Genomic DNA, 72,089 nt, shown 5'->3' with positions numbered 1-72,089 from the left:
CCTCCTCCTACATACATGAAGAAGGTAACATTAATCGATTAATGCATAATTGTTATATAGGATGAAATAATGAATTAATAGTTGTATGTACTTACAATTGATTCGTACGACACACGATCGGATCGTCTGGAAGGGTCCACTCATTTGCACCCCGTATACAAATCTAATCAAAGGGAAGGTGAAACAACAACTCAGGACGATTCCATCCTTTGCCTCAGAGCGTAAGAAATCTTTCCTCATGTGGTACACTAGAGCTGCGACTTCCAACTCGCATGATGTTTACTTCATCGGTTCGAAGTCGAAGGACAGTTTTTGGTGCCTTGTGGTAGAGTTACGTGAGTGGTTAACCGACAATGCAAGTTGTCTATACTATATAATTTGGTTAAAAGTTTGATATATTCGTCAATAACTAACACATTTGAAGTTGTTTATACCATTTCAGCATGTGGATTCCTTTTTGGCTATATTACGTCAGCATCAAGACGATCACCGTTTGACTATTTCACAGCACTGGATGACTGCCCACACATTCTTTGTAAGACATATTAAGATAGCCTGGAAGATTTGGTAGGCCACACCGGATGAGGAGTTTTAGTTTTCAGGACTCTTCACGAGAATGGTTGAGGCAGCTTATACCTCGGGGTTGTTTTACAAACCATGGGGTTGATAAAGTATAATATAATAGTATTTTCAGTACATTTTACGTTAAATTAGTTTATACTCAACTTTAATTTGTCACTGTTTATAGGTTTACATTCCTATAAACTTCGACTACGCACATTAGGTGATCGAAGTTATAGATTTTCTTGAGTGGTTGATTACGGTATACGATTCGAATGTATCATACTCAAGGAATATGGGGTCTCTTGAGCGGCGGATGCGACCATACACAACATTCATAGTTGCATTATTAGAGGCGACAAGTTTTTGGACCGCTTTTGGGTAGACTCTAAGACATGATCCCCTCGTGTTACATCGAGCGACGGATGTCCCTCAGGAGGGGGGAGGCTTTGGTGACTGTGACATGTTTATGTTACCTTTTTTTGAGTGTTTGGAATTGTCATAGAGTGTTGATTTTTCCAAGAGTCGTCTACATCCATGCATCGACATTTAACGTCGCAGTTGTATTTTCATTGTATCGAGTAGATCATGGGTGCATATTTAGTTAGCACATTATTTATTTATCGTTCTTCATATATTCTTATGTGTATATTTATTATATGTACGTATGTATACGATTTACTTTATCTATCATTATATATGGATATCCTTTTGATTTCATTTTTTAAATAATCTTGTCACGGAAATAATGATATGTGATTTGAGTGATGTTACTATCAAATAATGAAATACTCAAACAACTCATTCCAATAAATATGAAATGAAGAAATTATTCATACTAAAGCTATTACATCAAAAAACCCCTCACATTTTTTTAATATTTAATTTAACCCCCTATAATTATTTAACAATTTATGTAACACTCTCATATGTTATCTTGTATCAAAATGCATTTATTTGTTTTTAACATTCTATTTAAAACATTTTTACAATGTTTAATATCAAAATACCCCTTATATTTTTTTAATATTTTATTTAACCCCCTATAATTATCTAATAATTTGTTTAACAACCTTTTCTATTACCTTGTATCAAAATGTATCTATCTATCTATTCTTAACATTTCATTTAAAGTTTTCTTGCTATGTTTAATATCAAAATACCTTCTATATTTTTTAATATTTCATTTAACCCCTTGTACTTATCTAATATTTTATTTAATACCATCATATATTTTCTATTATCAAAATACATCTATTCATTCTTAACATGTTTCTAAATCCTTCATATATTATGAACTATCAAAATACCCCCATGTTTCTTAACATTTCATTTAACACCATTTAACACCATTTTTCTTAACATTTCAGTTAACCTTTCAGTTAACCTATTATTTAAATCCTTCATGTATTATGTAATTTCAAAATACCCCCTATATTTTTTTAATATTATAAGTTTGGATGTTAATGCCTATTTCATGATTTTAATTTGTTTTTCTTCTTTTCTGAAAGGCAAGACAAGAAACCACAGTGAAAATCGTGTTCTCTTTGTAGAAAACATATTAGCTCGACTTGGCATATTTGTCGATCAAGATCTAGTGAGAATTTGGCTTATCTAGCTTGATAATGATGTTACTTGTTTATAGTTTTTGGCTTTGTTGTAACCTTTATTTAGATTACATATATTTAGCTTTTGTTATTATACTAAATTTGAACTAGTTTCTAATTGTAGTCAAGTTACTTTTTAACATTAATAATATTTTACCAAAGTGATCAATTTATGATTGTGTTGTTCATTCTTTTTAATTTTAATCTGCGAATAGAAATGCATGGAGAAGATACTTAAGAGATGAATGATGTTAGACCTTACAAGTTCACCTCATGGGACTGAAAATAGTGTTGATGCTAGACCTTTCAGTGTTGCAATTGCAACATATACATCTGTCTCGCATAATTAATAAGGTCATGATGTTAATCCATTTCAAAGAAAGACTGAGCAAAGATATCTACCGTTTGGAGCAATTTTAAAGAAGTGATCCCACTTGATAGTAAGGAAAAAGCGAAACGTATTCATTGTAAGATAAGAATTGTGATAATAGGGTTTAAGAACACAACTTTGTTTTTCAAGGCATTTGAAAGATTGCGTGGGGCGAATAAATGTACAGAGAAAACAACAAATGTTTTTCCAAAAAGAAGGGTCAACTCCTAATGGAGGTGGAATCGTGATGTCTACACTTATAGATTGTTATGCATTAGGTGTTACATTTGTCAATCAATCAGAGGTCGGGCAAGTGAATTCTTTTTGAGAGATTATGCAACAATTGTATTTGCCTCACCTAAAGCTCATTCTTGATTGTAAATAAAGGCAACATTCTACTTATGATATGGTTATAACTATAATCAAGTCGAAAGAGGTGTTCCCAAGATTCAACGATCAAAAGTCACATTATACTTCTTGCCCAAAACTAGAAGATAGGAAGAACATGGAGAAAGTTTGATCCATTTTAGAGGTCATTAGTTTTACCACTAATATCATCTTTGGGACTGACTATACAACTTCAAATTTATTTCTAAATAAATTTTTTCGAATGAAAGTATTGATAAATGAAAAGTCACAAGATGAAGGTAATTCTGTTTGATCCATGGTGGCCGATATGAAGATGGAGTTTGATAAGTATTGGGGAGAATGGAAATTATTAATGGTTGTAGCTGTAATCTTGAACCCCAAACGCAAAATACATTAAGGTGATTGAATTTTGCTTCCCACAAATATGTCCTCGGCATAAAGCAGAAGAAAAAGATTGTAAGAGTTCGAGATGCCTTGTATGAGCTTTATGATTAATATGTGATTAAAAGTCAGTCTTCCAACATGGAGAAAACTGCTAAAACTCAAGTGGTTGATCGGGTGAGTGTACAAGGTGGCACTTCTAATTGGTCAATATTCAAGCATTTTGCGAGGGCAGTTAAAACTATTCAACTACAAGAAATTGAATTATGAGGGATGTTATTTACGTGAGAGGGACAAAGATACATTTGATGCTCCAAAGTGGTGGAAGGAACAAACTTTGAAGTTATCATATTTTTTCTAGGGCGAATGACTATGTCCCACCCAATGGTTGATGCAAACCCACTTCTCACCTACTAACTATTAAAAATCTAAATATCCACCAATCTATTAAATTTTACTGTTACTGTTAGGGGTAAAATTATGATTTATCAAAATATTTTAAAAACAAAGGATTTATCACATTGCCCCCTCCCCAGAGTTTGAAAATCTTACAAATTTTCCCCCACCTAAAGTTTGAGAAATCAACATTTCCCCCTAGGGTTTTTCTAGCCCCCACTATCAATGAATAGAGAAAGCAACAACAATGTCCGGCCTCCCTTCTAGCTTCCTTTTTAGTTTTGCTCCATTTTCGACTATCACGGACTGACAAAATCGGTCGACCAAGAGAATAATTGCATCAAAGACGAAGAAAGGTCTTCATCGACTGATTTTCTCAATTGATGATGATAAAAAATGGAGTAGCACTGAGAGAGGAGCCAGGAAGGAGGGAGAATGCAATCGACAGTGGTGGTTGGAAAAACTCTAAGGGGAAATGTCGGCTTTTCAAACTTTGGATGATGGGAAATTTGTTAGATTTTTAAACTTGTGGGGGGGATTTGATAAAAATTTTAGTTTTTTTAAATATTTTGATAAATAATAATTTTACCCCTGATAATAACTGTGAAATTTAACAATTGGATAGGTATTTAGATTTTTAATAGTTAGCAATTTGGATTTTTGATAGTTAGCAGATGGAAAGTTGGGTTTACATCAAACGTTGGGTGGGAAATAGTCATTTGGCCATTGTTCTATCATGGCTTGTAATGTATTACCTATTCCTATCACCATGGTGACTTTGGAGGCTAATTTTACTGTAAGTAGTAGAGTTACCGTGTCCGAAAATGGTGCAAATTCTACTTTGTGGAGGTGATTAGTATTGCAATCAATATGAAGTAAAGAAAATGAACAAAAATCCGTTCCATAAATTCGAATTATAAAGTCACAATGCGTGGGGATAATTTAAATTGGCATACACATTTATTTACAACTTATTTTTTTAATTCAAAATTTCATCTTAATAGTTTTACACAAATGCTTAGTTGTTGATGTCATTGTTTTGGCTTAGGTTACACTGAGAAAATCAAATTTTGCTCTTTATCCTAATCATCAATTTGCCTCTAAGAGTGTTTCTTGAGATTTCAGCTTTTTCTTTTTTTTGAATTTAGGTGTGATTTGGTAGTGTTGAGCATGAGGAATTTTATTTGATGTTATTTGTTTGCTGTTGTATATGATAATGAGAAGATTATGCTCACAATAAGTTTTGACAAACACAAATCGAGTTAGAGCTTCAGCTTCAACTTAGGTGAAAAATTCTTATCTCGAGCTTGAACTTACAACTTGAGCTCTTTAAGTTTAAGCTAGAGCCGTACATATGCCTTATCAAATCAACTTAAATAAAAAATTTTTATCTCAAGCTTTAGCTTACAACTTGAGCTCATTAAGTGTAAGCTTGAGCTCTACATATGCCTTATCGAATCAATCTCGAACCAATCAGTAAACTTAATTAAATATACATAAATGACAAAATTCATCATTTAATTAAGATAAATTTTAATCATAATTCTTCTATACCTTTTTAAAGAAAAATATCCAATAAATAATTATATTATAAATGTGCAAAACAAGTTTATATGATCATTGTAAATTTTAATGTTTATGAAGGTTCTGTTTTGCATGATAAAATTTGTATACAACAAGACATAACTTAAAATTTCATTTTATACTCCTAAAAACTTGAATAAAACTGTGTGCACTAAGTTTCAAGTATCCAATTAAATACTCAAATAATGTGTTATCATATAATTGAGTATTTTTGAATTAAAACTAAAATAATATTTAATCACATAATATCAGTTTATCTAAATATAAAATTGAGTTTTTAAAACTTGGGTGTATATAGTATTATTCTATAACTTTGGCCAAATACAACACAAATTAAAGAGGTGAAAGACACATAAGCAAATTGAAATATTGTAATTTATTTCCATTGTATAATTTTTAAAAGTTGATGACCTAAATTGGCTGTCCTAATGCTTTTTTGTTTTGTGGGTACACGGAATATATTTTTAATACCCTTGACCATATGAACACAGGCTTACTTGCTCCTTCATGCCAAGGATGGTATCCAATAAATTATTTGCATGGAATACATTTTTAAAATCATTATCCATCCTAACTATTATACCGAATTACATTTAACCTTTTCTTTACTTATATTGTATGTAAATATAATGCTTCTTATTGGCAAGAAAAAGTTATAATATTCTTAACTTGCGCTTTTTTCTTTAAAGATTCCTGCTCAATGCATGGGACAAATATTTTTTAGATTCTTTGCTCCTATGACAAGGTTATGTTTTACAGGGCATAAGGCATTTGCTTTCTAAAAGACGTAACAACATGGCCAGCTTATGTTTTGCATCAATGGGGTTACCAATCACTGCACGTTTCCAGTTGATTCGCAGCAAAATTCATTATTTGCTTCACTTTTATTTTTTCCTTTCGACAAGAATAAACTCAATATAAGTTACTAGAAATAACATATTAACTTTTAGAGCAATGTTATATCTATTTAGTTTTGAGTAACCAATTGAATATCTAAATAATGTATTATTATATTATATTATTTTATTTTTAATTTAAAATTATTAAATTACATAATAACACATTCTTTAAACATTCAATTATATACTCAATACTGTGTGTTCATAATTTTATTTTATTTTTTATCGTATTTTAAGGTTAACTAGAAAAAATACACTCTTGCCCTTTGAATTTAACGGGGTGAGTCTTACGGGCGAATACAAGATGATTTTTTTTTTTTTTTAACTTATGGATGAATTTAAGAATATTTTAAAAGAGTAAGAGTTGACAAATAATTCGCTCCCTTGTACATAATGTCTTATATTATTTTCCCCCTTTCTCGCTACCTGCTGCAAGCCTGCAACTAAATCACAAGCACCAATTCAAGAAACAAAGACAAAATGGCAATGCAGGAGAGTATTGAAGCACCAGCGCCGTTTGATGCAGATCCGTACCGGCTGCCGAATCTTACTGGAAGTAGAAGCTCACAAACGGCATTGTCTGAGGCAGAAACTGCAGCTGCACAACTCCGTAAGCAAGAACTACTGACCACATGCTCTGAAATCATTTTCATTTCAATCCCATATTTATTTTATCAATAAACTCTGCATATACATTTTTTGATATACAAATAAATACACAAATTATGTATTATTATGTGATTGAATGTTTTTAAATTAAAAATAAAATAATATTCAATCACATGATCATACATTATCTATATATCATATTTTTGTATTAAAAATATATACACATAGTATTATTATAATTTTATATGCTTTTGAAATAAGAATAATGGCTAGATTTTGAGTTACTCGAACTCAAATTTAAGTTAGATTAAACAGTAGAGTTAAAGTCAAAAATTAAATTTATTTTTATAAATAAGTCGATTTGAAAATTAGGATTTGAGCTGACTTGAATTAAATTCAAAAGGAGATCTAGTTAATGTAAATTAATTATTGAATTTTAAATTTAAAAGATAAGAAAAACTAAAAGAAATAAAAATACTACAAAATGGATTGATTGGGTCACACTGGGCCAATTGATTAGGGTAAAGGAAGCCCAGTGGTGAATCCAACTATACAGGGAAATTATTAAAAATGGCCAAAATGCCCTCCCACCGAGCAAAATGCCCAAAGTCACTATTTTCAAGCAAAAATGCCCAAATTCACTATTCTTAAGCAAAAATGTCTATAACTTTTTCTAAAATACCAAAATTACCATTCCCTTCATTTAATAAACCTTCCTCACTCATTATGAGGGGTTAAAAAAATTTTATTAAAATTAGAGGGGCATTTTAATATTAAATATTATAAGAACATTATAAATTTCTCAATGAAATTTTAGGAATAGATAATTGAGGGGTCAAATGAAATGTTATTAAAATTTGGGGGGCATTTTAATATTAAACATTGTAGGAGCATTATAAATGAAATTTTAGGTTTTTTCGAATTTCACCGTTTTACGATACATCGACTCATATTTTTCATATTTTCGAAGAATTTTTCGATTGTTACCATTCTAGGGTATTTCAACTTTTAGAATTCGAATTTCAGTTCTGTTTTTTCGAATTTCAATGTTTTACGATACATCAACTCGTATTTTTTAGATTTTTGAAGAATTTTTCGACTGTTGCCATTCTAGGGTATTTCAACTTTTAGAATTCGAATTTCAGTTCTGTTTTTTCGAATTTCACCGTTTTATGATACATCGACTCGTATTTTTCAGATTTCCAAAGAATTTTTCGATTGTTGTCATTCTAGGGTATTTCAACTTTTATAATTCGAATTTCAGTTTTGTTTTTTCGAATTTCATCGTTTTATGATACATCGACTCGTATTTTTCAGATTTTCGAAGAATTTTTCAATTGTTGTCATTCTAGGGTATTTCAACTTTTAGAATTCGAATTTCAGTTCTGTTTTTTTGAATTTCACCGTTTTACCATACATCGACTCGTATTTTTCAGATTTCTGAAGAATTTTTTGATTGTTGTCACTCTAGGGTATTTCAACTTTTAGAATTCGAATTTTAGTTCCGTTTTTTCAAATTTCACCTTTTTACGATACATCGACTCGTATTTTTCAGTTTTTCGAAGAATTTTTCGATTGTTGCTGGATAGTAACATCACTCAAATGACATATAAAAATGAAATCAAATACATATCTATATATAATGATAGATAAAGTACATCATACACATACGCACATACAACAAATATATACATACGAACATATGGAGAACAATAAATAAACAATGAGCTAACTAAATATACATCCGTGAGCTACTCGATATGGTGAAAATATAACTGCGATGCTAAACGTCGACGCATAGAGGTAGATGACTCTCGGGGAAAATCGACGCTCCGTGACAACGCCAAACACTCAAAAAAACGTAACATAAACACGCTACAGTCACCGGAGCCGAATCCCTATTGAGGGGCATCCGTCGCTCGATACAAAGCGAGGGAATCATGTCGTGGAGTCCTCCCAGAAGCTATCCAAAAACTCGTCACCTCTAATAACGCGGGTTTGAATGTCATATACGGTCGCATGCGCTGCTCAAGAGACCCCATATTCCCCGAATATGATACCTCCGAATCGTATACCGTAATCGATCACTCACGGAAATCTATAACTTCGACGACCCAATGTGCGTTGTCGAAGTTTATAGGGATGTAAACTTATAAACAATGACAAATCTATAACTCTGAATTTTTTGGACAATTTCGCTTAAGCCCCCTTACTTTTGCCTATTTTTAATAATTTCCCAACTATATATTGACCATAAAAGAATTAAATTGGCCACCCTTTAAATTTGAGAAGCCTATTTTTCCTCCCGTCAATCAATTCTTTTAATAAAAACCGTTAATTAATAAGTCAAATATGCCATTTGACTAAAAATTCTAACATCTACTAAAGCTGCTAGGCCGCCAAGATCACATGAACAACCAGAGCCCTAGTTGAATTATTATGGATGGGCTTCTTCTTGTCATAACTGAGAAGTAGCTTCTGATTGCCAGATTCGATGAGTTAAAAAAACCAAGACCCATTTTTCTTCTGCCACCTAGCAAAACATCGATCCCCAACTTTTTTATAGACTTCATGAGAGGAATATTTTATACCAGACCCACTAGTGAATTTATTATGCACTTCCAAAAATCCATCACACAAATCATTAAGTAACTTCCTCACTTAAACTTGAGGCTCCACGATTTTTGTCTAATATGAGATACTTATTCTCCAAGTATTTCAAAACTTAGTCAAGATGGATGGGCATAGTGGTGTTAGAGAAGGTATGGGAAGGGAAAGAGGAGAAGAAGAAATGAAAAAAAACTAAACTAAAAAAATGTAATTATAATTGATATTTACAATTAGTTTATATTAGGGTATCATTATAATTTTAATAAATATAAGAATAAATTGATAATTGACATTTGTATTATGTATTAAGAGTAGTTTTGCACTTTTACTAAAGAGGTAAACAAGTAATTTACTGCAAAACCAAATAGTTTTTATTAACAAAATTGACAATAAGTGAAAAATTAATTTTTAACTTAAAAGGTGAAAAATTATCATTTCATCAAAGTTTAGGTTGAACATAGTCATTTGGCCAAAAGTAAATTTAGACTGACAGTCATTTTTCATAAAAATTAGTCATATTTTTTTTATGGGTTAGATCATTTTAATTATTAAATTATATTAAAATGCAAGTGGACAATTTTTATAAGGCCAGACGACTATTTCCCACCCAAGGTTTGATGATTTCTCAAGTTTCCACCCTTTAACTATGGAAACACCAAACACCTACCTATGGCCGGTTAGATTTAACAAAACCCTAACGGTGGTAAATTTAATCTCATTTTCCCCCCTAAAAGTTTAAAAACTAACATTTTTTCCCTAAGCTAAGTTTGAAAATATCGCATTTCCCCCCTAGGGTTTATCTCTTCGGCGCCATCACCGGCCGTCTTCCCCTCCCGACGGTTTCTCTTCCACCGACGGCCGCCCTAAACTCTTGCACTACTCATCTGACGCAGAGATAAGTCATCTGGGAAGAGAAATCGTCTTCCCAAACGACTTATCTGACGACGACGATCGCAGTTTTCTTCATCGTAGTTGGAAGATGAAGACGAAGATTATGCCCGATCGCAGTTGGAAGATGAAGATGACGACGACTGGGAAGACAAATTCGTCTTCCTCGACGAAGTTCTTCGTCTTCCACGGCTTCTCCGACTCTGATGGGGGGTCCAAATGGGAGGAAAGAGATCGCCGGAAGGAGAGGATGCTTCGGGAGGGAGAAACCGTCGGCAATGGAGCCGGAGATTTAAAAAAGAAACCCTAGGGTGAAACTACGATTTTTTAAAACTTAGGTTGGGGGAAAATTTTAGTTTTTAAAGTTTAGGGGGGCAAAATAGATTCTATTTAAGTTTATTTTTAATATTATAGAGAAAATGACGATTTTACCCTTGCCACCGTTAGGGTTTTGTTAAATCTAACCGGCCATGGATGGGTGTTTGGTGTTTCCATAGTTAAATGGTGGAAACTTGAGAAAACATCAAACCTTAGGTGGGAAATAGTCATTTGGCCTTTTTATAAATAGAGCCTTGAAGTGTTAAAATCGTATTTCGACCCTATCTATGTTATGTTGCCATCAATATTAGAGATCTAAAAGGTTAACTTTGTTCTTATAAAAAAAAAAAAGTTTTAAATTTGTGTTTTTTACTTAAAGTCAGCTTTAATAGTCGGACTTGCATGGGTAATAGAAATCCACATTTCAAAACCAAGGGATTACTGTAACATGCAAAATATTAAAGGTAGAATGATGTTTTTCACCCAAACTGTACCAAAAGGATAACTTCTCACTCTCAACTAATATTTTCCCACATTATGTCAAAAGTCAAACATATGTTTTAATGGTTAAAAAGTATTTTCATTAATTGATAAAATATATATATTGCATGATTAACATCACTAACACCCCCAAATACAAACAAATAAATTTCTCCCACCAATTATAAAAATTATCACTTACTCCAACTAATCCTAAATCGATTAAAATTAGGGTTAGAATTATATCAGAATTACACTAAGATAGTGAAATTCTAAAAATATCGCATTGAAATGGTATGATTACTTTGAAATCACACCATATCGATGTGATTTTGGCTAGATTTGAAGTATTTCGATGCAATTTAGGTTGGATCTGCACAATTTTTATTCCAATTGAAATCACATAAGTGTGGCAAGTGCAATTTCAACTATGGTCAGTGCAATTTCAACTAGAATCAACTATTCCTACAGCAATTCTAGATAGAATAGCACCAATCTGCTGCAAATATCGTTGGTGACATTCCATTGCCAATAACAGTTTTATAGGTTTTAAATTTTCTTTTTACAAATAGGGGTGCAAATATATTTAGTGAAATTTGGAGGGTAAAATGTTATTTATCCATCAGAAACATTAAAAGTTATGAAAGGTATTTTTATTTTTCCAATGTTTCTATCTAAAATATTCATTAATTTCACTAATAATATTTGATGGAAGGTAAGAAAATATCATTTTTTGCCTTTAAGGGTAGGAATATGTCGTTTTGACTTAGTTGGGGTGGGACATTGTAATTCTCCCAATATTAAAACACTCTCTATTTTTTAAAATTATATAATCTACGTTACCAACAAACAAAAAGCAATAGTCTAAAAGCTGCTAATACTTCTCTAAAATCGTGTGTTATTTATCATATTGAAATTATTAAGTCTATTGAAAATTTGAAAGGACATTTTATTGGTACATATCACATGACACTATGATTGCTATTCCTAATAGCAGAGGGAGTCGTGGGTCTAAGCTATTTCGGATAAAAAATGAGAAGATTTGATGTGACATAAATTATGCTTTGTCTAGACTCAAAAGCGGATCATACTAGCTCCCTAAACCTTAAAGCCCACAACATAACTTATGTCACAGCATGTTATGCCTTCGTGGCCTTTTTACAAGATGATCCACAAAAATATAAATTTTTATTTTTAAAATTTTTGCATATTTCATGGTGCTAACTCGTAGGCTTCTCATGAGACCTTGATGTGATTTGTAAATTTTCATATTATGCTCAAATTTTTAGGTCTTGGTACTTTCTAAGAGCAATTAGGGTTAAACTTAAGTCAAACTAAATTTGAATATATCTTGACTCAAGTTTGAATTGAATTTATAATAGTTAGTTTGAGATTGAACTCATTTGAATAGATAAAAATATCATTAAAGATTAAAAACAGGCAAATAATGTCATCTAATAACAAAAAGCATTTGTGTTTTATTTTTTATCCACAGCAAAACTGTTAACCTATGACTTATCAGAATAAATACTTTATAATGCAAACTTTTGTGTGTGTGTATTTATATATAGCTGGAGTAGGGTTCCAAATGAGTAGAGTTGTTAGCAAGCTATTCGAAACTCGGTTAAATTATCTCATAGTCAAGCTCAAGTAATTCAAGTAATATAGTTGAACTTAGTTTGAACCCTTATTGTTCAATTCAATTATAATATCAATCAACATTTAAAAGTTTAAAATTTTATATTTACACTTTCAAAATATTACTTTGTGATTTTTAATATACTAATAATTGATAATATATAATCTAAAGAGTTTAATCATAATTTTTTTCAGTAAAATTTAAGTTAGCAGTTTTGTATCTTAAGCTTGAGGTTAAACATTCTCAAGCTCATCAACCATAAGCTTTTGCATTAATTCAATCGAATTGAATTCAAGCCCAACTACACTTGTCTCGTATTCAATAAAACCATATATATATATATATATATTTGAATATATAATTAAATGCACGATATTGTATCATATAAGTGATTGACTGAATTTAAATTAATAATTAATTAACAAGTAATTTTATAATAACATATCATCTATATATTATAAAAGTATGTATATATGGCAATGTTCAATGGTATTCTATGTAATACAATTTTTTTGTTTGGAGCAACATGGTATTGGACAGTTTCTTTTTTTTTTTTTAATTCCGGTTTTTTTAATTTGCGTAGTTAATTCGATAGTTACTCATTGCATGTATATTCCTTCCCAGTAAGTTTAATATTATACATATTGCAACAGGGACGACAGAGAAGCTACTGCATTCCTACCTACCTTTGTACAATGCTGCGAAAAATGGTGACTGGAAAACTGCTACAAGTTTTGTTGGGGAGAACAGAAATTTATGGCTGGCAAGGATCACAATCGTTGCAGACACTGTATTGATGGTTGCCGCAAGTTCATTTAAATGGGAATTTGTGGAGAAGCTGGTGGAACTTTTAGCTCTGGAAGAGCTTGCAATGCAAAATTGAGATGGTTACACGGTTCTCCATTTTCTTGCCTATTCTGAAAGCGTAAAAACTGCGGAAATTCTGGTAAGAAAATGCAGTGAGTTAACACAAATTTCTCCAGGGAAGGAGTAACTCCACTACTGGTGTCTGTCAGACGGTCTCTTTATAAGAACATGATTTGGTACCTTGCTTTGGTAACAAGACTTGAGCTTAATAGCCCTACCTGTCCCTTCACTGGGACTCTATCCACCGAGCGCTTTTGTAATCTCATTTGTTCAGGTTTTAATGGTACGAACTAAAGACAATTTCATTGTATTCTTTAAAATATAAATGTTGCTGATTGATTACTCCTTCCAATCAAGAGATATAACCTTATATCTACTTCGGCAGTTCGATGGCCACATTAGATATCCTTCAGACGAGGACTTGAAGGGCCGTATGCTGGATTGGTTGTCAATGGGGCCTTACTTTTATTGAAAGATGGTTATATAAATGTTAGTATTTCTCTTCTTGGACAAACTTTTAGGATCGATAATTTCCTGACTTTACATGATAGAATTAATTATGATAATTTTCTTCTGATTTTACATGTGGAAATCGGAGTACCACCCCATTCACTTAGAAATAAGGAAGGCGTCTCAGCATTGACTCCGTCGGAATCATCAAGGAGCTACTTATCTTAAGGTTTGAATATTATTAAATGTTTATCTTTACACATATTTTGTCATGGGCTCAGGTTGGGAGCCATGACAGGGCTTTGGGCAGCTATGAGTGATGGGGATCTTACGAGCGAGTGTACGTGGTCATTGGGTTCGTGATGCAATAACTGTAGTTGGAAGTGCTCTAGCCACGGGGCTTGCATAATGTTGCTGTGGTAGCACATTGAAGAGGGGACTAGGCCAACCTTGCACAAGCTGATCAGGAGCTGGAGCCGCTCACTTGATGAGTCCAAGGCAGGACATAACCAGGGATCCTAAGCCAAAATGTGGGCGCATGCAAGGCTGATCCTCGAGACGACCCATCGAGGATGCCGTACAGGCAAGTCGAGAAAATTCGGCTTGTGACACTTGGTATTAGAGCTGCGTTCGTAGGGAGCAGAGTTCGTATCTTCATCTGAGTATAGGGTTTTCGGAGCCTATGTTAATTGAGAGCGGGGTTCACATCTTTTGCAGGTGAGAGTAGCACTTTCCAGCAACATTTCTATCTTCTGCAGCAGTGAGTAGCAGCGGGGATGTCGGGCATCAGTGATCCAGCGGCGTACAAAAGTAGAGAGCAATAAACAATACAAAGAATTTTCCAGCAGATTGTGTTCTCTCTTCTTCTACCTTTCTGTGCTCTTAACTTTGTGCATTTGAATTAATTTTGTGCTTTCGCGTATTTTTCAATATTACTGTAACATTTGGGACATTAGGCTGACTTAGCGCACATTGCCGCTAAGTGCCACACAAGACTTTCATGTGAACATAATCCTGTGACAATTTATATTGGAAGGGTTATAGCAAAACTTTTTCTATTGAGGAGAATTTTGAGGATTATGGCTTGAGTCCTTTTTTGCTTTCATTATGAAATAGAGTTTGTATTTCTTGAGGAAAATTTGTTATAATAGAAGTACATTTAAACACGAAATAGCAATTCTACAAAAATTTTAGAAATGTATCTCCTTGTTTGAATTGTATTTCTCAATTAGCCTATAAATATAAGACCATGAGAATCAAGTAGTTCATAGGAAAAAGAAATATGTGAGAGCACCACAAAGTTTGTCAATTTGGGATACCATACAATGTATTGTACTCTATCATCTTTGTAATAGTAATGTATTCCCTTATCATTCTGAACCACCTTAAATAATGTGCATTTTCTGTAATTGATGATTTATTTTACATATTATTATCTTGAAACTTGTTATGATTCCGGGTATTCCTAATAAAGAAGAACTTTTTTCTCTCATTAGGATACAAACTTTCCTTACCAAACAAATCTCTTCCACTAAATATTATAGATGGTAATCCTAGCTACTAAAGTAATTATTTCTAGTTTCAAAATGCGTTAAAGCGTGTATAATTAATCAGGTATCGATCTTTCTTATTATTTTGCTTATGTTTCAGAGCTTCATCGTTTGAAGACGTTATTTTGGAAAGCTTCTCTGTTATTTCAACTGGTATGCAAACATTCTCTGTTAGACTACTACTACAGCTTTTACATAATTTTCATTTGCAGTACCAAGTTTAAAACGAGTTCGAGAAGCCAAGTTGCAACACAGATGCTTTGAGGAAATAGTAGAAAAGTTTTGCTTTGAATTTGGATCCAACGTTAGCTTTGAGCTTGTCGGTTTTTTACTTTGGCCGGTCATGTTTTCAGTTACATATTTTGGGAATGTTGAAATCGTAAGGATTTGTCTTCAACATTTTCCGGATCTTATTTTCGGACATTTGCAATCTGGAAACGAACACCTATTGCATGTTGCAACTGGATGCTGGCAAGAAGAAATTTTTAATCTGATAACCGAGATCCCTACAACTAGAGCTAATTTGCCCAATTCAAAAGATAATTACGGAAACACTGTCTGGCACAGTTCAGCAAAATTGGCACCTTCCTATAACCTCTTATCGGTTTCTGGTGCGGCTTTACAGATGCAAAAAGAGTTGCAATGGTTTAAGGTGCCAGATCCACTAACTTTCCTCATATTTTCTATTGTTTTATTTTGAATTTGCTCCTGTAAAATTATATCCTGGATCTGTCTTTGAAGACCTTATTGATTGATGTATACTGATAGTCAATTTTATTATTCCTGTAGGAGGTGGACAATTTCATTGACCCCGGAAAAAAAGACCTAATGAATGTGATAGGTAAAACAGCTACGGAAATTTTCATGGAGGATCACAAGAAGTTGGCTGAGGAGGGAGAGAAATGGATGAAAGATACTGCAAATTCTTGCATGATTGTTACCACGCTCGTTGCCACTGTAGTGTTTGCTGCTGCTTTCACTGTACCTGGAGGTAATGTAGGTGATACAGGCATTCCAGTTTTTCTGCAGCGAACGGATTTCTTAGTGTTCGCCATTTCAGATGCACTAGCTTTGCTTTCTTCATCCACTTCTTTATTGATGTTCTTATCTATCTTAACTGCACGATATGCGCCCGAAGATTTCCTCCTAAAGTTACCAAGGAGTTTGATTATAGGTCTCGGTTCTCTCTTCTTTGCTATCATCACCATGATGGTGGCCTTTGGTGCAACTTTGTACATGCTACTCAAGGACAGATGGGAATCATTTTACATCCCAATTATTGCTCTGGGTTGTATACCGGCAGTGATATTTACGAAGCTGCAAGTTCCATTGTTCTACGATATGGTCCAGTCAACATACGGATCCGGAGTTGTCAAGAAGAAAAAGACACAGTGATTCGCCATCCCCTTTCGGGCATCACGTTACAATATTTAATTAGCATGAGTGCGAGTGATGTGAAAGATGTAATTTATTTAGAATTTATATAAAGAAAAATTGAAATTTTTACCCTTATTTGAGCTCATATATATATTTATATTATATTTTTTACACTCTAAATATTTTTACCATTTTATATGATAAAATATCTAAATTACCCTTATCTTCAACCTTGAGAAACCAAAATAAAATTTACAATATTACTTGCTTTTAATACACTCTAGAGAGAGAACATGTATAAATATTTAGTATCAGTATTTGAAACAAGATTTATATATATGTGTTAGATAAGATCAAATGAATTTAAAATTGTTGAGTTTACATTTTTTAGATTATATATACAAAAATTGTAAACTCAGTTGATCTCATCTGTCAAAATTTTGGTTGGCGTCAGTCTCATATTAAAACTGCACATGAAAAAATAATCCAAGAAACCACCCATGAAGAGCATGCACTGAAGTACTTGGTGTTGAATATGCAAAAAATATATCAATATATATATCCCAAGAATCAAAACAAAAATCACTTGAGCTTATAGGGAATAATTTGAAATTTTTTATAAGCTTGCAAGGAATAACTTGACTTGCAGGGAATAATGGTAGAGGAGAGATAATGCAATAATTTGTTCAATAGTATTCATGTGAAGTAAAAATTTCATCTTTAACATATATATATATATATATATATATATATATATATATATATATATATATAGAGAGAGAGAGAGAGAGAGAGAGAGAGAGAGAGAGAGAGAGAGAGCATAGATATATTTATCTTTAGCACATCTATTTTAAACATAAAAAGAGATTTAAAGTTAACACAGTTGGATACAAAAAAAATTTAATGAGTAATTAGCCGACAAAACTTGTTGGATTTACAGAAGTGAAATAATGACATAACAACAACAAATGAGGTTGTTTATAAAACATAAGCATAAATGTTGTGCTGTGCATTTAGAAATGGTTGTGTTCTGTGCTAAAGGTAGTCTTGATTATTATGTTGAGAATAAAGTTTCTTCTATCGAAAAGTATGCATTTATGGTACGCTGCAGTTCATAGATGGGCTCCAATTCATTAAAATTATGTGTAATTATTTTGGTTATATAAATATATTCTTAGTTATATATATGAGTATATAACTAAGTAATTTTAAATTAAAAAAATAATAGTTAATTATATAATAATATATATAAATATATACATAATTATGAATCTAAAATAAATACATATAATATTACTTGAAATCAATAAAATTATGTATATCTATTTTGACTATAAAAATATATACAAATTTATATGTGTCATCATATGAGTGAATGATTTTGAATTAAGATACAATAATAGCTAATTATGTGATAACATATGTAAATATGTATATAATTGTGTATCCAAAATTGATACAAATAGTATTGCTTGAAATTAATAAAACAATGTGTATCAACTTTAAGTATATAAATATGTATACATTTATATATGTCATCACATAATTGAGTGATTTTGAATTAAGGATAAAGTAACAATTAATTATATGATAACACAGATAAGTGTACACATGGTATTGCTCGAAATCAATAAAACTATATGTATCCACTTTAGGTATACAAATATGTATATACTTATATATATCATCATATGATTGGATGATTTTGAATTGAGGATAAAGTAATAGTAAATTATATGATAACACATATAAGTGTGTATATAATTGTGTACCAAAAATGAATATATAATATGTGTACCAACTTTGGATACGCAAACGTGTACATACTTATATGTGTTATTACATGATTAAATAATTTTAAATTAAGAATAAATGAGCAGTCAATTATGTGATAATACACGTAATATGTACATAATTGTGTGTACATAGTATTGCTTGAAATCAATAAAACTATATGTATCTATTTTAGATACACAAATGTGTGTACAATTATATATATTGTCACATAATTAGATAATTTTAAACTAAGAATAAAATAATAGTTAATTATGTGATAATACATGTACATAATTGTGTATACATAGCATTGCTGGAAAGAAATGACTTGTGATTAGACGAAGGGAAATCAATTCCCTAACAATAAAACAATTGGAATAAAGCTCAGTAAACACCTTATTATCCGTAGCTAGAGACGTTTGAAGATTCTTTTCGAAATTAGAAAAGTAAAGAACCCAACTATCAAAAGAATAAAACAAGTCAATATGGTAAAAACGGAGTGCATGGTCGTAACCATCTTGATGAAGCTTTGTTTTGCCTATGAAGTTAGCTACAACTACAAAGAGTTTGCACCATGTTAATTGGAAATGATGAATAACATTGATCTTTATTTATTTATTTGATAATTGAATATGTACATTGCACTCAAGAAAACCATTTCGAAGGCCAAACACCCTAAGCTCATCCTTAAAAAAACAAGGATAGTAAAAACAAATTAGGAGTACAAGAATTCTCAACGAGACAGATTATCCTTTTGAATAACTTTTAACCACATTCAAACAACACAATAACCACCTAAATCCCAAAACAAAGGACCAAACCAAATACCGCCATAGCCCTTAGAAGTTAACAACCATTAGCAAACGAAACCAAGTATTAGATCTAGGTCTACCCATATGGGTCGACCTGACCCAGTTTGCATATCTGCCAAAAGACAGATGGTGGAGAAGTTATTTGGTAGTTAGACACCTATTGAAATATCCAAAACTACCTTCCCCAAATAGAGAATGTTAGCACATTTTTTTAAGAAGATTTTTTCTTTTTCTCCTCTCATAACCAAAAGCACAAAACAATGTCTTTTAAGGATTACACTACTCAGGCAAATGGAGTTGTGAAAACGACTCATGTCAAACCCTTGAAATGCAATTGAATCAACCATGCGAATAAAAAAATAATCTAGGTACACATTTTACGTTTACAGAATTTCACATATGTTTTAAATTATCCAACATTGGTATCAGAGCATAGGTTATGTATTTGACATGTATTATATACAATTAAATTCTGGATTATGTGAATTTTAATTGAAAATTAGTTCAAATTTGTTTTTGGGCATGAATTAAATTCGGCCAAATTGCATTAAATTAATGTTTGGAAACATGTTACAATACAGTTTGGATATGTGTTACATGATTTGGTTTCAAAATTACATCAAAATTTGGTCAAAATTATCAAAAAATTGAGACCCAAATAGTGTTTTTCTCATTGTTGCGTCACTGAATTTCAACAATGTTGGAGGCTATCATTGGTCTGAGTAGGACAGTCGCCATGAGAAAGCCCTAAGGTTTAGTTGTTGGAAGATAGTCAACTGAACAACCAAAATATTAGCATTCTTTGCTAATTCAAGTTGTAATCAGGATGGAAAAACCAGATTGCTCAACCCATTTGGTTAACAAGTTGTCCAAACCCATTAGTAGACATGTCTTTGGCCCGACCTGAAGCATAAAAAAAAACCCAGGTACAATAAAACCCGACCCGACACTATAGAGTGTCGGGCCAGGCCCATAGGCCTGTCGAGCTGGGCTTAGGGCTTTAATATTAGACCCATAGGCTGACCCGACCTAACTCGACACTGTTTACAAAATAAAAATATTTTTTTTTCTTCCTACGCAGAATCAGATTTTGGCTGTCTTACGGCAGAAGCAGAAATCTGCTTCTTGCAAATGGCAGAAATCGATTCTGCCACTTGGTAGAAGATTCTTCTGCCAAATAGCAGAGTTGTTTCTGCCAAATGGCAGAAGCCATTGGCTAGGTAGTAGTAGTTGCTTAATTTTTTTTAATTTTTTAATTAATACATTTTTTCTCTATAAAAACCTATTCAATTTTTCATTTTCAATTACAATTACAAATTTCTCAAACTCTTAATCTCAGTTATTTTATTATATTTTTCATCTCATTTTATTTTAATTTTATCATTATAAAATATTACAAATATACCAAATATCAAATGAATTCAATCCATTTGAATATTATCATGCTGGTGTTGATGATATTATTGATGATACACAAGGTGGAATAGGTGGAACACCAACGGGTGAAAGTGGTACAGGTGCGTTTGCAGAATTTCACATATGCTTTAAATTATCCAACATTGGTATCAGAGAATAGGTTATGTATTTGACATGTATTATATAAAATTAAATTCTGGATTATGTGAATTTTAATTGAAAATTGGTTCAAATTTGTTTTTGGGCATGAATTAAATTCGGCCAAATTGCATTAAATTAATGTTTGGAAACATATTACAATATAGTTTGGATATGTGTTACATGATTTGGTTTCAAAATTACATCAAAATTTGGTCGGAATTATCAAAAAATTGAGACCCAAATAGTGTTTTTCTCATCATTGCGTCACTAAATTTCAACAATGTTGGAGGCTATCATTGGTCCGAGTAGGATGGTTGCCATGAGAAAGCCCTAAGGTCTAGTTGTTGGAAGATGGTTGGAAGATAGTCAACTGAACAACCAAAATATTAGCATTCTTTGCTAATTCAAGTTGTAATCAAGATGGAAAAACCAGATTGCTCAACCCGTTTGGTTAACAAGTTGTCCAAACCCATTAGTAGACATGTCTTTGGCCCGACCTGAAGCATGAAAAAAAACCCAGGTACGATAAAACCCGACCCAACACTATATAGTGTCGGGCTAGACCCATGGGCTTGTCAGGCAGGGCTTAGGGCTTTAATATTAGACCTATAGGCTGACCCGACCTAGCTTGACACTGTTTATAAAATAAAATATATTTTTTTCTTCTTACGCAGAAGCAGATTTTTGCTGTCTTGCGGCAGAAGCAGAAATCTGCTTCTAGCAAATGGCAGAAATCGATTCTGCCACTTGGTAGAAGATTCTTCTGCCAAATGGCAGAAGCCATTGGCTAGCTAGTAGCCGTTGCTTAATTTTTTTTAATTTTTTAATTAATATATTTTTTCTCTATAAAAACCTATTCAATTTTTCATTTTCAATTACAATTACAAATTTTTCAAACTCTCAATCTCAATTATTTTATTATATTTTTCATCTCATTTTATTTTAATTTTATCATTATAAAATATTACAAATAGATCAAATATTAAATTAATTCAATCCATTTGAATATTATCATGCTGGTGTTAATGATATTATTGATGATACACAAGATGAAATAGGTGGAGCACCAACGGGTGAAAGTGGTACAGGTGCGTTTACAGAATTTCACATATGCTTTAAATTATCCAACATTGGTATCAGAGCATAGGTTATGTATTTGACATGTATTATATAAAATTAAATTCTGGATTATGTGAATTTTAATTGAAAATTGGTTCAAATTTGTTTTTGGGCATGAATTAAATTCGGCCAAATTGCATTAAATTAATGTTTGGAAACATGTTACAATATAGTTTGGATATGTGTTACATGATTCGGTTTCAAAATTACATCAAAATTTGGTCAAAATTATCAAAACATTGAGACCTAAATAGTGTTTTTCTCATCGTTGTGTCACTGAATTTCAACAATGTTGGAGGCTATCATTGGTCCAAGTAGGACGGTCACCATGAGAAAGCCCTAAGGTTTAGTTGTTGGAAGATGGTTGGAAGACAGTCAATTGAAAAAACCAAAATATTAGCATTCTTTGCTAATTCAAGTTGTAATCAGGATGGAAAAACCAGATTGCTCAACCCATTTGGTTAACAAGTTGTCCAAACCCATTAGTAAACATGTCTTTGGCCCGGCCTGAAGCATGAAAAAAAACCCAGGTACGATAAAACCCGACCTGACACTATAGAGTGTCGGGCTAGGCCCATGGGCCTGTCGGGCTGGGCTTAGGGCTTTAATATTAGACCCATAGGCTGGCCCAGCCTAGCTCGACACTGTTTACAAAATAAAAATATTTTTTTTCTTCCTACGTAGAAACAGATTTTTGCTGTCTTGCGGTAGAAGCAGAAATCTACTTTTGGCAAATGGCAAAAATCGATTCTGCCTTTTGATAAAAGATTCTTCTACCAAATAGCAGAGTTGTTTTTGCCAAATGGCAGAAGCCATTGGCTAGCTAGTAGCCATTACTTAATTTTTTTTTTTTAATTTTTTAATTAGTATATTTTTTCTCTATAAAAACTTATTCAATTTTTCATTTTCAATTACAATTACAAATTTCTCAAACTCTCAATCTCAATTATTTATTATATTTTTAATCTCATTTTATTTTAATTTTATCATTACAAAATATTACAAATAGAGTAAATGTCAAATGAATTCAATCTATTTGAATATTATCATGCTGGTGTTGATGATATTATTAATGATACACAAGGTGGAATAGGTGGAGCACCAACGGGTGAAATTGGTACAGGTGTCGGTTCGCATTATTCTACTGAAAGAAAAAGAAAACAAACGTCAATGGTATAGGAGCACTTCGATAGAATAAAGGAAACAATAGACGGAAAATTAATTCGTCAAATAGTATGTAAACATTGTGGTTCTTGTTTAACATATGCAAGTACAAGTGGAACGGGACATCTTCGTCGACATGTTACTGATTACTATAAAAAAATTTCACGTGAGCTTAGAGGACAAAAACAAATTACTTTCACCAGATCGTGATCCGTTGGTCCAGGTGCCATTTTAGCAGAAGGTCCTAGCAATTCCAAACATATGGGAGATATGTCGACTTTTACGTACGATCAAATGAAGATGCGAGATTACATGATCAGGTACGTAGTTGCTTCTAATCAACCTTTTAGTTATGCAGAAGATGAAATTTTAGAATGGATGATGCAAAATAGTATTCAACCGGCATTTAGAAGAATTTCTAGGTCAACTTTTAGATCAGATATATTGAGAAATTATGAATTAATGAAAATAAAAATTATTGGAGAATTAAGTAATTTTAATAGTGTTATTTCAATAACTTCTAATTTATTGACTGTTACAAATCAACATATAGGGTATCTTTCTGCAATTGCCCATTATATTAATTTTGATTGGCAATTATACAAAAAAATTATTGCATTTAGAAATTTAGAATATCCGCATGATGGTCTTATAATTTATCGTGTATTAGCAAATATTTTTGAGGAATATAAAATTAATAATTCTATTTTTTCAATTACTTTGATAATGCTAAAAATAATGGTAAAGTTATTGAATATATGTATAATCATTTATCTCCTCCATTTAATAGAAAATTATTTCATGTTACGTGTGCATATCATATTATTAATTTAGAATATTCGCATGTTATGTTAGGTATTCCTCCACCACAAGTGAGAGATTATAAATAAAATATTCAAGGCACTATCTTCGGTTTTAATAATTGAAAAATAATTTGTGATTAAAAATTTTAATTAAATTTTTTTTAAAAATATTGATTAAATGGGTCGAGCCGGCTAGGCCCGATTAAAGCCCAACTTGGCCTAATTAAGGCTCGTTATTATATGGGTCGGGCCTTGGGCCTTTATATATCAATGGGTCAGGTCGGGCCGACCCAAAGACCCAGTACTGTTTTGGGCTTCGAGCCTAACCCATTAAACCAATGGGTCGCGCCGGAGCCAGCTTGGCCCAACCCATTGACATCTCTACCCATTGACATCTCTACCCATTAGTCAATAGGTAAATCATGGTTAACTAGTTTTAACCCAAACCGATCAACATCCACCTAGGTCATTTAACCAATCAACAATCAAAGTTTGACCGATCATTTATTGATCAATCAATGGTGATTGGTCAATGGTCAACGACTATCCATTAGGTAGTGAAAGCTCGTGGTGGCATGTGGTAACGTGTGTGGCTCATCCATGGTGCATGAATGCGCGTTCATGTATTATTTTGACTAGTATAGGTGCGTGTGATGTCGTCTCGATGCATGAATGCTCGTGTGACATTGTCTCAACACTTAAAGGTATTTAGGACAGTATTTTGGCATGTGAGATATTGTTTTCGATGCATTTGGGCTTGTGAAACCCATTTTCCAATGCATGACAGTTGTGTAATGCTCGAATCTACTCATAGAATGTGTTTTATGGGTTTTAAAATGAGTAAAGGTATGCAATAACTCATTCTAGCTTTTGAAAACACAATCGATGTTTCAAATTTACGCAAGCTTATTGACTAGGGCCCATCACATTAAGTGTAAGATATGATCATTTGATAATCTAATGATGCATGTTGAGACTATGTATATGTAATCAATAATACTCTCTTAATTGGAAAAAATGGGAAATAGTCTAATCATATTTGTGTATGACTATTAGCCCTTGCAATAAATGATAATGTTTAGGACAAGAATGCGAAAACTTTTTGGGATTGAATGGATAAATTACAACTTGCTAAAAAGTGATGCATAGTAATGTACATTAGAAAATCCACCATTTTATTGTTATTCCCAAATTAACATAATGAGAGGTCTTTAACCTATCACAAAATTTTATGGAGACTTTATCTTGGATAAAATGACTCTAAGAGTGATACGGATTGATGAAATGATCCTAGTTATAATAAATAATGCATTTATTGTATCACATATTATATAGGTCAAATGTGAGAATTATGAAATTAGTAGGATTTAGTGAAATTCTTATCCAGAATTAATATTGGCACAATTATATTGAATTTGAAAATGTCAAACATTTGAGTCATGGATGATGATTGGGAACATAATGAACTTTCAATTCTATGTCTTATGTAAAATATTTTAAATTTTAATATGTAATTGCAACAACTGATGTGTATTTGGTTGCATTGATTAAGTTGTGTTTAATATGTCTATGTGATCTAATTAACCATAATATCCTAGAACATGATGGCTAATTTGAATAAGAATGATATTGAATGAGGATAATTATGATGTATGAAATTAAAGATGCACAATATCCTAGATGAGCAAAAAACTTTAAAGGTTGTAAACCAAGTTATGATAGAGTCACAACTGACTAAAGGATGGAAAATTGAATGGTGTTTTACACAACTATGATGTGGATGCACATCATGTATGTAAAAAGTAAGACCGACTTCATTTGATATCTTGACTAGTTCTATGAATAACGATCTGGTATACAAGTACTAGTAATGCTTAACTATAGATGTCATAAGTATGGTTTTTGATAGAAAAGTTTAGAAGAACTATAATCCCCAAATGAAGGTAGTTGATTGTTAAATTTGATATAATGTCAAATATAATTATGAAGTTAAAGTTAACCAAACACAACCTAACAAATGAATAACAAGTTCATGCAATAGAATGATCTCTTCTCGAGAGTAGGAGCATATGAAAATGCATATGACCCACAAAGAGAATACAAAGACTTTTGTTAATAGTTCTCGCTACATAAAACTAGAAAACAAGCATCCTTGAGGTAGCTAGACTAAGTACTCATGCATACGTTATAGAATCGAGTTACAAAAGTTATTTATGGTTTCAAAAATAAGTGGCCTAAGTCCAAGTAAAGGAAGGAGGTTATATAATGCTGAAAGAATGGGAAGGAGGTTATATAATGCTTAAAGAATAAGAACAAGAATTTAAAAAACATACTGGAAAAAGAGACAGAAACAATAAGATATGTTGCAATTGCAACAACAAGAGTTATTTTGTTTGTGAATGCACAAAGTTGAAAATGAGATTGTCTCATTTCATTTAAAGTAATGAAACTTTAGTTTTCAGTATTGTGCTATTAACTAAGTATTATCTTATGTGGATTACGAATTTAGAAGTCACCAACCAAGTAGCTCATGATAGAGAAGTTTTAGTAGATTTTTGTTGAATTCCAAAAAAGATAAGTTGAATTTATGTAAGCAACAACATGAGGGTTAAAATAAGAGGGATAGACACAAGCAAATAAGTTTTACAAGGTGATCGAATCTTATGCCTACATGAAATTCAATATACTTTAAATATTCAATAAATTTTAATTAAAATACTTATTCTTCTTAAACTAGGATATAATTGAAATTTCTTTAGACACTCAGTGAAAATATAAAATATAATAGAAGTGATTTTTATGAATTTGGTTTGTTATTGAATGATTATATAATGTTTATCACCCTTTATTATAATAATGTTAGTTTTTCATTATTTATTTCTCTTGTATATATGAATGTGAATGCAAATAAATAACATGTTAATTAGGGTAAGTTGGCCAAGATGGATTGAATAGATTAACCTATGAAAGTTTATTACAAACTTTCACATAAATAGAACTGTCTACATGTGAGTATAATCTAGTTGGAAAAACTACTAGAAAACTATTTGATAAAGCTATAAGAGTTGAACTTTTTTTGCAATTTATATATTTATGTGCATATATTCTTATGAATGTAAAGTTTGAGAAGGTGTCTCATATTTCATTATTTGTGTTGATGATTATACTCGATTTGGTTTTATTTACTTGATCTCTCATAAGTCAGAAGCAGTAGACTACTTTAGACACAATATATAATTAAGGTTGATAATTAATTAGACAAAATGGATAAGAGTTTTAAGAACTAACCAAAGTCTTAAGTATTTATTTGAAAAGTTCAAAGAACTGAGTAATGAAAAAGGAATAGTATGACAACTAATTATTCCAAAAATTTTGTAACAAAATGGTGTAGTGAAAAAGAGAAATTGGACTCTATTGAAAATGATTAGGTTAATGATAGTGCATGCAAATATTCAACATCACTTTGTGATGATATAATGTTAACTGCTATTTATATACTTAACCGAGTGCCTACGAAATTAGTTACTTCCACTTCCTATAAGTTATGGACAAGTAGAAAACTAGAGTTAATAGATTGTAACCTTAGTGGCCAGCAGTGTTTATCCATAATTTGTTATCATGAGTTTGAAAAATTGGAATCGAGAAGAAAGAAATGTATCTTTATAAAATACACTGAACACTCTAAAGGGTATGTATTCATTAAGGAGAATTTCATTTGAAGATTAACTGAAATTGTATTAAGAGATATTACATTCATAGAGAATATTTTTTTTAATAAGGATGATATTGATAAAGGTTTCATTCGTATGAGATAGAAGAAAAATGAGGAAAGGTACATCTCAACAACCATTAGTTAAGTATTAAGAAAGAATACTTATATTTATTCCAAATAGTGGGAGCAAATGCAATTGAATTCCAACCTATTTTGGATAATAAGAGCAATGATTCTCTATTGCTTGTTTCATCCATCTCAACCTAATGAAAGCATTGAGATCAAGATTCAATCTATTTCAAATAATGGGAACAATAATCCTTAATTGCATAAGAGTAGATGTCTAAAAGTACCTTTGTGACATTTTAAAATTGAAAACAAGGCTTTCATAATCACTACCCAAGATGATGAAGAACCTAAAAGCTTAAAAAAAGTTGTCTTATCCATTGATAAGGAAAAATGTCAAAATGCCAAAATGCATTGGATAAAAAGATGAAATACATAGAAACAAACCAGGTCTGAAGTTTGGTTGACTCATTGTTGAGTTAAAAACCCATTGGGAACAAGTGGATTCCCTAAATCAATCATAAGGTGGATGACTTAATAAATAGATACAATTTCGCTTTGTGGCAAATAGTTATACTTAATAAGAAAGTACAAATTACTAAGAAATGTTTTTGCCAATTGAAAAATTTACTTCAGTTTGTTTAATTCTAGCTACAATAACACATTTGGATTTAAAATTGTATTAGATAAAAGTTAAAATATTTTTCCTTTGAGAAAAACCTGACAAAGAAATCTATGTGAAACAACATATAGCTCTCTTTGTTATAAATTAGAAGCATAAAGTATACAAGCTTCAAGAACATTACATGACCTAAAACTATCATCCAGACAATGATATTTGAAATTTCATGAGACTATAATGTCTTATGACTTTAAGATGATTAATCAACACCACTATATCTATATGACAAAGTTTGATGATAAATTTGCAAGTTCATCTCTGTATGAGATGATGTGTAGATAGCTAAAAATGATTTGAAGTAAATGATAATCATAAAATGATGGTTGTCAATTTAGGTAAACATATTACATATTGGGAATGAAAATCCAAAGGGATTGTTCAAAAAAACTTTTGACTCAACGCATAATATTTAAAAGATTCTAAAATGATTCAGTATAGTAAACTGCAAACTTGTTAATATTCCTGTGTCAAATTGCAAATTATTAAGTCGAAAGATATGTCCCAAAACTTAAGGTGAAAGTAGAGAAATATCAATTGTTACCTATTCAAATGTTATCAGATGTATTATGTATACTAAGGTGCGTACATGCCTAAACATTTGTTCTTGTTATCGGGCTAATTAGTCAATATGAGTCAAATATTGAAAAAGCACTAAAAGACTGTCAATAAAATATTGATATATCTAAAAGGTTCAATGGATTATTGTTTATGTAATTAAGGATCAAATTTGCATTTGATTGGCTATTGAAATGCTTGTTGGGAAGGTGATTTAGACCAACGCAAATCGTTTTCTAGCTATGTTTTCTTACTCTAAAAGAACCCATATCTTGAAACGATAAGAAACTGAAATGTGTAGCCTTATCCATAAAGAAGGCTAAGTATATAGTTTATTCAATGGTTGTGTAAGAAACTGCTTAGTTAAGAAGATGCTTTGTGAATCTTGGTAAACAGAATAATATCATTGAAACAATAGTTGTCTGTTGACATAATCAAGATGATAAAACTTTACAAAAGATCCCGAGTTTTGTAGAATAACCAAACATATTGACACTAGACATAATGTTTTAAGAGATATCATTTCCAAAAGGGAAATGAGTGTATAATATAATTCTATGTGTCATATGGTCATTGATCCTTTAACCAAACTCGTTGCAAGAGATGTATATCTTACATATGTTAAACCTCTTGATTGCATATACTATGATTAATAAATTGTTGAGCTTCTATATTATACTAGTAACATAACGTCAAAAACTATGAATACAAGTTATTTTGTTTTGAGCTTGCATCTCAAATTTCTTGGGTTTTTACTGCATACATATCGTTTTTAGCTTAAGAAGATTACAATGTCACATAAGTTAAAGTCTGGCTTACTCACACAAGCAATTACCTTGGGCGCTAAGAGAATGAGCAAAGATGAGATATTATTCTTGAGAAAAGTAACACTAAGAGAACGTGCCAATGAGAGACAAATTTCTTGAAAAAAGATTTGTTAAAGTTAAAATGTTGCCTTGATGATCGATCAAGATGAGATTATGGATATATACATTCGAAAATGATTGATTTGGATTCTTCACATCTAAATAACTTATGAATGCAAGATATGAGTTCGTAATATGAATAAATACCTGTAAGTATGAAGAAGATTAAAAACTCAACTTAGGCATTAGGTGTGGCTACTGAATTAAGATCTATATAGTGTTGATGTAATGATGTTAATGGAGAATACACATTGTAGCACATGATTCATATCATGTGTATATAGTTCATCTTTTTTCTTCAGATTTTAAAATCATTTTTACCAATAAAGTGTTGATATAATGACATTAATGGAGAATACAATTGTAACACAAGATTCATACCATGTGTATATAGTTCATCTTTTTCCTCTAAATTTTAAAATCATTTTACCAATAAATTGTTCAATTTCAACTGTAGATGACCTCATTTTGGGTCTTTAGTTGTTTCTTTAATTTCTTTGTTCCTACAAAGACCAAAAGAAACGCAAAACAACACCAAGAAAGCAAGATATTGAACAAGAATAGAAAATTATTTTTGAAAATATTCAAATATATTTAAAAAAAATACCAAGATATAACAAAAGAACAAACTATAAGAACAAATTCAAGGCACTTTTCAAGATATCAAATATCACTACACATATAATCGAAAAAACAAATCACAAAATATAGATCAAAGAATCGTTTCTGGCTATGATACCACCTGTTATAATTTTTTGTCCAAAATTGTTCGATTCGAGCAATATCAAAGTAAGAGAAAGAAAACAACAACAAGATGATTTACTTGGTTTGCATTTTACAAAAGAATCCTACATCCAAAGCAGAGGTGTTTCTCTAGTTGAATCTACTAGTATTCAAGTTTGATTACAAATTCAAACAACACAATTCTCAACCAAATACAACCATTAATATAGAAACATATACAAGGCCTAACAAAGTCGAAGAGCACCTAACTTCATTGAAGAGAAACTGTCAATCGAAACCAAGAGACACAAATAACCAAACCCTAGCAAAGCTTCGACATATGCAAGAACAAGGGAGAATGAAAAAAGTAAGAGAGAATAAAACCCTCAATTATAAGAGAGTTTAAATACTTAAGGTTAAGATAAACAAAAACTTCACCCGAAAATGATCAAGGTGATCCTTCATAATAACTCTAATGACTAAGATATCCCTCGCTACAATATTACTCTAATACCCCTATAGTTTGAGACATAAATATTATTGAGAGATTACCTTAAAAAATAATGGATATAAATTAATGATGTGTTTGTCTAATTTGGTATGTATAAATATATATTGTGTATGGTTGATAGTAATAAAAAAATACTGGAATATTTTTCACTTAAATATCCTTTATATGTTAAACTAAATTTGTTAAGGGATAAAATTGTAAAAAAATTAATATTACCTCAGTGATCACTTCATATTGGAGTAATCAGATTGTTTATTATATTACTTATAGAGTGATATGATATATACTTATAATGAGTATTTATCATTATTTTATTATTAATTCAAAATCATAATCACATGATAACCCATTATTATAGATATTCATTATAAATGTTCATTGTTTTATTAAATCTTTCATTACCTAACAAACAAAACAAAATAATGTCTATAATAAAATATAGTTATCAAAGTAATATATTATTCTCCCGAAGCAAATGTACCTTGAGAGTATGAATTCATGCATGGATGTATGTTACACCTATTGGAATTATTCCAGCGACCATTGATGTCTTATTTTAGTGAACACTTCCAAATCCTCTCCATTAGTAATTACAGTGTAGATAATTTTAACAAAAATAATCTTCGACCCAAACTGCTAATAGTTCAAAGTGTGCCAAGACCACAAGCAACAAGTGGAAAGACTCAACCAAATTTCTCATGGATTTGGCTTGCAATCTAAGGGAAATATAAAGCACATAGAAAAAGTTTCATTACCTCCGGTCATGAATGAATCTTCAGTCATTCGTTAGATTTTAGCATAGATGGCTAGACAGCAGTAATTTCATGGCTAAAACTATCAATAGGCTGATAGGAAAGAAGTTCATCGATATTAATGATAGTACTCTCAGATTGTGAAAAACAATCATCTCTTGCAGTCTACCAGCAAGTTGACAGCCTGGATTTTCGATACCTAATAGAACTTGATATCAAAAAAAAAAAAAATTTGGATAAATCTGCATTCTCCCATTAGCCTCGGAAACCAACCCCAACTTTTTCACTCATGAAATCTTTTTAAAGAAAAGAGTGTTTTACTAGATTCTCTAATGTAAAGAATTTTAGGTATTTTTCTTTTCCTCATTTACTCAAGAACCATCCTTGTTTGTATTTATCTTCTGTCTAGTCTTCCCTCATTCTATCTGCAAATTAATTCAAAGCTTTCGGCCTGTATGCCTTTTTGATGATTGAAGAGAAGAAGAAAAGTTCCAACAAACATTAATGATTCAATGTTACAACTTTCTTTCAATTTCCAAAGTCATGTTTGTGTAAAGAATTACTTGTGAGTTTGGAGGCTCAGGGGTATATGACAAGGATATTCAAATTGATCAAGGAAAGTTATTTTTATTCAAGCTGAATTTAACTGGACTATCCATTTGTAAGTCAAGAATCAAGAAAATATTATGCTAGACTGTATTGCCTTCCATGTATATATTTAAAAGGAAATGCCCAAGCATCCCAAAAAACTAACAGTCCTAGAAATGTTGTGCTTCGCAAAAAAATGTTTAACTTGTTGCATTCCTTAATAATTTTCTTCCAGGAGGGTTGAAAAAACATTGTATCACGGCTAGAATTCATCTTGATCTATGATTTCTCTCTTTTAACATATACTACTGGATTCAGTTGTAAAGTCTGCCATTGAAATTAATTGATAGCTCACACGGCCGGGATAGAATAATCATTCAAAAGCCCACTACTTTCACAAAGGACATCCAATCCAATCACAAATCGATGAGAAGGTCAATTCATGATCTGCGGTTCTTTTTCTGTTGCATAATCCACATTGGTACTGCCCTATAATCACCAAAGATGTGTGGTCATGATGTAAAGGGGAAAGTATTCATTATTTATTTTCTTCTTCTAACTTCAAAACACAGTATCCAAAACAAGAGCAAAAGCCTAGATGGACTCAAAACTCAAGTCCTAATTTACAACTCAGATGTCATCTTTCGAAAATGGAAATTTCTCTGATACCAAAATAATAATAATAAGATAATCATCTTTTTTGGTCCCAATGCTGTATTCCAAGAGTTATCAGCCGGTGCATACCATATTTGCAAACAAGCACAATCATATCAGAAAGGCCATCCTCACCAGTAATCTATACAAACCAACTCAATTCAACAAAAGCAAAATTTGCCAACCTATGTGCCCTGGCACCGGTCAATTATTTAATCTACCTTACATTCTCAATAGATGTAAGCCAGTTCTTAGCTCTTCCGATCTGAATTTGTTTGCATCTTTTTGCTAATAGAAAATACCAGATACAATGGGGCCGATCCAGTTCTAAAATCAGATTAGTTTTCAGTTTGTATTCATTTTTCCCACCATTTGTAAACATGCTAGAGGCAACATATAGGTTGTGAGCTATACAGTGAAATGTTGGCGGTGCAAAATACTGTAAATTTTTTCAAGATCGAGGTAAGCCTCCCATAACTTATTTAAATTTAATTTGTTTTTCACTGTAAATTCAATGAAATGTTGGCTGTGCAAAATAAATTTGAAAATAATTAGTTAATTTTTTTCATTCAAGCCTCCCATAGCTTGAGTTTGTGCTCAAGCCATAACTACTTATTATTCTGAGTTTCATTGACCCAAACTTACAATTAAAATCGAGTCAGTTGGATTTGAATTCAACTCTAAATGTAAAGAAGAAATTGACTGTGTTAATGTGTTTACATGGATTATCCAGTACCAATCATTTTTGGGCTAGATTCGAGCCGAGTCGAGCTCGGCTTGCAGCCAGTTTGAGCTCGGCTCAGTTCATATATGGACGATTCGAGTTTGATTCGAGCTCGACTAAGGCTCACTCGTTTTGGGCTTGAGTTCGGTTTGACCTATTTTTCATTATCTAAACGATATCGTTTTTAATATGTATTGGTTAAAACAACGTTATTTCGTATAAAAAAATTTTAAAAATAATCTATCAAACCAACTCAAACTCGATCAAATTTGATTCGTTTCAGACTCAATCGAGCTCGAGCTCAAGTCCAGCCCTTCTTTTTTATACAAATATATGTGGATGAACTTTTCGGCCACCAGATTTTCATGAACAGTAACGAAGAGTTATAATTTTTTGAAATAAATTAGTTGCGTGGCTTCTGTAATGTTATTATCAGAAACCAGTGGCACCAGTATCGAGGTAGTTCTTTCCTGGAAGGAAGTAAAGAATGCCAATAATTGCTAAATACAAATGACATTTAATGTAGGTTTGCTGGGAAGGAAACGCCGTGTTAAATGTTATACTGAACCAATCATTAATTTGAGATGACTCATCTTTATTATATATATTGAAAAACCGTACATTAAAGACGTAACTCATCTTTAATGGGCCCCAATACAAAAGTGTAATTAATTAGCCTGACACTATCAGCGTTAAATTGAGATGACTCTTCGAAAGCTTAAAGTGTTTTCTCTGGTGAACAGGTTCAAGATCTGGAAAATCAAGAATGATAGAGAAAGAGTACATTAACATCTTGAGAGAAATGAATAAGTGGACTTTCATTAGGTAAAATATCTCATACAGTAGACTTGTATGGGAAACAGAAAATGTTTCCTTCTGTTGCTTATATGACTCCATTAACCTTTACCAATATGTGCCTCTAATACAGACTATCTATATCCTTCAAGAATCAATGACACATAATCTCAATACACACATACTCACAACACCACAAACACACATAGCACATGACATATATTACTTAAGAAGCAAAGAGTGACTCTTAAAAAAGGTGCTTCCTATTCCCGGAAATATTGGTGAATCAAATCTTGGTATGGATCCTGATTTAATGATGGAAATAGCACAAGAGGTAGATGCAGTCATAAATTCAGCAGCCAATACAACATTTGATGAGAGGTTCCTCCTCATCTTTCATAATTGTTGGGATATCCAAGTTCATTTTATATATACTAATGGTTGGATTACTCAAGGTAGATTTGATGCAGCTGTAAACATAAACACAAGAGGGCCATCTCGAGTACTTGATTTTGCAAAGAAGTGCAAGAAACTTTGTTGTTTCATACATATATCAACTGGTAACTAAATCTTGCTTATGAGTAGAAAATAATGAAGTTGTTTATTTATTTAGGCCCTCTTGTGTTAATATAGAAAACGTCGTAGAGACTCTCAACCCCAAAAGCTCACCATTATTACACCCTCCTGTGGATGTTGATGCTGAAGTGAAGTTAGCTTTGGATTCGAATCTTGCTTTTCATGGAGATGAAGAAATGGCTCGGGAAAATGAAAGAAACGGGTTTAGAAAGGTGATTACTTTAGTTAAATTAATTATGTTTTAACCTTTCTTCATTAGTGAGATATTAAAATCACTGTGCAGTTATAACCGACAACAGCTACCGACAAGTATAAATTAAAGGCAGACAAAACACAGTTTCTCATTTCAATGAAAAAGTTTCCCCAATGTTCGTACAAAATATCTCTCAAACAGATAAACCTTTAAAAATAATCATTATTATATGTTGATTTTTGCCGTTCTCCTTGAATTTCTGATTAATTCTTTTGTTGATTTTTTGCTGTTGATTTTAACTGGAAATTACGTAAATAGATAAACCTTTAAAAATAATCTTTTTGGAAGCAAAAATGTTTTGAAAACTTATTGATGAATTTTCCGATCGTCAAATTCTGACAACAGATTCTGGCTGTCAACTGTTGTTTGTTGTTGATGTTGCCTCAGTCCTTATGTAGAATCAAATATTCAGCTTCTCCATGTAAAGAAGGCAGCTTGTATTAAGAACTAATTCTATGAAATAAGAAATTTAGAAACTATCTTTTCAGTTATATACAACCTACCAATTTTTTTCTAAAATTAGGCAATATTGTCACTTGTATAAATACAAAAGTCAAGCTGCTAAAATTATGCCAAAAGTTTTGCCAAGAGATTAGATTAAACATAGTCTTTCTAGTTGATGTATAAGAATTCGAGCTTAATGGGCAAAAAAAAAAAAAAAAGAAACAAAAATCATATACGAAGATCTTTCATTCAAAATTATGCAGCTAAGTATTAAAATATACTTGATTCCACGCAGAAGCATACTTTGAGGTAAATGATTATCTGCCTAATATGGTTGCTTAATTTCCTTGTAGAAGTATACTCTAGAGCTATTCATTGCAATTTAATGTTGCAATAGTATTAAGGCACTATATCATGTTTTAATCAATACATGACATTTCTTTATCTATATCGTACATGTGTATTTTATATATGTGATGAATGTCTTTATATAAAATAGCAGACCGTGACAAGGGAATGTCCCTAATACACCTATTTAACCCCCTCGTAAACAAATTCCACATCTCTATTTCTTTCTTTTTACCAATATTGAATTTTGATTATTACTATTTTTCCATACAACTATAAAAAGAGCCTCGTGGTACATTATTAATGCAAATCACCAAACAAAAGTATTCCTGAAATACTCATATTAAGCACCCTAAAGTCTCAAAAACAAAATTTAAACCGATTAAACTTTTCTGTCTCAATATGTGTCATGGTTCTGTAACTTAAAAGTGTAATAGTATTATGGAAAAAACATAAAAAAAACTCATCCAATGAATCTCTCGATGCATTTGAAACTCAAGTCTTGGCACGTCAGGCTTGTGTATATGAAATATCCATTAAGTGAGTTTTTAACATTCATTCATATATATATATATATATATATATATATATATATATATATATATATATGTATGAGTACACCTTAGATCGATTTTCATACAAAAGCTTAAAGGCTTAACTAATCTTTCGTAATCAATTTTTGCATCAATTACTAACAGTCTTTGATCCCCACCATAGTATCTCCTCATGTTGTCATCTTCATACATGAGGAGGCTATCAATCGAAACTGAGAGGCACAAATAACCAAACCCTAGCAAAGCTTCGACAGATAGAAGAACAAGGGAGAGTGAAAAAAAGGAAAAGAGAATAAAACCCTCAATTATAAAAGAGTTTAAATACCTAAGGTTAAGATAAACAAAAACTGCACCCGAAAATGACCAAGCTGACCATTCATAATAACTCTAATTACTAAGACATCCCTCGCTACATTATTACTCTAATACCCCTATAGTTTGAGACACAAACATTATTGAGAGATTACCTTAAAAATTAATGGATATAAATTAATGATGTGTTTGTGTAAATTGGTATGTATAAATATATATTGTATATGGTTGATAGTAATAAAAATATACTGGAATATTTTTCACTTAAATATCCTTTATATGTTAAACTAAATTTGTTAAGGGATAAAATTGTAAAAAAAATAATATTACCTTAGTAATCACTTCATATTAGAATAATCAGATTATTTATTATATTGTTTATAGAGTGATATAATATATACTTATAATGAGTACCTATCATAATATGTCATCCTGTGATTTAATATTATTTTATCATTAATTCAAAATCAAAATCACATGATGACACATTAGTATAGATATTTATTATAAGTGTTCATAGTTTTATTAAATCTTTCATTACCTAACAAACAAAACAAAATAATGTCTATAATAAAATATAGTTATCAAAGTAATCTATCATTCTCCCGAAGCAAATGTACCTTGAGAGTATGAATTCATGCATGGATGTATGTCACACCTACTGGAATTATTCCAGCGACCATTGATGTCTTATTTCAGTGAACACTTCCAAATCCTCTCCATTAGTAATTACAGTGTAGATAATTTTAACAAAAATAATCTTCAACCCAAATCGCCAATAGTTCAAAGTGTCCCAAGAACACAAGCAACAAGTGGAAAGACTCAACCAAAATTCTCATGGATTTGGCTTGCAATCTAAGGAAAATATAAAACATATAGAAAAAGTTTCATTGCCCCCACTCATGAATGAATCTTCAGTCATTCGTTAGATTTTAGCATAGATGGCTGGACAGCAGTAATTTCATGGCTAAAACTATCAACAGGCTGATAGGAAAGAAGTTCATCGGTATTAATGATAGTACTCTCAGATTGTGAAAAACAATCATCTCTTGCAGTTTACCAACAAGTTGACAACCTGGATTTTCGGTACCTAATAGAACTTGATATTAAAAAAAAAAATTTGCCAACCTATGTGCCCCGGCACTGGTCAATTATTCAATCTCCCTTACATTCTCAATCGATGTAAGCCAGTTCACAGCTCTTCTGATCTGAATTTGCTTGCATCTTTCTGCTAATAGAAAATACCAGAGACAATGAAGCCCATCCACTTCTGAAATCAGATGAGTTTTCAGTTTGTGTTCATTTTTCCCACCATTTGTAAACATGGTAGAGGCAACATATAGGATGTGGGCTATTCAGTGAAATGTTGGCTGTGCAAAATACTGTAAATGTTTTCAAGATCGAGCCGAGCCTCCCATAACTTATTTAAATTTTTTTTTTTTCACTGTAAATTCAATGAGATGTTGGCTGTGCAAAATAAATTTTAAAATAATTATTTAAAGTTAATTCTTTTCGTTCAGGATTGAGCCGAGCCTCCCATAGCTTGAGTTTGTGCTCAAGCCATAACTACTTATTATTCTGAGTTTCATTGACCCAAACTTACAATTAAAATCGAGTCAGTTGGATTTGAATTTAACTCTAAATGTAAGGAAGAAACTGAATGTGTTAATGTGTTTACACGGATTATCCAATGCCAATCATTTTGATACAAATATACGTGGATGAACTTTTCGGTCACTAGATTTTCATGAACAGTAACCGAAGAGTTATAATTTTTTGAAATAAATTAGTTGCGTGGCTTATATAATGTTATTATCAGAAACCAGTGGCACCAGTACCGAAGTGGTTCGTTCCTGGAAGAAACTAAAGAATGCCAATAATTGCTAAATACAAATGACATTTAATGTAAGTTTGTTGGAAGGGAAACGCCGTGTTAAAATGTTAAATATATTGAACGATGAAAACGTGTTATAATGACATTAATTTGAGATGAGAACGATGAAATTAAAATTGTTTTTATTATATATTTTGAAAAACCGTACATTAAAGACGTAACTCATCTTTAATGGGCCCCAATACAAAAGTGTAATTAATTAGCCTGACACTATCTGCGCTAAATTGAGATGACTCTTGGAAAGCTTAAAGTGTTTTCTCTGGTGAACAGGTTCAAGACCTGGAAAATCAAGAATGATAGAGAAAGAGTACATTAACATCTTGAGAGAAATGAATAAGTGGACTTTCATTAGGTAAAATATCTCATACAGTAGACTTGTATGGGAAACAGAAAATGTTTCCTTCTGTTACTTGTATGACTCCATTAACCTTTACCAACATCTGCCTCTTAAGACAGACTATCTATATCCTTCAAGAATCAATGACACATAATCTAAATACACACATACTCACAACACCACAAACACACATGGCACATGACATATATTACTTAAGAAGCAAAGAGGGACTCTTAAGTAAGGTGGTTCCTATTCCGGGAAATATTGGTGAATCAAATCTTGGTATGGATCCTGATTTAATGATGGAAATAGCACAAGAGGTAGATGTAATCATAAATTCAGCAGCCAATACAACATTTGATGAGAGGTTCCTACTCATCTTTAATAATTTTTGGGATATCCAAGTTCATTTTATATAAACTAATGCTTGGATTACTCAACGTAGATTTGATGTAGCCGTAAACATAAACACAAGAGGGCCATCTCGAGTACTTGATTTTGCAAAGAAGTGCAAGAAACTTTGTTGTTTCATACATATATCAACTGGTAACTAAATCTTGCTTATGAGTAGAAAATAATGAAGTTGTTTATTTATTTAGGCCCTCTTGTGTTAATATAGAAAACGTCGTAGAGACTCTCAACCCCAAAAGCTCACCATTATTACACCCTCCTGTGGATGTTGATGCTGAAGTGAAGTTAGCTTTGGATTCGAATCTTGCTTTTCATGGAGATGAAGAAATGGCTCGGAAAATGAAAGAAACGGGTTTAGAAAGGTGATTACTTTTGTTAAATTAATTATGTTTTAACCTTTCTTCATTAGTGATGAGAGTTTGAACTGATTTTTGATAAGAATATGGATCAACATAAGTTTGAGAGGTTAGAGTACTTAAGATTAGAGATGAGAGTAAAAAAGGTATTAAGTTGGGGTGTTATCAATATTCATATAACGCATAAAAAATGGGTTAAAAATTGTATAGAATGATTAAAAAAATGGTTAATTTAATTAATTTTCCTGAATAATGAGAAATAATGTAGGGGAAATTAATTATTTAACCATGTTATACAATTTTAATCTATTTTTTTTTATGTATAATATGAATATAGTTAAGACACCAATTTGATATTCATTTTACTCTCTTCCCTAATCTTAGAACCTTAACCTCTCAAACTTATTTTTATTCATATTCTCATAAAAAAATTAGTTCAAAATTAAATATATTTTGCATAAAAATCATCTTAATTGAAGTAAATGACATTTCATCAAATTGCTTGATATTTTGTTTGAATATTTGAAATTAAAAGTATTAGATTTACTTGTTCAGTGATGAATACTACTTTGATCATTTGTAAGTTATGATTTTTGTTATAGTTTTGTAGTTAATTTAGTTAGAAGAATGATTTATTTACGTCAAATTTACATTTGAATGAAAGAATATTTAGTTTTTATATTGAAACAGAATACGTCGATTTTCTTATAAAAAGTATGCAGGTAGGAGTAGGATAAGCAAGTAGGCATACTACTAGTCAAGGCACACGAATAGGTTTATGGGCACTATCCCGGGTAATAAGGTAGATAGAGGTAAACAGAAATGCATGATACTGTTTATAAATGTTGTTTATGGATACTCATCACAAAGATACTATCCACATATAGATGGATAAGCATGATGGGAGGATAGGTATAGTACTATTCATGAGTACTGTTTACAAACACTATGTACAAATGTCGTTCATATTGTAAGTACACAAGAATAAATAGGTGGATACTGTTTACATACCATTTATAGATAGTGTACACGCTACTGCTCTTTCAAATATGAGACCAGAGTAAAACAGATACAAAGGGTTGTGGTTATATTTGTACAATACATGAAAAATAAATTAAAATGGCATGACATGACTAAAAATATTAAATTAATTAATCTCTAAATTAATAATAATACATAATCATATAATTAAATAATTTTAAATTAAAAATAATTAATATTAAATTACTTAATATCACATCTTGATGTAAAAATTATCTTATTGTAAGTTTGGTGAAGCTTACATGGTTTATTTTTCCACCACATGTTCAATAATGGCTATCATGCCATATAATTAATGCGCACGGAGGCCGGTCGGTGCATGTTTCTCTGCCAACCAACATGGCATTAAATGCCATTAGTAGTAATATATATAAGAATAATTGTGCCTCCATTCCCACTTGCAAATAAAGCACCTGTTTCCATACTGTCAGCATAAGCTCTTCTTTCATTGAAGTCATGAGCTCTTTCTCCATTGAAGAACAGAATAAAATAGAGAAAACTTGTAAGAATGGCATTGGCATTCTTGAGTTTCTTCCTGCCAAGAACTATTTCGTTACTGGTGCCACGGGTTTCCTAGGCAAAGGTAAATTAGGCAATAAAATTACGTAGAATTTTTTATATAAGATTTGTTATATAAGATTCTGTGGTTTTAAAATTTTCAGCCATAATTGAGAAGCTATTACGAGCAGCACCCAACGTTTGCAAGATTTATCTCTTAATCAAAGCAGAAAACGAAGAAGCTGCATTAGAAAGAATAAAAACTGAAGTAAATTCTACATATATAACACAAAACTCTTTCTAAATATATGAATATATCTATTTTCCACTATTTAGACTAACAAATTTACTATTTCTTTTTATATTCAATAAGATAATAGATTCAAATCTGTTCAACTTGGTGAGAGATATGCATGAGAAATCTTACCAAGATTTCCTGTTAAGTAAGGTGGTTCCTATTCCCGGAAATATTGGTGAATCAAATCTTGGCATGGATCCTCATTTAATGATGGAAATAGCAAAAGAGGTAGATGTAATCATAAATTCAGCAGCCAATACAACATTCGATGAGAGGTCCCTCGTCATCCTTCTAATTGATTTTGGTGATATCTAAGTTCATTAATTTTGCATATACTAATACTTGATTTCTCAACTTAGATTTGATGTAGCTGTAAACATGAACACAAGAGGGCCATCTCGAGTACTTGATTTTGCAAAGAAGTGCAAGAAACTTTGTTGTTTCATACATGTATCAACTGGTAACTAAATCTAGCTTATGAGTACAAAATAATGTAGTTTATATATCTAGGCTGATCAACTTTTTCTTGTGCAGCATATGTTAATATAGAAAACGTCGGAGAGACTCTCAACCCCAAAAGCTCACCATTATTACACCCTCCTCTGGATGTTGATGCTGAAGTGAAGTTGGCTTTGGATTCAAATCTTGCTTTTCATGGAGATGAAGAAATAGCTCGGAAAATGAAAGAAATGGGTTTAGAAAGGTGATTACTTTAGTTAAATTAATTATGTTTTAACCTTTCTTCATTAGTGAGATTTTTTTTCCGTTCATAATTTCTTTTTGTCGTTTCTTCTTCAAAGATAAGTAATTAAGATGATGTGAAATAATACGATGTTGTTAATTATGTTAAACGTTAATTAATTTGTAGATATATTTTTTGGGTTTAATTTCTCTATAATTAATTGATGGAAAGTTTTGTATTCCACAGGGCTAGAAGTTACGGGTGGAAAAATGTTTATGAATTTAGCAAGGCAATGGGAGAAATAATAATTGATAAGAATAGAGAAGAAATCCCAGTTGCTATTGTTCGTCCAAGTATTATTGAAAGCACTTTTGAAGAGCCTTTCCCTGGATGGATACAAGGGTTCAGGTAGTTCCTTCAAAAGTTTTACTTTATTTATATTTAGTAGTTTATATTTGACCACTTCGAAACTCAAATTTCTGCTATATCCTTGCCATGATGTAAATTGGATAGTATTTGAGTTGTGTCCTTTCGATTACTCTTTTATTAATAAAGAATTACTAACCAGCTCTCATGAATATGATCATTAGAATGGTTGATCCATTCATTTTGGCTGTCGGAAAAGGCTACCTCCCTGCCTTCATAAACCCTGAGACAGTCGTAGATATAGTAAGTATCCAGATTCTTCTTTTATATATATATATATATATACACACTACTTCATTTTATCATAGAAAAAAAAAATTGAAATGCTTGAAAAAATTTAATGTCAACTAAAATCATCAGCATTTTAATTTATACTTCCTTTTGGTTACAATCCAATAATCATAGAAAAAAAAGTTGATATACTTCTTCAATAAACTCGAAATTACTCTTCATAAATTTTCATTTCAAGAATAGTCTTCCCTTAAGAATATATAAATTAAGACTACAATAATATTTTTTATAATGCTTATAAAATGAGTTAATAATACAGGTTCCAGTTGATATGGTTGTGAATGCAATTATTTCTACAATGGCAAAGCATGGAATTACTAGGAAACCAGGGCTTAACATCTACCACATTACGTCTTCTAGAGTAAATCCAGTGATGATGAAATTCTTATTTGACACGTTCTATGAACATTTCAAGTCCTCTCCAATCAGGGACATGAATGGAAAAGAAGTGAAGATTAAAAGAGTCAAATTTGTTAGCTCATCGAAAGAAATCTTCTCACTTATCTCTAAAGAGAATATCACAAAAGATACGAATGTTTCTCCAGAACTTGAAAGAAAATTACGTGAGAAAAAAATAGAGCAAATTAGAGACTTGATGCAGATGTATGAACCATATTTATCTTCACAATGGTAAGATATCTTTTTATCCTTGAGTTTACATGTTTAGATAGTGTTAGATCTTTAAATTAATTACTTCAACAAATTAACTTAGAAGTTTGGCCATGTTATTTGATTTTTAGTGAATTGGTTATTTCCCTGAAATTTTGTATATTGATTAGGTTTGAAAGCAGCGATACCTTCAAATTGTGGGAAGCCATGTCTTTAGAAGAACAGTTGAGTTTTGGATTTGACGTTAAGAGGTTGGATTGGAAGTACTATTTTTCCAAAGTTCATATTCCAGGTGTAAGGAAATATGTATTCGAAAGTAAATTGAGGCCAAAATTGTAAATTGTAATATTTATATTTTTCCAAAGTGAATTGGTTAATTGCATGAGTCGTGAGCTGCCATCAAGTATAAAAGGCAGACTAAACACAATTTCTCATTTCAATGAAAATGTTTCCCCATTGATCTCATAAAATATCTCAGAAACAAACCATAGTTCTACTGTTAACCTTGAATTTCTGATTCAGGTTTTTTTGCTATTTTTGCTACTATTCTCACTGTTACTATAAAGTAAACGCCACTTTCAGTGGTGTGTATTATGTCAATTCAAAATGTTTAATTAATTTATGTTGTGTGTAATTGTGAACTACAGTGGCTTAAATTTAGTTTGGTAACAAATTGAAAGTTGTGAAAATTAATTTAATTGATATTATGTGTTGTAGTTGAGTTGAAAGTTGTTTAATTCAATCTTGTGTATGATTGAAATTGCTTAATTGGTATTATAGATGACTGTAGAGTTGTTTATTAATTAATTTAATATGGTGGTTGTAGTGGTTGTTAATGATTATTGTTCAAAAATTATAATAGTAAATCACTTTATTATGAATATGGTATAAAGAGATTATGTCATTCATATATTCTTGGCTATTGTGTATAATGTGATTTGTGCTCTACCTAAGCAATATCTCATGTAAGGTATGACAAATTTAAGTTATCTGTCTATACAGTATTTCATATCTGGTATGACAAATTTAAGTGTTCTGTCTATGTGGTATTTCATGTTTGGTATGACAGATTTAAGTGTTATGTCTATGCAATATTTCATGTCAACCATGATAGATCTAAGTGCTCTACCCATGTGAGATTACAATATATCGGGTATAACAATTCTCTCCCACTCTCCCTGTGTAAGGACACCCCTTAGGCATGATAGATTTTTCTTCAAGATAATAGAAGTGGTAAATAGTTCAGATGATTGTTTGGTGGGATGCCTAAATATATATAAATATATATATAGTAAACAAATTACAAGTTGTCGAATGTCAATCCTCTACTTAATATGATATTTCCCTAAATATATATTTGTAACTATATGATGTCTGTTAGGTAATTGTTTCAAATTTTAGTATGCATAGAAACTTGTAAGTTAATTAATTACATACCATAGTGGTTATAATATAGTGTTAAATATATGTTATAGAAATTCTTAAAAAGTTTTATAGGATATGCCTTAGCCTTATAAGCCCCATAAGTGTGTTTAGGAGGTTATGGGATTAGCGATTCGAGGTGGATCTTGTCAACTTGGTATTAGAGCATGAGTTTTAGATTTTAAGGTCATTTCATGAAGCATGCATATAAGTTTTTTTTCTAAAAATCAAGTTAATTGCATCTTGTAGAAATTAACATGAAAAGACATGACTAACCTCGCATGAGACCTATTAAGGATTTGTTAACTCCTTAAATTGCAAGAAGGGATAATAAGCCCATAGATGAAGTAATAGAAGAGTCGGTCACCTATGGACTAGATTCTCAAGTACCACCTGTAGACTCAGTTGCACATAGTCCTAATGCACTTGTTGAACCAATAGTTGAGCTGAATATGGAACCTCAAATGGTAGGATTAATATGGAGCAGATTATCAGTAGATTAGCTCAGTTAGTCAATAGAGTGGCTTAAAATCAGATTGCAATGCATCCAGAGAGTGTCAATACCATTAAACATACAAGGATATTAGAAGCAAAAACCTTTGATGGGACTAGAGATCCTACAATTGTAAAGTCATGGATAATTAGAACCGAACATATATTTAAGGTGACAGAGTGCTCAAACTCTCAAAAACTATGGTTTATTACTTTTCTCTTGGAGGGTAAAACATATCATTGGTAGAAAATGGTATAACAAAAATATAGAGATTCTACAATAATAATTTGGGAAAACTTTTACCAAGAGTTCTCAGATCACCACTACTCAAGGGTATATTAGGCTGCTAAAAGAAATGAATTTATTAGACTGACCCAAGGAAGTATGTCGATGGAGGAATAGATGAAGAAAGTTATTAAGCTCTCTCTATTTTCCCTGTTGATTATAGAAGAGAGAGAGAGAGAAATGTAGAAAATTTGAAAAGGTTCTTTGAAGACGAATTAAAACAACAATGAAGGCAACCATGAGAGTTAAGGGAAGCCTTAAAGAAATAAAGAAAAGAGAATCTCAAGGACAAAAGTGAAAGGTTAGTGGTTGGACAACAAGTGGGCATAAAGACAAAATATAGAAAAAAGAAGGCAAATTTTCTAGGCAAACAAGTGAATCTTTTCAAAGTGTGAGATCTAGTTCTTGAAGGGGTCAAAAGTAATTTCAAGGACAACAATCAATAGGTAGTAACACTTGGAATCAAGGGTCCTTGGGAAGCATGCCTCAAGGTAGAACGGGTCAATACTCTCAATGTAATAGTTATGGTAGATTCCATTCAAGACAATGTAAGAGAGGGGCATCGAGTTGTTATCATTGTGGACAATTTGGTCATTTTAAAAAAAATTGCCTTATGCCATTTCAAGGTAGGAGTGTCACTCAAAGATTAGTCAAACAAAATTTCCAAGGGAATAGTGGTCAATATCAAAGACAACAAAGGTCTCAAATTGGGGAAAGGTCTAATGTGGATACTCAAGGGTAGGCTAATAGTACTTATAGTGGCAGTGGTTGACATAAAGGATTGAGATGACCTCAAGCTCAAGCACATGTTTTCACTCTGACACAATAAGGAGTATATGCCTCTCCATATATGGTTATGGGTATGTTACTAATCTTTGACTGAAAGGCTTTCACTTTAATTAATCTTGGTTCTACTCATTCTTTTGTTTCATATACATTTGCTAAGTATGTCAATAGAGAGTTCGAATGCTTGGAATGTGAATTAGAGATAATTATTCTTGTAGGAGAGTCAATTTCAAAAGAGAATATGCATAAGGGTAGCATGGTAAGGGTGGGTATCCATAAGTTAAAGGCATATTTGATTCTTTTGGACATCTAAGATTTTGATGTGATTTTAGGTATGGATTGGTTAGATTATCACCGTACTACCATTGATTGTTTTCATAAAAAGTAAACTTTAGAGAGTCGAGAAAACCAGAGTTCATTTTTTATGGAAAGCGTCACATTATTCCTTCTTGTGTTATCTTTGTGGTTGTCGCTAGACAATTTTTTCAAAAGGAATATCAAGCTTATCTAGCACATGTTATGGACACTAGAGTTAGAGAATCAAAGATAAAAGATATTCCAGTGTTAGAGATTTCATAGATGTATTCCTTATTAATCTACCTAGGCTACCACCTAATAGAGAGATTAAGTTTTCAATAGATTTGATTCCTAGTACAACTCTCATATCATTGGCCTCTTATAAAATGACTCTTCATGAGCTAAAAGAATTAAATGTACAATTGCAAGAGCTAGTGAAGAAGGCATTTATCAAGCCTAACATATCTCCATGGGGAGTACTAGTGTTATTTGTTAAGAAGAAAAATGGAACTTTTAGATTATGCATTGATTGTAGACAATTAAATAAAGTGACAATTTGTAACAAGTACCCACCGCCTCAGATTTCATGTTTGTTCAATCAGTTACAAGGTGTTAAAGTTTTCCCTAAAATAAAATTGCACTCAAGATACAATCAACTAGAGATTAAAGAGTCAGATGTTTCAAAAACTGCTTTCAAAACTCATTATAAACATTATGAGTTATTGGTGATGCACTTTGGATTAACTAATGCACTAGAATCATTTATGGATTTGATGAATAAAGTGTTTCACTCCTTCTTAGATTGATTTGTAGTGGTATTTATTGATGATATTTTGGTTTATTCTCAAAACAAGATAGAGCATGAAGAACACCTTAGAATGATCCTATAAACTTTATAAGACAAACCATTTTATACTAAATTCAATAAGTGCCAATTTTGGCTAGACAAAGTTGCATTTTTGGGACATGTCATTTCAACAGATCATGTCTATGTTGACCCATATAAAGTGAAAAGAGTTTTGAAATGGGAGAAACCTACCAATGTTATAGATATTAGAAGTTTTCTCGATCTTGTTGGGTATTATCGAAGATTTGTTGAAGGATTTTTTTAAAATAACAGCACCGTTAACTAGACTAACTCAGAAAGATGTAACGTTTGAATAGGATGATGAATTTGAATGATGTTTTCAAAAGTTGAAAATAAGATTGACTTGAGCCCTTATACTTACCTTACCTTCAGGTACAAATAAATTTGTGGTATATAGTGATACATCCAAATAAGATTTAAGTTTTGTATTGATATAACATGGGAAGGTGATAGCTTATGCCTCTAATTCACTCAAGAAGCATGAGATAAAAACTTCTAATATCTGTAACATTGGCAAGTCTCTAATTCAAGAATATTAATAACCATCCTTCAAATTTAACCTATCTTAATCAATCAAATTTATGAAATGCAACATTTAAACCCTTATCTGATGAAGTTGAAGAATGAAGTAACGGACTGCAAGTAGATTTTATAGTAAAAGATGATACCAAATCACAAGGAGTTAGAAAAGGAAATTTTAGAAGAGGTTCATGCATCAACCTATGACTTACATCTAGGTAGTACTAAGATTTATCATACCTTGAGGGATCATTATGGTGGCAAGGAATGGAAAAAGAGATCATGAGATTTTTTTCTAGATGCTTAGCATGCTAGCAAGTTAAAGCTAAACATCAAAGACTAACTGGACTTTTGTAACCGTTTCCTATTCCTCAATGGAAATAAAAGCATATTACCATAAATTTTGTGTTAAGTTTTCCTTGGACAAAGAATGGGCATGATAACATTTAAGTCATTATGGATCGCCTAACAAAGTTAGCCCACTTCCTTCTAGTCAAAGCCATACACCCACTTGATAAGTTGGCAAGTATTTATGTAGCAGAGATTGTATGCCTTTATGGTGCTCCATTATCTATAGTATTAGACAAAGATCTTAGGTTTACTTCTGGATTTTGGCTAAGTTTACAAAATGTTTTTGGTATAAAGTTTAAATTCAGCACAAACTTTCACCCTTAAACTAATGGGCAGTCAAAATGAACTATCCAAACATTAAAAGATATGTTAAGGGCTTACCTTATGGAGTTAAGGGGAAGTTGTCATAATTACTTGCCTTTAGCAGAATTTGCCTATAATAATAGTTATTAAAGTAGCATTGGAATGCCTCCATATAAAGCCTTGTATGCTAGGAAATTCAAAAATCTAATGTGATGGAATGAAATAAGTGAGAAAGTATTACTAAGCCTTGAGATTGTGCAAGATACTAATGAAATGATTTGTCTTATTCGTAAAAGGCTAAAGTAGCTCAAGATAAGCAAAAAAGTTATGTTGATAAGCACAGGAGAGAATTAAAGTTCTAAGCGGGTGAAAGGGTGTTTTTATGAGTTTTACCTTGGAAAGGTATATTAAGATTTGGAAAACGAGGTAAATTAAGCCCAAGATATATTGGCCGATATGAGATTCTTGAAAGAGTTGGTGTTATTGCAAATCGATTGGTCTTACTAACTGAATTTTATAAGATCCATAACATTTTTCATGTTTCCATGCTTCACAAGTATGTACCTGATTCCTCTCATGATCTTTGTCAACAATCAATTCAATTAAAAGATGATCTATGTTACCAAGAAAGGCAAAGAAGGATTATTGATGCGAAACAACAAGTGTTTCACATTAGAACCATTCCTTGGGTTAAGGTGCAATAGAAAAATCACTTGATAGAAAAAACAACTTAGGAACGAGAAGAGGACATACGAGGCTCAGTATCTAAAATTGTTTTGATCAGATATATAATTTCAAGGACGAAATTTTTTTTAAAGGAGAAAGGCTGAAATACCTAAAACTTTTGGTCAATGGCAGGTAAAAATGTGTTTTGTTAGAAAGGGTTAAGTCAAAATATTCATTGATGAACACTTAAAGAATTATGTGAAATTTTGTGCAAGTATGGGGTTTAAGCGTAAAAATCTCCTTTATTTATTAATAAAGCAATTAGGCTTTTTCTTCTTCCATGAGAAGAAACAGAAAAGCAAATGAGAAGAAAAGAAAGAAAGAAAAGGAGAAAAGAGAAGAAAGGAAAATTTAAAAAAAAAAATGATGATAAAGAAAAGAAGAAGAAAGAGAAGAAAAAACTAATAGGAAAAAGGGATAAGGTATTCAATTTTTGTTCAATTAATTTAGGGTTTGTTTTCACTATTCAATTTGGCAATCTCTAAAATTCTAACCATGTTGCTTCAAATTAGTTTGAATAGACGAGAAAGAAGGAAGATTAGTAGCAGATTCCAACATTGGCTTTGGGTCTACTGAAATCTATGAGTGGGAACAAAATCTTTACCTATGCAAATTTTATAGTATTTATTCTAAATCCTTGAAAATGGCAATATAGATTTTATTGGAAATCTCTTACAAAGAAAAAAAAGAAGAAATCAATAGCTTTCATTATACATGTTATGGATTTTGGTTGTGGGTGGTTGTAAAGTAAAGGCCACTTTCAATGATATGTATTATGTCAATTTAGAATGTTTAATTAACCTATCTTGTATGTAACTATGAACTGTAGTGGTTTAAATTCAGTTTGGTGACCAAGTGAAAGTTGTGGAAATACATTAAATTGATATTTTGTATTGTAATCAAGTTTAAAGTTGTTTAATTCAATCTTGTGTATGATTGAAATTTTTAGTTGGTATTGTAGATGACTATAGAGTTGCTTATTAATTAATTTAGTATGGTGGATGTGGTGGTTGCCAATGATTATTGTTCAAAAATTATAATAGTGAGCCATTTTAATATGAATATGGTATTAAAAGATTATGTCATTTAGATATTATTGGCTATTGCATATTATGTAATTAGTGTTCTGCTTGAGCAATATCTCATGTCAAGTATAATAGATTTAAGTGTTTTATCTATGTGATATTTCATGTTAGGTATTACAAATTTCAATGCTCTGTCTGCATGGTATTTCATGTCAGATATGACAAATTTGAGTGTTCTATTCATGTGAGATTACAACTTGTTGGGTATGACAGTTCTCCCTCACACCGCCTATATAAAGACGCCTATTAGATATGATAGATTTCTCTTGAGGATATTGAAGTGTTAAACAGTTCAGGTGATTGTTTGGTGGGATGCTTAAAACAAATATTATATATGTATATATGTAAAGTAAATAAATTACTAGTTGTTGAATATCAATTGTCTACTTAATATGATATTTCTCTAAATATATATTTATAACCATGTGTTGTCTATTAGTTAATTATTTCAAAATTTTAGTATGCATAGAAACCTATAAATTGATTAATTACATATCACAGTGGTTATTGAGCTTAATGTGGAAATTTCTTGACTGATTTGAGAAATTCATGTGAGATAGGGTTAGTATTATTGAAACTTCAATTGTAATGACAATGTGATTATATAGGAGTTTCTTTTCTAACATAACTAAGAAAAGGCGTTAATGCTTCTAGTGTGTAATTTTCTTTTTTCTTATTAATGTTGAACTCGAACAAGAGACTTATGTTATGAGCACTTTCAAGTTAATGTGCATGATAAGGTTATGGTTTTAAACATAATTAACTTGTGTTGGTTAAGTATAGTTATAGTTGGGATGCTTTCAATCTTTCCTTTAGAATTTAACATTTGTGTATGATTGATATATTATTGTGGCATATTACTTTATTTCTCAGTCTACATGTATTCAATATTCTCAAAGGGATTTATAATTGCCCACTCACTAAGCCTATTCAATTTACCTTTATAAAAATTTTCCCTTCAAGACATCTTCAAGAAAATGTCGAGTAGTGTTTTACTGGGTTTTACCAAACATAGCACCTGTAGTTTCTCATTTTGCATATGTCTATGTGGATTTCCTTTCTAGAAACTTATGAAATGTTGCAAGGATAGAGACCTAATTAAACTATTCTCATGATTTTTTTACTCGAATTAGGATGTTAGTTTTTTTGGTGTGTATATGGTAAGGTCGGAAGTCTAATTAAAAGCTTATTTTTCGTGATTTTTGAATTGTAATCAATGTGTTGTTTTGGTGTGTAAATATGGTAAGGCAAAGGCCTATACGTGATGTTATAATAAGTGTTAAATATATGTTGTAGAAATTCTTAAACAGTTTTATATAATGCATTTTAGTCTTCTAAGCCCCATAAGCTTGTTTAGGAGGTTATGGGATTAGTAGGGATGGGTCTTGTCAGTTACTAAGCTGAAGCACATGCCTCTCGTGCACATTATGCATGCGCACACACATATATAAAGTTTGATAGGGATTTCAACTTTCGTTTATCATTAGATGTTAAATTTTACATTTTCCTATAAATTGTATTGTTTTGTTATAACAGTAATAGGCTGCCATTAAGTATATAAAGGCACCTAAGAACACTATTTCACTTTATGGAAAATGAAATTCTCAATTCGACTTAGCTTCTTTTCTATTTCTCATTGTTCATATTATAAACCCTAAAGTTTCATAATCTTTCACATTCATTTAATCTTTCCTTTTTGCTTTGTTACTAATATTTTGTCAATAAATTCTTTTGTTGTTCATTGTATCAAAGATAAAGATGACCAACATCGATCTCATGATTGATAAAAAGGCATCCTCGCTACTCAAACCCATTCTTTCATAAATCTTCCATATCTGACACCACACATACCAAATCAACCATTTTTTTCATTGATACTGACCTCAAACCTTCAATCCATCATACCTAAACACATCAGTTTCAACTATCAATTTTGGAAATCACAAGTCCTATTCACTATTGTAGTGCATGACTTGAAAGAACATCTCAATGGCATCATCTTTTTCCAACTCTGTTCATACAAGTTTATGACATTAGAGTATTTAGAAAATTTGGCCCAATGATAAAAAATTCTATGTTTGTAGTGTTTTTATTAATTTGAGTATAGTACAAGAATAATATAAAATGAGGAATGACTATGTCTTTTTATTTTTTCTCCTTTTCTATGCCTTCTTTTATCTTCCTTGAATGCAAGTTTTTGGAAGAAAAGATTATAGTGTACAATTATTCAATCATCACTACACCTATCTGTATGCATTAATCCACCATTCACAATCAAACCGCGTAATCAAAGTATAAGTCACATATCAACCCTTCCTCAATCACAACATTCATATACCAGTTAAAGCAAGCAAAATTTCGCAGTGGAAAGAATCCTCAATCCACTGAAATTGCAATCATAGGCAACGGAAGTGAATCTCCTACTTCCCTCTTTCCAATAATCGCCATTGCAAAACCTGCTAGTCACTGGAAACGTCCTTTTCTAGAGGTTTCGTGGCTCTCATTTTGGGGATGACAAACGTCCTAAAATCAACGCAACATACCTTTTTAAAACTGCTAACATGTAACGCCACACATGGGCATCTACCTTCCCTACACACAGTCATGAACCACTTAATTTCAAACTGACATGACGCTACATGGCAATCAACACACAAGTATGATCATCCCATGCACACCTACCCCCCACATAAAATTCACAATTTAACATTTAATTCATATGAACTTTTTCAAACACAATAATCAAGAAAAATAACCATAATGCTCTTGAGACATATATGTGAGTGTTAATATTAGTAATTTCAATATAGATAATTTTAATATAAATAATCTTCAACCTAAATCACCAATAGTTCAAAGTATCTCAAGAACACAAGCAACAAGCGGAGAGACTCAACCAAAATTCTCATGGATTTGGTTTACGACATGAGGAAAATATGTAACATATAGAAAAAATTTCATTGCCTCCGGTCATAAATGAATCTTCAATCTTCGGCTTGCCTAAAATATCGACCGAAAATTGTGGCCAGTTTACTAGCAATCATCTCTTGCAGTTTACCAGCAAGTTGAGAGCTTGGATTCTCAATACCTAACACAACTTGATATCAAAATGAAAAATTCGGATAAGTATACTGTTCTGCATTCTCCCATTAGACTGGGAAACCAACCTCAGCTTTTTCTCTCTCAAAATTTTTTCCAAAGCAAAAAGAGTTTTGAAAGATTCTCTAGAATAAAGAATTCCAAAGTATTTTTCTTTACCTCATTCACTCAAGAACCAACCTGAACCTTCCTGGTTTCTTCAGATAGCATTTTGCAGACAAAAAATCATTACTCAAAGAAAGGGAAGAGAATGTGTTAAAAATAGTCATTGTCTTTTAAGCATATTTTGTATATCAATAATAGACTTTGCCATAACCAGCCAGCAGAGCTGCTGTCACCTTTTAATCAGATTCCTTTGATGTTGTAAAGCAAATCATATGCAATCCACAAATAACATAACATGTATAAATTGTTGCCAAGGAAACATACCTATTGTAGATTTGAAAAGTCAGCAAGAAACGAATCCTCTCATTTTTTCGAAGGCATTAAATGTTCTAGACAGCATGGGATATCAGGAATCTGGGGCATATAAGCATTCTGTTCTTTAGAAGGCTTGCTTCGATCATGCTTTGCCACCTTCACTTTTTGAAATGTGAGTAGCTTCCTATCTGGGAATCCAAGAAAAAATTCATAAACTTCGAACAAAAAAAACAAAGCCAATAATAAAAGATCATATTGCACAGCCACTAGTTGTAAACCTTAAAATGCATCAAACATGTTTTAATTTAATCTTGAAATAAAATAAGAAAAACAATCAAACAGGACAAACATTGATTTTCAGTACATAAACAAGTTCAATAATGGTCACACCATTCAATATCAGCTCTTTTGGAATCAATTGCATAAAAAGCTCTTAATATTTTTGCCTTTTTATTTACATATGAAAGCATCCTAACCCTTCCGCGGCATCTTGCTTGGAAAAAACTACCCGTTTGGAAGTGCAATGGCTACAGCAATATGTGATCTTTGGAATTGAAAGAAAACCCAAAATGTTATTGCACCTAAGTGGTCATATATACACAGAAGATTACTTGTTTATATTCATCTTCTGTCTTGTCTTCATTCTATCAGCTAATCAATTCAAAGCTTTGGGTCCTTGTGTGCTTTGTTGACCATCAAAGACGAGAAGAAAATTGAAGTTCTAACAAGCATTGACGATTCAATGTTACAACTTTGTTTCAATTTCCAATGTCATGTTTGTGGTAAACTCAAAACTCAAGTCCTAATTTTCAACTCATATGTCATCTTTCAAAAATGGAAATTTCTCTGATACAAAAAAAAAATATAACATCTTTGTTGGTCCAAATGTTGTAATCCAAGAGTCATCAACCGGTACATATCATACTGTGAAACAAGCACAATCATATTAGAAAGGATTCCAGCATAGCATTGAATATGAGGATATTTGTTAGGAGCTAGGGCTTCCAATGACATTTCCTAATTTTAAAGGATTAAGGTTTGGCGCATAAAGGAGGGTTGTAAAAGGGGAGAAAACATTGCAACTCCGATAAGGGAGTATGTAATTCGTCGTCGAAAAAGTGCGAATCAACAGCAGGAGAAGGGAAGTCAAATTAGCTTGGTTGGAAGCCGAAAGAGATGGAAAGGCACTGAAATGAGTGTGAGGAGACAGATAAGCGCCTAAGAATAGAGAAGCCCAGAAAAAGCCTGTCGGAAGTTGGAAAGCCGCAAGCTAAGTAGATCAGCATGGAAAGGACCAAATCAAAGCTAGGACGGTGCAATCAGCAATGGAAGGTGAAGGTGGGAGCTAAATCAATACTAGGAAAGTCACCAAAAGAGCTACGGATGATGGTCGGAAGAGGAAGATAAAAAAAATTGGGAGGATTCGGAGGAAGACACAGTGAGGAAGAGAAACAAAGAAAAAAATAAATATTATATTTTATAACGGAAAATTAAATTAATTACCCATTTTGCCCCTCATTAAGTAAAAATCCCACTTTTCCTATTCTAAGAAAAAATGCCTTAAATATTTTTTTAAATACCAAAATTACTATTTACCACATTTATATAAACCCCCTCATTATCACTCTCATTACATATATTTCTCATATTACTCAAACACTTATTCTTACTCTAATTTTTACTCAATATCAATTATTGTGAGTTCATTTGGAAGAAACAAATTTGTATTTCTGTATGCGAATTGAAAAAATCAATTCAAGAGAAAAATGTATCTATACGAATCTTAACTGAAAACTTAATTTGATTTGTTAAATGTTGTTCGTATGTCATGTAAAAGAGACATTTGAATATTTGATAATAATTTAGTAGTTAAAAAAATGTTAGAAAAATATGGGGGCATTTTGATATTACACAATATATAAAGAATTTAAATAAAATGTTAGGAATATATACATGTATTTTGATACAAGATAACATATTATGGTGTTAAATGAAATATTAGATAATTATAGGGGTAAATGAAATGTTAGAAAAATATGGGGGTATCTTGATATTACATAATGTATGAAATATTTAAATAAAATGATAAGAATAGATAGATGTATTTTGATTCAAGACAACACATTAGGGTATTAAATAAATATTAGATAATTATAGGGGGCAAATGAAATGTTAGAAAACTACAGGGGTATTTTCATATTAAACATTATAAGAAGGTTTTAAATGAAATGTTAGGAATGCATAGATGCATTTTGATACAAGACAACATATAAGGGTATTAAATGAAATGTTAAAAAATATTAGGGCATTTGATATTAAATATTGTAAGACAGTTTTAAATGAAATATTAAGAATGGATAAATGTATTATAATACAAGTAACATATAAAAGTATTAAATGAAATGTTAGATAATTATAGGGGTAAATAAAATGTTAGCAAAATATGAGAGAATTTTAATATTAAACATTGTAAAAAAGTTTTACTTGAAATGTTAAGAATAGATAAATACAATTTGATATAAGACAACATATAAGAGTGTTCAATAAAATATTAGATAATTATAGGGGGTTAAATGAAATGTTAAAAAATATAGAGGTATTTTGATATTAAACATTGTACGACAGTTTTAAATAATATGTTTAGAATAAATAGATACATGTCCTTACAATATAATATGTGAGGGTGTTAAATTAAATATTAGATAATTACAAAGGTTAAATGAAATGTTAGAAAAATATGAGAGTATTTTAACATTAACATTGTAAAACGGTTTTAAATGATATATCAAGAGTAGATAGATTCATTTTCATACAAGATAACATATGAGGATATTAAATGAAATGTTAGATAATTATAAGGGTTAAATGAAATATTAATAATATTTCATTTAATGCCCTTGTGAGATGTGCACGGGGTTTGCCTATCACATTGCTTGCCAAGTTCATTTGGGACACATTACAACGATGATTTTACAAGAGGAGAAACCATGTAAATACATACCCAATCTTTAATAATTATCCTTTGGAGCAGGTCTTTCTTCCCTTATGCTTGTTATTAACAGATGAGTTCTTGCTTTTGCAACCTGCGGATGAATACCTTAATTATGTTAACCTATAGAAAGAGGGGAAGATCAACCGTCATGTGTTATAGTCTACGCGATTGGAAGTTTGGCCAATTACAACTCTTTGGTTTTGGTGGATATATGGGCATTGTGCACTTCAATGAAATATCTTATATGTGCAAAAAATTTCAGTTTCACATATTCCATGCAAGCATGTTGCTGCTGTTGGAAGACACATGAGGCTCACACATGTCAATGCATAGGTTCATCCATTCTTAAGCACCGAGTTCTACCGTGTAATGTATGCGGAACCTGCCAACCAACTTGAAAACCAATCAAAATGGCTACATGCCCCAAAAGAAAAAGTTATCTTGTGCCCCATTCTCAATCTTTGTCAACTGGGTCACTCTTTCAATAGAAATCGACATCCTTCACAAGGGGAGATTATTACACCCAAGATATGTAATTGGTGTAAGCAACCAAGGCATATCTGAACCCAATATAAAAGCCTAGCACCAGTTCCGAGCTCCATCCCATAAGGTTCATCTAAAAGAGGTAAAATATCGAGATTTTGACAACCTTCCATTTAGTTTTATTAATTATATTATTTATGTCTTTGTTGAAATGATATGTAATCAATGTATTTTGATTAATGTTTTAGTTGAGTAATTATGTTCATATGTGATGTAATCAATTTAGTGTGAATAATTTTTTTATTTTTATAGTTGTTGGAATAAACATTACTAATGTAATTATTAGAATGAACATTTTGTGGTTTGATTAATGTATGATTTACTTATGTTTTACTTGTGTTCAAAGAGTAGTGGTGGAGTTCCAAGAGTGATGATATAATAGTTTAGAGTGTTATAAATACTTGTATATGAAGCTTAACTTATAAAAATCTATAAATTATGTTATTGAACATGAACTATATTCGAAAGATGACTCATTATATCATACATTAACTTATAAAATTTATGCAATTATTTCATATAATTAAAAGTGTCTTTCTAAAATTATATCTTGATTTTTTATTTTATATAATTTACCAATCTGGATGAAAATTCAAATAGAATAATGTTATATAAATAATTTTCATATGTAATAATAATATTAATTGGAAAATTTTTAGTATTTCACTATTAACATTTTTTCTCAAAATATTAATATTGAGAAATTTTTAAATAATACCATAATTCAAAGTTAATAACATCACAATATTCTTCTATAATGTTTTTCATGGCAAAATTATTTAAAAAATGAAATCAAATGCATAATTATATATAATGATAAACAATATATCTCATACATATAAGCATATACAATAAATATATATAGAACAACTCCAAAATCGGTAAAATACACAATGATCAAAACAAATATATATCTGTGATCTACTCGATACAGTGAAAATATAACTACAAGGTTAAACGTCGACGTATAGAGGTGGATTACTCTCGGGGAAAATCCATGTGTCCATGGCAATGCCAAACACTCTATGAAGTGTAACATAAAAATGTCATAGTCACTGGAGCATTCGCCCTGCTAAGGGACACCTTCCACTCGATGTAATGTGAGGTGATCACCTTATCATGCACGTCCAAAAGGTGTCTAGAAACCCGTTGCCTCTAATAACGCTTGTAAAAATGTCGTGTATGTTCACATCCATCATGCAAGATACTCATAACTCTTTGAGTATGATACATTGGAGTCGTATACTATAATCAACCAATCACGAAAATCTATAACTTTAGCTATCCAATATGCATAGTAGAAGTTTATAAGGATAAAAATCTATAAACATTGAGAAATTCTAATGAATACACGTGTTATATATAAGCTAATTCAAAGTAAATTATAATAGAAAAACTATTATACTATACCCTATTGACATTCCCTTATGGTTTATAAAACAAACTAGGGGTATAATCTGCTTCTATCATCTTTGTGAAGAGCTCGAGAAACTGATACTCTTCTATCAGTATGGTAGTCCAACTATCGAATGTCATCCCTATATGCCCTATGAAGAAAGTGTGGGTCATCGTCCAACTCTGTGGAATGACAACCTGCTACTCATCCTAGTACTGACGTAATATCTCCAAAAAAGAATCTACATGTTGAAATAGATATAAAAAAACTTGAATTGTATTAGTTCTTGATAAATATGTAAAACATTTAACCCAATTGAGTAAAAAGCACAACTTACATTACTAGTGAGCCACTTATGCAGCTCGACAACAATTCTATAAAAACTGTCTTTGGACTTTGCTCCAATGAAATAAACCTTATGCTCGTTGGATGCCAAAACTTTGGTGTACCATATGAGCAAATATTTCTCATGCTCTAGAGCAGAGGATGGAATGGTTCGGAGTTGTCGTTTCACCTTTGATTTTATTAGTCTTGGCACGTCAGGCTTGTGTATATGAAATATCCATTAAGTGAGTTTTTAACGGGTAATTAATTAAAATAAGCAAAATTTTAAGCGTTTATACGTTTTTAAGCCACCTTAGAAAAGTTTTACCAAAATAAGCAAACCGTATTTTTTTTACCCTTTTTACCCTTATGTTGAAAAACCAAGTAAAAATATTTTTTCTGAGAATGTGCGTCGGTTTATGACGGTTACGATGGTAGCTAGGGATTTTACAGTTAAACCCTAAATATGTCGAATGTATATGGATATTTTTTAATGTTTCGAACGCTTAAAATGATATAGTTTCGATGTTAATAGATGTCTAAAAGTGTAGCTGTTGAGAGAGAAAAGCGCAAAAAGTGAACAGTGTCATACAAAAAGTGAACAGTGCCACGCAAACTGTGAACAGTGTCATGCAAACTGTGAACAGTATCACGCAAACCACGCAAATACTCTTCACATCGTGCAAACTACTTGCAAAATCGCGCAAAAAATACTGTTCATAGACTATGATATCTACTTTTGCGCAATGTAAACAATGTTTGCGCGATGTGAACAGGTTTGCACGGTGTAAACAGTGTTTACGCAGCACTGTAAATTTGCGCAGTTTGCGTGACACTGTAAATTTGTGCGCTTTTGTCTCTCAACGGCTACACTTCCAGACATCCATTAACATTGAAACTACATCATTTTAAGCGTTTGAAACATTCAAAAACATCCATATACATAATTCGATATATTTAGGGTTTCAGTGTAAAATCTCTAGCCCCCATCGTAACCGCCATAAACCGACGCACATTCTCAGAAAAAATATTTTTACTTGGTTTTTCAACATAAGGGTAAAAAGGGTAAAAAAAATACGATTTGCTTATTTTGGTAAAACTTTTCTAGGGTAGCCTAAAAACGTATAAACGCTTAAAATTTTGCTTATTTTAATTAATTACCCGTTTTTAACATTCATTCATATATATATATATATATATGAGTACACCTTAGATCGATTTTCATACAAAAGCTTAAAGGCTTAACTAATCTTTCGTAATCAATTTTTGCATCAATTACTAACAGTCTTTGATCCCCACCATAGTATCTCCTCATGTTGTCATCTTCATACATGAGGAGGCTATCAATCGAAACTGAGAGGCACAAATAACCAAACCCTAGCAAAGCTTCGACAGATAGAAGAACAAGGGAGAATGAAAAAAAGGAAAAGAGAATAAAACCCTCAATTATAAAAGAGTTTAAATACCTAAGGTTAAGATAAACAAAAACTGCACCCGAAAATGACCAAGGTGACCATTCATAATAACTCTAATTACTAAGACATCCCTCGCTACATTATTACTCTAATACCCCTATAGTTTGAGACACAAACATTATTGAGAGATTACCTTAAAAATTAATGGATATAAATTAATGATGTGTTTGTGTAAATTGGTATGTATAAATATATATTGTATATGGTTGATAGTAATAAAAAAATACTGGAATATTTTTCACTTAAATATCCTTTATATGTTAAACTAAATTTGTTAAGGGATAAAATTGTAAAAAAAATAATATTACCTTAGTAATCACTTCATATTAGAATAATCAGATTATTTATTATATTGTTTATAGAGTGATATGATATATACTTATAATGAGTACCTATCATAATATGTCATCATGTGATTTAATATTATTTTATCATTAATTCAAAATCATAATCACATGATGACACATTAGTATAGATATTTATTATAAGTGTTCATAGTTTTATTAAATCTTTCATTACCTAACAAACAAAACAAAATAATGTCTATAATAAAATATAGTTATCAAAGTAATCTATCATTCTCCCGAAGCAAATGTACCTTGAGAGTATGAATTCATGCATGGATGTATGTTACACCTACTGGAATTATTCCAGCGACCATTGATGTCTTATTTCAGTGAACACTTCCAAATCCTCTCCATTAGTAATTACAGTGTAGATAATTTTAACAAAAATAATCTTCAACCCAAATCGCCAATAGTTCAAAGTGTCCCAAGAACACAAGCAACAAGTGGAAAGACTCAACTAAAATTCTCATGGATTTGGCTTGCAATCTAAGGAAAATATAAAACATATAGAAAAAGTTTCATTGCCCCCACTCATGAATGAATCTTCAGTCATTCGTTAGATTTTAGCATAGATGGCTGGACAGCAGTAATTTCATGGCTAAAACTATCAACAGGCTGATAGGAAAGAAGTTCATCGGTATTAATGATAGTACTCTCAGATTGTGAAAAACAATCATCTCTTGCAGTTTACCAACAAGTTGACAACCTGGATTTTCGGTACCTAATAGAACTTGATATTAAAAAAAAAAATTTGCCAACCTATGTGCCCCGGCACTGGTCAATTATTCAATCTCCCTTACATTCTCAATCGATGTAAGCCAGTTCGCAGCTCTTCTGATCTGAATTTGCTTGCATCTTTCTGCTAATAGAAAATACCAGAGACAATGAAGCCCATCCACTTCTGAAATCAGATGAGTTTTCAGTTTGTGTTCATTTTTCCCACCATTTGTAAACATGGTCGAGGCAACATATAGGATGTGGGCTATTCAGTGAAATGTTGGCTGTGCAAAATACTGTAAATGTTTTCAAGATCGAGCCGAGCCTCCCATAACTTATTTAATTTTTTTTTTTTTCACTGTAAATTCAATGAGATGTTGGCTGTGCAAAATAAATTTTAAAATAATTATTTAAAGTTAATTCTTTTCGTTCAGGATTGAGCCGAGCCTCCCATAGCTTGAGTTTGTGCTCAAGCCATAACTACTTATTATTCTGAGTTTCATTGACCCAAACTTACAATTAAAATCGAGTCAGTTGAATTTGAATTTAACTCTAAATGTAAGGAAGAAACTGAATGTGTTAATGTGTTTACACGGATTATCCAGTGCCAATCATTTTGATACAAATATATGTGGATGAACTTTTCGGTCACTAGATTTTCATGAACAGTAACCGACAGAGTTATAATTTTTTGAAATAAATTAGTTGCGTGGCTTATCAGAAACCAGTGGCACCAGTACCGAAGTAGTTCGTTCCTGGAAGAAACTAAAGAATGCCAGTAATTGCTAAATACAAATGACATTTAATGTAAGTTTGTTGGAAGGGAAACGCCGTGTTAAAATGTTAAATATATTGAACGATGAAAACGTGTTAAAATGACATTAATTTGAGATGAGAACGATGAAATTAAAATTGTTTTTATTATATATTTTGAAAAACCGTACATTAAAGACGTAACTCATCTTTAATGGGCCCCAATACAAAAGTGTAATTAATTAGCCTGACACTATCTGCGTTAAATTGAGATGACTCTTGGAAAGCTTAAAGTGTTTTCTCTGGTGAACAGGTTCAAGACCTGGAAAATCAAGAATGATAGAGAAAGAGTACATTAACATCTTGAGAGAAATGAATAAGTGGACTTTCATTAGGTAAAATATCTCATACAGTAGACTTGTATGGGAAACAGAAAATGTTTCCTTCTGTTACTTGTATGACTCCATTAACCTTTACCAACATCTGCCTCTAAGACAGACTATCTATATCCTTCAAGAATCAATGACACATAATCTAAATACACACATACTCACAACACCACAAACACACATAGCACATGACATATATTACTTAAGAAGCAAAGAGGGACTCTTAAGTAAGGTGGTTCCTATTCCGGGAAATATTGGTGAATCAAATCTTGGTATGGATCCTGATTTAATGATGGAAATAGCACAAGAGGTAGATGTAATCATAAATTCAGCAGCCAATACAACATTTGATGAGAGGTTCCTCCTCATCTTTAATAATTTTTGGGATATCCAAGTTCATTTTATATAAACTAATGCTTGGATTACTCAACGTAGATTTGATGTAGCCGTAAACATAAACACAAGAGGGCCATCTCGAGTACTTGATTTTGCAAAGAAGTGCAAGAAACTTTGTTGTTTCATACATGTATCAACTGGTAACTAAATCTAGCTTATGAGTACAAAATAATGTAGTTTATATATCTAGGCTGATCAACTTTTTCTTGTGCAGCATATGTTAATATAGAAAACGTCGGAGAGACTCTCAACCCCAAAAGCTCACCATTATTACACCCTCCTCTGGATGTTGATGCTGAAGTGAAGTTGGCTTTGGATTCAAATCTTGCTTTTCATGGAGATGAAGAAATAGCTCGGAAAATGAAAGAAATGGGTTTAGAAAGGTGATTACTTTAGTTAAATTAATTATGTTTTAACCTTTCTTCATCAGTGAGATTTTTTTTCCGTTCATAATTTCTTTTTGTCGTTTCTTCTTCAAAGATAAGTAATTAAGATGATGTGAAATAATACGATGTTGTTAATTATGTTAAACGTTAATTAATTTGTAGATATATTTTTTGGGTTTAATTTCTCTATAATTAATTGATGGAAAGTTTTGTATTCCACAGGGCTAGAAGTTACGGGTGGAAAAATGTTTATGAATTTAGCAAGGCAATGGGAGAAATAATAATTGATAAGAATAGAGAAGAAATCCCAGTTGCTATTGTTCGTCCAAGTATTATTGAAAGCACTTTTGAAGAGCCTTTCCCTGGATGGATACAAGGGTTCAGGTAGTTCCTTCAAAAGTTTTACTTTATTTATATTTAGTAGTTTATATTTGACCACTTCAAAACTCAAATTTCTGCTATATCCTTGCCATGATGTAAATTGGATAGTATTTGAGTTGTGTCCTTTCGATTACTCTTTTATTAATAAAGAATTACTAACCAGCTCTCATGAATATGATCATTAGAATGGTTGATCCATTCATTTTGGCTGTCGGAAAAGGCTACCTCCCTGCCTTCATAAACCCTGAGACAGTCGTAGATATAGTAAGTATCCAGATTCTTCTTTTATATATATATATATACACACTACTTCATTTTATCATAGAAAAAAAAAATTGAAATGCTTGAAAAAATTTAATGTCCACTAAAATCATCAGCATTTTAATTTATACTTCCTTTTGGTTACAATCCAATAATCATAGAAAAAAAAGTTGATATACTTCTTCAATAAACTCGAAATTACTCTTCATAAATTTTCATTTCAAGAATAGTCTTCCCTTAAGAATATATAAATTAAGACTACAATAATATTTTTTATAATGCTTATAAAATGAGTTAATAATACAGGTTCCAGTTGATATGGTTGTGAATGCAATTATTTCTACAATGGCAAAGCATGGAATTACTAGGAAACCAGGGCTTAACATCTACCACATTACGTCTTCTAGAGTAAATCCAGTGACGATGAAATTCTTATTTGACACGTTCTATGAACATTTCAAGTCCTCTCCAATCAGGGACATGAATGGAAAAGAAGTGAAGATTAAAAGAGTCAAATTTGTTAGCTCATCGAAAGAAATCTTCTCACTTATCTCTAAAGAGAATATCACAAAAGATACGAATGTTTCTCCAGAACTTGAAAGAAAATTACGTGAGAAAAAAATAGAGCAAATTAGAGACTTGATGAAGATGTATGAACCATATTTATCTTCACAATGGTAAGATATCTTTTTATCCTTGAGTTTACATGTTTAGATAGTGTTAGATCTTTAAATTAATTACTTCAACAAATTAACTTAGAAGTTTGACCATGTTATTTGATTTTTAGTGAATTGGTTATTTCCTTGAAATTTTGTATATTGATTAGGTTTGAAAGCAGCGATACCTTCAAATTGTGGGAAGCCATGTCTTTAGAAGAACAGTTGAGTTTTGGATTTGACGTTAAGAGGTTGGATTGGAAGGACTATTTTTCCAAAGTTCATATTCCAGGTGTAAGGAAATATGTATTCGAAAGTAAATTGAGGCCAAAATTGTAAATTGTAATATTTATATTTTTCCAAAGTGAATTGGTTAATTGCATGAGTCGTAAGCTGCCATCAAGTATAAAAGGCAGACTAAACACAATTTCTCATTTCAATGAAAATGTTTCCCCATTGATCTCATAAAATATCTCAGAAACAAACCATAGTTCTACTGTTAACCTTGAATTTCTGATTCAGGTTTTTTTGCTATTTTTGCTACTATTCTCACTGTTACTATAAAGTAAACGCCACTTTCAGTGGTGTGTATTATGTCAATTCAAAATGTTTAATTAATTTATGTTGTGTGTAATTGTGAACTACAGTGGCTTAAATTTAGTTTGGTAACAAATTGAAAGTTGTGAAAATTAATTTAATTGATATTATGTGTTGTAGTTGAGTTGAAAGTTGTTTAATTCAATCTTGTGTATGATTGAAATTGCTTAATTGGTATTATAGATGACTGTAGAGTTGTTTATTAATTAATTTAATATGGTGGTTGTAGTGGTTGTTAATGATTATTGTTCAAAAATTATAATAGTAAATCACTTTATTATGAATATGGTATAAAGAGATTATGTCATTCAAATATTCTTGGCTATTGTGTATAATGTGATTTGTGCTCTACCTAAGCAATATCTCATGTAAGGTATGACAAATTTAAGTTATCTGTCTATACAGTATTTCATATCTGGTATGACAAATTTAAGTGTTCTGTCTATGTGGTATTTCATGTTTGGTATGACAGATTTAAGTGTTATGTCTATGCAATATTTCATGTCAACCATGATAGATCTAAGTGCTCTACCCATGTGAGATTACAATATATCGGGTATAACAATTCTCTCCCACTCTCCTTGTGTAAGGACACCCCTTAGGCATGATAGATTTTTCTTCAAGATAATAGAAGTGGTAAATAGTTCAGATGATTGTTTGGTGGGATGCCTAAATATATATAAATATATATATAGTAAACAAATTACAAGTTGTCGAATGTCAATCCTCTACTTAATATGATATTTCCCTAAATATATATTTGTAACTATATGATGTCTGTTAGGTAATTGTTTCAAATTTTAGTATGCATAGAAACTTGTAAGTTAATTAATTACATACCATAGTGGTTATAATATAGTGTTAAATATATGTTATAGAAATTCTTAAAAAGTTTTATAGGATATGCCTTAGCCTTATAAGCCCCATAAGTGTGTTTAGGAGGTTATGGGATTAGCGATTCGAGGTGGATCTTGTCAACTTGGTATTAGAGCATGAGTTTTAGATTTTAAGGTCATTTCATGAAGCATGCATATAAGTTTTTTTTCTAAAAATCAAGTTAATTGCATCTTGTAGAAATTAACATGAAAAGACATGACTAACCTCGCATGAGACCTATTAAGGATTTGTTAACTCCTTAAATTGCAAGAAGGGATAATAAGCCCATAGATGAAGTAATAGAAGAGTCGGTCACCTATGGACTAGATTCTCAAGTACCACCTGTAGACTCAGTTGCACATAGTCCTAATGCACTTGTTGAACCAATAGTTGAGCTGAATATGGAACCTCAAATGGTAGGATTAATATGGAGCAGATTATCAGTAGATTAGCTCAGTTAGTCAATAGAGTGGCTTAAAATCAGATTGCAATGCATCCAGAGAGTGTCAATACCATTAAACATACAAGGATATTAGAAGCAAAAACCTTTGATGGGACTAGAGATCCTACAATTGTAAAGTCATGGATAATTAGAACCAAACATATATTTAAGGTGACAGAGTGCTCAAACTCTCAAAAACTATGGTTTATTACTTTTCTCTTGGAGGGTAAAACATATCATTGGTGGAAAATGGTATAACAAAAATATAGAGATTCTACAATAATAATTTGGGAAAACTTTTATCAAGAGTTCTCAGATCACCACTACTCAAGGGTATATTAGGCTGCTAAAAGAAATGAATTTATTAGACTGACCCAAGGAAGTATGTCGATGGAGGAATAGATGAAGAAAGTTATTAAGCTCTCTCTATTTGCCCTGTTGATTATAGAAGAGAGAGAGAGAGAAATGTAGAAAATTTGAAAAGGGTCTTTGAAGACGAATTAAAACAGCAATGAAGGCAACCATGAGAGTTAAGGGAAGCCTCAAAGAAATAAAGAAAAGAGAATCTCAAGGACAAAAGTGAAAGGTTAGTGGTTGGACAACAAGTGGGCATAAAGACAAAATATAGAAAAAAGAAGGCAAATTTTCTAGGCAAACAAGTGAATCTTTTCAAAGTGTGAGATCTAGTTCTTGAAGGGGTCAAAAGTAATTTCAAGGACAACAATCAATAGGTAGTAACACTTGGAATCAAGGGTCCTTGGGAAGCATGCCTCAAGGTAGAACGGGTCAATACTCTCAATGTAATAGTTATGGTAGATTCCATTCAAGACAATGTAAGAGAGGGGCATCGAGTTGTTATCATTGTGGACAATTTGGTCATTTTAAAAAAAATTGCCTTATGCCATTTCAAGGTAGGAGTGTCACTCAAAGATTAGTCAAACAAAATTTCCAAGGGAATAGTGGTCAATATCAAAGACAACAAAGGTCTCAAATTGGGGAAAGGTCTAATATGGATACTCAAGGGTAGGCTAATAGTACTTATAGTGGCAGTGGTTGACATAAAGGATTGAGATGACCTCAAGCTCAAGCACATGTTTTCACTCTGACACAATAAGGAGTATATGCCTCTCCATATATGGTTGTGGGTATGTTACTAATCTTTGACTGAAAGGCTTTCACTTTAATTAATCTTGGTTCTACTCATTCTTTTGTTTCATATACATTTGCTAAGTATGTCAATAGAGAGTTCGAATGCTTGGAATGTGAATTAGAGATAATTATTCTTGTAGGAGAGTCAATTTCAAAAGAGAATATGCATAAGGGTAGCATGGTAAGGGTGGGTATCCATAAGTTAAAGGCATATTTGATTCTTTTGGACATCTAAGATTTTGATGTGATTTTAGGTATGGATTGGTTAGATTATCACCGTACTACCATTGATTGTTTTCATAAAAAGTAAACTTTAGAGAGTCGAGAAAACCAGAGTTCATTTTTTATGGAAAGCGTCGCATTATTCCTTCTTGTGTTATCTTTGTGGTTGTCGCTAGACAATTTTTTCAAAAGGAATATCAAGCTTATCTAGCACATGTTATGGACACTAGAGTTAGAGAATCAAAGATAAAAGATATTCCAGTGTTAGAGATTTCATAGATGTATTCCTTATTAATCTACCTAGGCTACCACCTAATAGAGAGATTAAGTTTTCAATAGATTTGATTCCTAGTACAACTCTCATATCATTGGCCTTTTATAAAATGACTCTTCATGAGCTAAAAGAATTAAAGGTACAATTGCAAGAGCAAGTGAAGAAGGCATTTATCAAGCCTAACATATCTCCATGGGGAGTACTAGTGTTATTTGTTAAGAAGAAAAATGGAACTTTTAGATTATGCATTGATTGTAGACAATTAAATAAAGTGACAATTTGTAACAAGTACCCACTGCCTCAGATTTCATCTTTGTTCAATCAGTTACAAGGTGTTAAAGTTTTCCCTAAAATAAAATTGCACTCAAGATACAATCAACTAGAGATTAAAGAGTCAGATGTTTCAAAAACTGCTTTCAAAACTCATTATAAACATTATGAGTTATTGGTGATGCCCTTTGGATTAACTAATGCACTAGAATCATTTACGGATTTGATGAATAAAGTGTTTCACTCCTTCTTAGATTGATTTGTAGTGGTATTTATTGATGATATTTTGGTTTATTCTCAAAACAAGATAGAGCATGAAGAACACCTTAGAATGATCCTATAAACTTTATAAGACAAACCATTTTATACTAAATTCAATAAGTGCCAATTTTGGCTAGACAAAGTTGCATTTTTGGGACATGTCATTTCAATAGATCATGTCTATGTTGACCCATATAAAGTGAAAAGAGTTTTGAAATGGGAGAAACCTACCAATGTTATAGATATTAGAAGTTTTCTCGATCTTGTTGGGTATTATCGAAGATTTGTTGAAGGATTTTTTTAAAATAACAGCACCGTTAACTAGACTAACTCAGAAAGATGTAACGTTTGAATAGGATGATGAATTTGAATGATGTTTTCAAAAGTTGAAAATAAGATTGACTTGAGCCCTTATACTTACCTTACCTTCAGGTACAAATAAATTTGTGGTATATAGTGATACATCCAAATAAGATTTAAGTTTTGTATTGATATAACATGGGAAGGTGATAGCTTATGCCTCTAATTCACTCAAGAAGCATGAGATAAAAACTTCTAATATCTGTAACATTGGCAAGTCTCTAATTCAAGAATATTAATAACCATCCTTCAAATTTAACCTATCTTAATCAATCAAATTTATGAAATGCAACATTTAAACCCTTATCTGATGAAGTTGAAGAATGAAGTAACGGACTGCAAGTAGATTTTATAGTAAAAGATGATACCAAATCACAAGGAGTTAGAAAAGGAAATTTTAGAAGAGGTTCATGCATCAACCTATGACTTACATCTAGGTAGTACTAAGATTTATCATACCTTGAGGGATCATTATGGTGGCAAGGAATGGAAAAAGAGATCACGAGATTTTTTTCTAGATGCTTAGCATGCTAGCAAGTTAAAAGCTAAACATCAAAGACTAACTAGACTTTTGTAACCGTTTCCTATTCCTCAATGGAAATAAAAGCATATTACCATAAATTTTGTGTTAAGTTTTCCTTGGACAAAGAATGGGCATGATAACATTTAAGTCATTATGGATCGCCTAACAAAGTTAGCCCACTTCCTTCTAGTCAAAGCCATACACCCACTTGATAAGTTGGCAAGTATTTATGTAGCAGAGATTGTATGCCTTTATAGTGCTCCATTATCTATAGTATTAGACAAAGATCTTAGGTTTACTTCTGGATTTTGGCTAAGTTTACAAAATTTTTTTGGTATAAAGTTTAAATTCAGCACAACCTTTCACCCTTAAACTAATGGGCAGTCAAAATGAACTATCCAAACATTAAAAGATATGTTAAGGGCTTACCTTATGGAGTTAAGGGGAAGTTGTCATAATTACTTGCCTTTAGCAGAATTTGCCTATAATAATAGTTATTAAAGTAGCATTGGAATGCCTCCATATAAAGCCTTGTATGCTAGGAAATTCAAAAATCTAATGTGTTGGAATGAAATAAGTGAGAAAGTATTACTAAGCCTTGAGATTGTGCAAGATACTAATGAAATGATTTGTCTTATTCGAAAAAGGCTAAAGTAGCTCAAGATAAGCAAAAAAGTTATGTTGATAAGCACAGGAGAGAATTAAAGTTCTAAGCGGGTGAAAGGGTGTTTCTATGAGTTTTACCTTGGAAAGGTATATTAAGATTTGGAAAACGAGGTAAATTAAGCCCAAGATATATTGGCCGATATGAGATTCTTGAAAGAGTTGGTGTTATTGCAAATCGATTGGTCTTACTAACTGAATTTTATAAGATCCATAACATTTTTCATGTTTCCATGCTTCACAAGTATGTACCTGATTCCTCTCATGATCTTTGTCAACAATCAATTCAATTAAAAGATGATCTATGTTACCAAGAAAGGCAAAGAAGGATTATTGATGCGAAACAACAAGTGTTTCACATTAGAACCATTCCTTGGGTTAAGGTGCAATGGAAAAATCACTTGATAGAAAAAACAACTTAGGAACGAGAAGAGGACATACGAGGCTCAGTATCTAAAATTGTTTTAATCAGATATATAATTTCAAGGACGAAATTTTTTTTAAAGGAGAAAGGTTGAAATACCTAAAACTTTTGGTCAATGGCAAGTAAAAATGTGTTTTGTTAGAAAGGGTTAAGT

At 31.5% G+C, this 72,089-nt stretch overlaps 5 protein-coding genes across 5 annotated transcripts; all 5 read left to right on the top strand.

Annotated features, from left to right (window-relative positions):
- The first annotated feature begins 14,600 nt into the window (after positions 1-14,600).
- On the top strand, positions 14,601-16,973 carry LOC123205708 (ankyrin repeat-containing protein NPR4-like). The gene is made up of 4 exons (XM_044622727.1): positions 14,601-14,656; positions 15,679-15,731; positions 15,791-16,230; positions 16,368-16,973. The coding sequence occupies exons 1-4, from the start codon at positions 14,601-14,603 to the stop codon at positions 16,971-16,973; spliced, it is 1,155 nt and encodes a 384-aa protein (XP_044478662.1).
- Positions 16,974-35,022: 18,049 nt separating this feature from the next.
- LOC123205707 (fatty acyl-CoA reductase 2, chloroplastic-like) lies at positions 35,023-39,552 on the top strand. Its single transcript, XM_044622726.1, has 3 exons — positions 35,023-35,434; positions 35,508-35,662; positions 39,526-39,552. Exons 1-3 carry the CDS (start codon positions 35,173-35,175, stop codon positions 39,550-39,552), a joined length of 444 nt encoding a protein of 147 aa, XP_044478661.1. The 5' UTR covers positions 35,023-35,172.
- A 231-nt stretch (positions 39,553-39,783) lies between these two features.
- LOC123205706 (fatty acyl-CoA reductase 2, chloroplastic-like) lies at positions 39,784-40,369 on the top strand. Its single transcript, XM_044622725.1, has 3 exons — positions 39,784-39,959; positions 40,038-40,138; positions 40,212-40,369. The coding sequence occupies exons 1-3, from the start codon at positions 39,784-39,786 to the stop codon at positions 40,367-40,369; spliced, it is 435 nt and encodes a 144-aa protein (XP_044478660.1).
- Positions 40,370-41,806: 1,437 nt separating this feature from the next.
- On the top strand, positions 41,807-44,674 carry LOC123205728 (fatty acyl-CoA reductase 2, chloroplastic-like). Its single transcript, XM_044622753.1, has 9 exons — positions 41,807-41,983; positions 42,063-42,166; positions 42,272-42,471; positions 42,556-42,656; positions 42,731-42,899; positions 43,125-43,286; positions 43,469-43,547; positions 43,855-44,225; positions 44,375-44,674. The coding sequence occupies exons 1-9, from the start codon at positions 41,857-41,859 to the stop codon at positions 44,541-44,543; spliced, it is 1,482 nt and encodes a 493-aa protein (XP_044478688.1). The 5' UTR covers positions 41,807-41,856; the 3' UTR covers positions 44,544-44,674.
- Positions 44,675-63,759: 19,085 nt separating this feature from the next.
- On the top strand, positions 63,760-66,256 carry LOC123205717 (fatty acyl-CoA reductase 2, chloroplastic-like). The gene is made up of 7 exons (XM_044622738.1): positions 63,760-64,151; positions 64,230-64,330; positions 64,405-64,573; positions 64,799-64,960; positions 65,143-65,221; positions 65,525-65,895; positions 66,045-66,256. Exons 1-7 carry the CDS (start codon positions 63,928-63,930, stop codon positions 66,211-66,213), a joined length of 1,275 nt encoding a protein of 424 aa, XP_044478673.1. The 5' UTR covers positions 63,760-63,927; the 3' UTR covers positions 66,214-66,256.
- Positions 66,257-72,089: the final 5,833 nt, after the last annotated feature.

Source organism: Mangifera indica, unplaced genomic scaffold (genome assembly GCF_011075055.1).
Source record: "Mangifera indica cultivar Alphonso unplaced genomic scaffold, CATAS_Mindica_2.1 Un_0013, whole genome shotgun sequence".
Lineage (NCBI taxonomy): Eukaryota > Viridiplantae > Streptophyta > Magnoliopsida > Sapindales > Anacardiaceae > Mangifera > Mangifera indica.
Note: the sequence above shows the minus strand (reverse complement) of the source record. Positions and strands in the feature narration are given on the sequence as shown.

What these genes read in the sequence shown, in the direction of transcription:
- LOC123205708 (XM_044622727.1), top strand. Translation starts at nt 14,601, where the DNA reads ATGCCGTACAGGCAAGTCGAGAAAATTCGGCTTGTGACACTTGGTATT. An exon ending in ACACTTGGTATTAGAGCTGC is followed by an intron (nt 14,657 to 15,678) that starts GTTCGTAGGGAG and finishes CTTATGTTTCAG; the next exon opens with AGCTTCATCGTTTGAAGACG. An exon ending in AAGAGTTGCAATGGTTTAAG is followed by an intron (nt 16,231 to 16,367) that starts GTGCCAGATCCA and finishes TTATTCCTGTAG; the next exon opens with GAGGTGGACAATTTCATTGA.
- LOC123205707 (XM_044622726.1), top strand. Translation starts at nt 35,173, where the DNA reads ATGGATCCTGATTTAATGATGGAAATAGCACAAGAGGTAGATGCAGTC. An exon ending in TTTCATACATATATCAACTG is followed by an intron (nt 35,435 to 35,507) that starts GTAACTAAATCT and finishes GTGTTAATATAG; the next exon opens with AAAACGTCGTAGAGACTCTC. An exon ending in AAAGAAACGGGTTTAGAAAG is followed by an intron (nt 35,663 to 39,525) that starts GTGATTACTTTA and finishes TCTGGTGAACAG; the next exon opens with GTTCAAGACCTGGAAAATCA.
- LOC123205706 (XM_044622725.1), top strand. Translation starts at nt 39,784, where the DNA reads ATGGCACATGACATATATTACTTAAGAAGCAAAGAGGGACTCTTAAGT. An exon ending in AATACAACATTTGATGAGAG is followed by an intron (nt 39,960 to 40,037) that starts GTTCCTACTCAT and finishes TACTCAACGTAG; the next exon opens with ATTTGATGTAGCCGTAAACA. An exon ending in TTTCATACATATATCAACTG is followed by an intron (nt 40,139 to 40,211) that starts GTAACTAAATCT and finishes GTGTTAATATAG; the next exon opens with AAAACGTCGTAGAGACTCTC.
- LOC123205728 (XM_044622753.1), top strand. Translation starts at nt 41,857, where the DNA reads ATGAGCTCTTTCTCCATTGAAGAACAGAATAAAATAGAGAAAACTTGT. An exon ending in AAAGAAATGGGTTTAGAAAG is followed by an intron (nt 42,900 to 43,124) that starts GTGATTACTTTA and finishes TGTATTCCACAG; the next exon opens with GGCTAGAAGTTACGGGTGGA. An exon ending in CTGAGACAGTCGTAGATATA is followed by an intron (nt 43,548 to 43,854) that starts GTAAGTATCCAG and finishes TTAATAATACAG; the next exon opens with GTTCCAGTTGATATGGTTGT.
- LOC123205717 (XM_044622738.1), top strand. Translation starts at nt 63,928, where the DNA reads ATGACACATAATCTAAATACACACATACTCACAACACCACAAACACAC. An exon ending in AAAGAAATGGGTTTAGAAAG is followed by an intron (nt 64,574 to 64,798) that starts GTGATTACTTTA and finishes TGTATTCCACAG; the next exon opens with GGCTAGAAGTTACGGGTGGA. An exon ending in CTGAGACAGTCGTAGATATA is followed by an intron (nt 65,222 to 65,524) that starts GTAAGTATCCAG and finishes TTAATAATACAG; the next exon opens with GTTCCAGTTGATATGGTTGT.